Below are 72,089 nucleotides of genomic sequence, written 5' to 3' on the forward strand. Positions count from 1 at the left end.
TAGGTTACTTACTTTGGTATGTCTTCATTTTGAATTAATATCATGGGTTTCACAATTAAGACAGCAGATAATTGTGTTCTAAACAGAAAATATAAGGAATGAGATCACTTTCTTTAAAGTGTTTAATATTTGAGGAAAATTAAAGTCAATGTCTTTTATCACACAAAAATTGAGTGGAAACAATAAGATACAAAAGAAACTTAGAAGTATAAAAAAGACTTGTATTTTGATTACTATTGCACTTTTTTTGGTATTCCTTGTGTCCCTTGTTTTTCATTATTTTATATCAAAGGAAATTGTCACATACATTAGAGGCACTAATGCACAAATAGAAAAGCACACTATATTTCCAAGTAAACAACTACATAATAGAGGAGATATTTAATTGGGTTGGTAAAGATTCTCATAGGAACACAATGCTAAGAATATAAAACTATAAAAATTGAGGAGTGTCTCTTCTTTAAAAAGAGAAAAGATAGTTATCCATGGTACTAACTTAAATAAAATTTTTATGAAACATATATGTGAGCTAATACAATAATATTTCAAATAGATTCCAATTACAATAGCAAAGCATTTGTAAAAGTACTGTAGAGGTTAACTAAAATGAAAATAACTGGCTGAACTCCACTTATTATTTGACATATAAAATGAAATAGAAAGGATGAAATGGATATGTTATTATGTTCATGGATATTCAACACATGTTTGCTATGCACAGGAGAATTGAAACTGTAAGGTAAGAAGAAGAATTTTTAAGCTTAAGCACTAGACTTATGCATCTGAATTAGTGTTTCCTTCTTCAAAATAGTCGTCTTGCTGTCCCAAAATATTTTAAATTATTCTATTAAGATTGTCTTCTGTATCAGAAAACAATTCTATGAATAATAGACTGAAGGACAGAAAAACTGTATCCTTTGAGACTGAACTCAATTTTATGATAATAGTTGCACATAATGAAGACAGTGCTAAGCTCAAGCAGAGCATTATCGTTGAGTGCCAAAGATAAGGTATAACTGAAAAGATTGAGGGAAGTTTAAAATGTGGAGTAGAAACTAATTCTGAAAGCACTTCCAAACTGTGTCAGGAAAGACGCACCAGAGAAATATTAAATTGCATTCTAAGGGCCTTCCTTAGTAGATATCACTTATGGGGATATAAATGTTTGGGACATTACATTTTAAAAAGTGAGAATCACTTGTATCATTTAGAATCTCATAGAAGCATGTGCATTTATAATAAATTAACACTTTAATCTTCATGAGAGGATAAAATTAATTCTAATGCAAATTATAGATAAAACAACAACAACATACTGAATGGAGATAGACAATTAGGCTAGCCTTGCTACCTACCTCCTAATATTTCTTCTCCGGCAATACGAACAACACCAGGGAATAGATCCTCAGCGTAAATTGATGAGAATCACAAATTTCAAATTAACTCTGAGTGATCAAAAGGAAAATAGAGCAAATCCAGGCGCCAAGTTTCTGGTTCACAATTTCGGGAATTCCCTTTAGGGAAATTTGAAACTGGCCCTTCAACAACAGAGCGCAGGTAGAGCCTGAAGGGAGAGCCCAGAGGAGGCGGCAGGTCTAACAAACAAGAAAATTCAGAGGCTTGTCTTCCAGGCCACAAAATGAGTAATCTCCGCCCCCGCCCCCTGGAAGCTTAAAAGTTCATATAGATAGAGGCTTTTACCAGGTTCAGTCACGCTTGCCTGGGTCCAGGTGAGCTCAGTAACACCTGACTCTCGCAAAATCCTGCACTCGATCCTGTTCAGCTGTGGGAACAGTGGGCGGGATACAAGGGAGGCCTGAGGAACCTCCGCTTGCGAATCCAGAGTGCTGGTCAGCCTGAGGTCGCGATTTCTCCATGACCAACTCCAGTACAACCTCAAGCCACCATAAGCCTCTTCTTCATCAAAGGTAGGCCAAAAAATAGGGGCGGGAAGCTGAAGAGGGAAGTGATTGAAGTGGCCCAAGTTTGATCAAAAACTGCCACCAGAAAGTCTGAAAATACTCAAAATAAGTCCATGCTTAGAATGTAGGCTGCAGAGAATAAACCCCAGAGTATAGTTGATTGAAAGGAGGCAGTGATGCTTTCGAGGGAAGGGTGCAATTTGAAGAGCCAGATGCAATTCCATGTTTAGACTTTGAAACTTGTAGATTCTAAGGAAGAAAAAGACAAAAATAAAGGCAGAAGTACCTTTTAGAATTGGGGTAGGAAAGGAGAAATAGGAAACTTTTAAAAGATCCTCCGAGACAAAATAAATCCATAAAATAAGGCTTACAATCAATCACACCAGTACCAAAACAAGAAAAGCCACCAAAGAAACTGAGTTTCTATTCTGACAGAAAAGGTACCATTAAACTATAAACCTTGTAAAATGCCTGAAAATGTTAAAAATGAACATTAGGAAAAACAAATTCCTATAAAGTCATTGCAGAAATTCAGGAAATAGAATTTCATACAACTGATAAATTTCAACTGAGAAAAATCCACATGCCTCACCAAAAAATTTGATGAAAGAGCAAAGCTGTAAGTCAACAGTCCATAGAGAATTAAAGATACTTGAACAAGAATTTAATGATATGAAATCACCTTGAATCAAACATTTACAAATTGCAAACAGGATTTTTTAAGTGAACTAAGCAAAGAAATTATAAAAAAGACAAAATTAACTCAGAGATAAATACTAAATTAAAAGGTGCCTAAAGTAGAAAAGATTCAAATGGTAATAAAAGACATTAAAGAAAGGCAGAAAAATAAGCAAGGAAAGGGAATATAAAAAAAATGACATAAAGAAAAAATATGGTCAGAAGGAAAGGACTAGAATGGAAGTGAGAATAGTATTGGAACCAGTGAAAATGCAGGGAAGAGTAAGGTTTGTAGTATCAGAGTTCCTTGAAAAATTAAGTGATGGAATGTAGCTATTTTTTAAAACTATAATCTAAGAAAACTTTATAGTAACAGGAAGGGGCTGAATTTAACACTAGAGAAGTTCACTGAGTACTAAAAAACATTAACCCCAAATGGTCAACTCTGAGACTTAGTGGAATTCAAAGGTAAAAAATAAATCTTCTCCTGGACAGTGTTCCTGAGTGGTTGGAGTGTCGGCCCATATGCCAAAGGGTTCCATTCCCAGTCAACCTGAACCTGGGTTGTAGGTTCAATCCCCAGTCCGGGCGCATGTAATAGGCAGCCAATTGATGTGTCTCTCGCATTGATGTTTCTCTCTCTCCCTCTCCCTTCCTCCCTTCCACTCTCTCTAAAAATTCAATGGAACAAATATCCTGGGGTGAGGATTAACAACAACAAAAACAAAAAAAAAAGAATATATCTTCTAAACCTGTAGAAATAAAATTTGAGTATTTAACACAGCCAAAAGAATTCTAATGGCTTTAAGCTTTTCCATTCAATTTACCCTTGCAGGGCAGTTGGTCCTGTCTAAAACATCCACACCACAAGGTTCCTGATATCTGAAAATATCAAAAACCTCCATGAGCATCTTTGTTCCATTGCAAATGGTCCTGGATATTTGGTTCTGTCAAAAACGTCCAGTCTTAGAAAATGGTCCTGGGTTCAAATAGCCCCTAACATTTATTTATACTTTTGGTTTACAGGATTAATATATTAAAGATACTATTACATTTTATTGGTCCAATAATTGTGTTATGGCTGAGCTGAATTACCAGTAATAATCTTTATGCCTTGATAACTTAACTGGGCATAACACACTGGTTAGGTAGATGAGTCAGTGTGGATTGAAGTCATCCTTTCAGAAAACCTTTACAGAAATTCTGGAACCTACACTAACTTCAAATCCCTTTCAAGGGGGTGGGGAGATGGGGAAACAGCTGGGGGTGGTGATGGAGGGATTGAGAGAAAAAAAAAGAGAGAGTGAGAGAAAGGGAAAACCTCATGGACACAACCTACAGTGTAGTACAATAGTGTAGTGATTGCCGGGAGGGAGAGTGAAGGGAAGTGGAGGAGGGTATATGGGAGATAATTGGTGATGGAAGGAGACTTGACCCTGGCTGGTGAAGGCACAATACAGTGTACAGATGATGTGTTATAGAATTTTGCCCCTGGAGCCTGTATAATTTTGTTAACCAGTGTGACCCCCAATGAATTTAATAAAAAGGGAAAAATTTATAAGACCTTTCATCAACAGTGTGCTGTCTCGCAAAATTTTTGCTTAATGTTTTTGTCCAAGGATACAGATATTTTGAATTATGTGGGAAACTGCACTCAATGATGTACTAAATCTCCTATTCATCTACTATTTGGAATTGTGATTTTTCACTTTAAGTGTAATTATAATGATGTGAAAAAACATTTTTCATTAGAAAGCAGAAATTAGAATATGCCCTGTTTTCTCACATTTTATACATAAACACTCTTTGCTTTTAAATTATGCAAATTTATAACACAATTGTATCCAAGAGATTCTCTGATAATATACAATCAGGGAGTATTCTAGACAACAAAAAAATAAATAAATATTAGACATATTACCTTAACGTTAGACATTTGAAGATTTATAAATCATTGCCATTAGTAAATCACATAAGCTAACTTGGGTAAATATTATTTTTCACAGTATTCCTAACTATATAAACTATTGTATCTTTTAGTGATAGTTGCAAATAGAATTTTTAGCTTTTTAACTTACTTTGATTTATGGGAAAGGAATTAGATCCTGAATTCTTTAAGAAGTCACTGTGTTCAGGCACTCTACTATAAATTACTTCTCCCCCTGCTCCTCTGGTTTAGTCTTTGCTATACCTGTATTTGATCACTAGCATCTTCTTTCCTTTCCCACCCCTACAGTGCACACTCAAAATCTGCCAAGCTTGCTCATCCCTGTCTCTGACACATTCTCACATTTCTAGGGTATTAATATAGAGCCTATACTTACAAAACTTTGGAGACTCAGTTCAGATTATTAGCAGTATGCTATGGGAACAATATATATTTTTGTAGGATATATACTTATTTGATTTTGTTTTTAAACCTCCATTTCCATTCTCCCAAATGTTAATATGATTTGGGTGAAACAGAAAAAGGTAAGTACACAAAAAAGTAACCTTTCTCTCCTGTAAGGATTCCTGAGAGTTAAAAAACATAGGCACCTGTTTCATGCCCCTTGATCTTTTTGGATGAATAGTTTCTGATTCTGCAGTTTTACCCATAACATGCTGTTACATTCAAATTATGTTTGAGTTATTAGTAGCTTTTCTCATTCAGGGTTCTTCTTGGCTAAATCTCAACAGGCAGCCTAAACTCTGGTAAGATTTACTGTGGCACTGAGAACATTAAATAAGGCTATGCTACACAAAGCAGAACATAATTAGTGCCAGAGCCTAGTTCTGCTTGCACATTTACAGTCTATTTGGACTACTGAAAAGTGCTAGAGAGGTTCAAATAATCAAGTCCTGCTTGAAATTTCAGTGACCTAATTTCATGGAACAGAATTGTGCTCCAACTGCTATCAGCAAAATGTCTTCATTGGATGTACAAAATGTTAATAGAGCACATGTTATAACTGTTATTGGGAGTGCTCTGGGACATTTTTCTGAATATCCATACTTTATCTTGTCATTTGCACTCAGTGAGGACAAAAATAGTCACAGGTTCAGGGATACTGTGGGAAAACATGCAGTTTTCATGGCTAAGCCAAATTTGAAGCATTTCATTTAAATCAAGTTTGAATTCCTTTAGGATGCTTTACACAGATTTAAAATGCTCTTAAGAATTAAAAAAAAGATTTAGTTCTTATACTGTGCCAACTGATTTTCATTATTTTAAAATTAATTCAAGTAATCTGTGGTCATTTTATTAAAATTCAGCAAATACAGACAGCAAAAAGGGGGGAAAGTACTTTGTTTTTCACCTCTAAGAAATAAAAAAGTGTTAGAATTTGTTACATATCCAACCAGAATTATCTAAAAACATTGCTTAAAAATACTAAACATAGTTTTTCATTGACTACATTTGGTTTTTTATATACTTTATCATTAAAAATAGCCTTTCATTAGCTTCCTTATGTACAATTATTTGCCCATTTATCTGATTATTACCTTAGGATAGGTTCATAAAATAAGAAGGAAAATATATTCTAAGAGTTTTTTGTGCAGATTAGTCAAACTCCTTAAAATTATTCATTGTACTTTTTATTTTCAAATATTCATTATAAATATCTTAAAATGTTTTAATTTAAAAAAGTGTGTGCCAAGGTTTTTTCATCATTCATCTGGGGGAATTTTTATATATTAATATACATGTGTATATTTGAGCATATGATTTCAAAGAAACTATAGCAAATTACTAAATCCATATTGTTCATCAATAGGAAAATATATAAAATATATTTCACAAAGGATAAAATTAGAAAATAGCATTTATTAAATGACTTGTAAGATAGAAACAAAACTAAATGTTTTCATATAGTATATTATTTTATTGAATTTAATCCTCACAGTTACTGCATGAGACACCCATTACTATCTTTTTTCCTCTCTTTTCCAGAAGAGGACAGCATGGCAAAGTGGCTTTAAATAATGACCTTTGTTGACTTAACGAGTTTGCACTAGTACAAAAATGTGAACTCATATTTTTATGACTCCCGCCAATTTCTTGTTCTTTTATATTATTCCACAAAAATACTGTAAGGTGCCTTTTTTTTCACTATAATAATGAAGGACTTAGAAATCTTTTAATACAAGGAAATTGGAACTTGAAGCCTGGAGAGTAGCAGATCTAATAATAGTAAAACTTTTTCCAAGCATTTGATGGGGTGTTCTAAACAAAACAGAGTGATTGAAACATTATTTCTCAACGTGTGTTGGGTTATATGTGAAATTGTATCCTACTAGAATTAAAAAAATAAATAAACACTCAAAGTCTGAGTTACACATTATAATCAGGTTTGTTTGCGGCAGGACTTTGCAAAGCCTTTAAATTGCCAGTATGCCTGGAAGATTTCAAAATGAAGGAAATAATATGCAAAATGTCATGCATTTCATAAATGTGCATTTATAAGGACAGCTGTAGGTCAAGTACTATAAAGGACATACTAAAAGCTTGACTGAGTAAATGAGGATTGCCTAATATTATCAGACCAAGCTTAACAATTAAAGGAAGACAGTGCAGAAACTACACAACTGTTACAGCCAGGCTATCGGCAAATGATCAACCACAGATCCACATCAGCTCCTGCTAAAAACTCTTACTGACCTTGCTGCTCCACTTATCTGCCTCTGCATCTACAAAGCTTAATTTTCTTTTACTCAGGATATGCCTACCTGCTTCCACTCAGCCTGGACTATTTTTTTCACTCTACCCATTAATTTGTTTCAGGCTTGATGTATCAGATAACATTTTGCTTACTCCCTGCTTGTCTCTCCTGCCTTATTTCTATTTTAGTCCAGAAGTCCCTGTGTCTCTGATCTCTTGGCTTCCACTTTATAGTCTTAATCCATTTCTGAACCAAATCTAACTTTCTTCCTAGCTTCCCTACTATCCTGAATTTCTTCAGAATCATGTCTTCTCTCTTCCTGTTTTAGCAGACAATTAATTAAAACTATGTCAAGTTCTATGTGTTGGAATCTTCACAAATGAACACATTTACACTCCTTTAATTTGACTTTTAAGAAATCTCAAATACAATATGAACATTTAGACATTTTATAAAATTGTCTAAAGTGATATGAAAACACTACATGTTAAAATTCCATCTTTCAAAATGTAACATTATTTTGATACATCTTTCTTACCCTTAAGATGTCAACAACAGGTAAAGAGAGGAATGACACAAGTACTATATACTTTATCTGCAAAAACTGAAAGCATCCAGAGGCACTCATGGTTTCCATTCCTGCAGGATGAGAATAATTCCCATACACAGCTCTTAACTGGACAGCATTAGAGTTTGTCACCAGAGCAGTTTCAGAAATGTCTGGATAGGTGCTCTCCTAGCCTCAGAGTGAGGACAAGGCCACAGCTAAATTAGTGAATAGTGAGTTAGAAGTCTAAAGTAAGGAAAGCCAAAGCAAAGATTGAGGGGTGAATAAAACTTGCATGATTCCACTTGAACAATAGGAAGAACACTAAAATTGTTCAGTATACTCCTCTGATTAGAACTATAAATACACAGTAATTTCTGTCTCCCAGAAGGGAACCGTCTTCTGCACAACCAAGGCTCCAAGACATGAAAAACATCTCATTAGGACCAAAGGGATTTGAAAATGAATATATTCCTACATTTTTAGTAGACTTTGGCTGGATGTAGGACATATAAGTGGAAACCTTGCAGACAATAACATTAAAATTGTATAATGTGAATTTTTATTTGGTTTTGCGACTGTTCCTCACAACAGAGTTTATGCTCTGAATTTTCTTTTCTTCTTTTGTCTTATTTACACTGCCTTAGAAAAACTCTTTAAAAACTTTCTTAGGCTACAAATTTTCGATCCAAGTACAGATACTTTATTGTAATTTTTATGTGCTCTGAGTTTACCACCCAGACACTCTGCCATTCTGTGATATTTCTTTCTTTTACATGAACACATTGACTTTACTGCATGGAAATACAGTATTCAGTTCAGTGGATACTGCAAGCAAGTGTTTATGAACAAACACCTTCAACAGCATTGATTTCATATACGTAATTATTTTTGTCAAAATTGCGCATGGAAAATGAGCTGCTAATACCTTAAAAATGTATGATATTTTGCTGTGGGTTGCTTCATTTTAATTCATAATGAATTGTTTGTTTATATTTAAAGGAAAAATTTGGAATACATGGATTTTATTACTCGAAAAGTTTTTTCTGTGTGTTTAGAAAAAAAACAAATAACATATCCTATTCATAAATCAGAAAGGAGTGCATAATTTAGCCATAAGGCTAAGTACTTCTCCACCAATTAAGAAATCAAACAACACACTATTAGAACATAAATGCTAGATACTTTAATGTAGGAAATGGTAGAGTGAATAGTATAGCTTAATACATGGTTAGAAAGTTATCTTTATTAGAATAGAGATGAAGAAATAAATCATCTATATTGACAAAATAAAAAAGAATGTTGAATTTAAAAAAGAAAACCTCTGCCCAATAGGAGCTAGAGGCAACAAATCCAACTTTAGGGGCCTAAAGAATTGTTACTAAAGTTAAATAATTTAATACAGAGAGAAAATGTAAAGAAATTATCCAAATACCATGTTCCCACCTGACCTCTGAGAAATTTTAAGTTTGACTCATCTAGTTTTAATGACAGCCAAGTTTTCCAGTGAATAAAATAAATGTTATGATTTGACACATGAGTATAGTCTTCACATGAAATGTAAATAAATGTTAAGATGATGATAGAATTTCTCCTATAGTTGTTGGCATACACTACTTCATTTTCCACACAAAGAAATTGCATGAAAGGTTCCACGAAAATTAAAGGAAGGTTTCAAATACATAGATTCTGCTGCTACAATATTGTCTTGTTTACTGAGAAAACAATCCATAAATGTCAAAGAAAATTATATTCATAACATAAACCACTATGGAATGAAAAATAAAGATTTTCCAAAATTATTTTAGATAATTTTAAATAAATTATTTTAAAAATTTATGACACATTATATTAAACAGTCCAATTTTAAACAACAAAAATATGAGACATGCAAAGATATTGATAAATATGACACATAAGAAAAAAATCTGTAGATGAAAAACTGTCCCTGAGATTAAAAACTTAACCCAGTTGTTAGGTTAACTAGATAAAGACTTTAGACCAACTGTTACAAATATGTTCAAGGAACTAAAAGAACTTATGAGAACACTACTTCGACTATATGTAATATCAATAAATAGGTTATATCTTTAAAACCAAATAGAAATTCTAAGTTTAAAAGCACAATAACTAAAACGATGTCAAACTTGTTTGAAAAACATTAATCTCCATATCTAAGAAGTTCAAGAATGTCAGGTAAGAGAAGCTCAAAGGGATCCACACTTTGACATATCATATTTAAGCTCAAACACAAAGGTCAAAGAGTATCCTAAGTACAGTAAGAGAGAAGCAACTCTGCATGTACAAACAATTCTCAATAGGCTTAACAGCTGATTCTCTGCAGAAGCCATGGCATTCAAGAGACAGGAATGTTATATTCAAAGTATTGGCAAGAAAAGACTGTTAACTGGGAATTCTATATTTAGCAATAGTATCTTTCAAAAATTAAAGAGAAATTATATTTTTAGAAAATTAAAACAGATAATTCATTATTATCATACCTGGAATATAAGCCAATGGGCACATAAAAATGTTCAGCAGCATTTGCTAGGTGCTAAGAAAATGCAAATTAAAACCAAAATGAAATATCATTACAGACTAAAGGGATACCTATTATCAAAATGACAATAAAAAGTGTAGCTGAGGATGGAGAATCTTGGAACACTCTTACATTTCTGGTAGGAATGTTGAATGATGAGTATGCTTTGGAAAACAATTTGGCAGTTCCTCAAAAAATAAAATGTGGAGTTACCATATTCCCCAACAAGTCTACTCCTAGATGTATACTCAAAAGAACTGGAAGCATATCTCTACATAAAAAACTTGTGAACACTAAGAATATTTCAAGAGAATGAAAAGACAAACCACAGTTTGGGAGAAAATAACTGCATGTCACATATATGATAAAGTATTTTTCCCCAGAGTATATTATAAGCTTTTAAATTATCACAATAAGAAAAGAAATAACCCAATTTTTAAAAATTAAGAAAAATATCTTTAAAGATACTTCATCCGGGCTGGGAATGGTTGGGGGGGAGGGGGTCAATTGGGGAAAAAGGAGACATATGTAAAACTTAAGACAATAAATAAAAAAGATACTTCACCAAAGAATAAACACATAGTAAATAGGCTTATGAAATGATATTCAAACATAAATCATTATGAAATGCAAATTAAAACCACAAAATACTACTATATGCCTATGAAAATGGTTAAAATTAAAAAAAATACTGATAATACTAAGAACTGGTGGGAATGTGAAACAATTGGAACTCTCATTCCTTTCCGGTGGAAATGAACAATGTACAACCATTTTGGAAATTGATTTGGCAGTAAACACAATTAACATAAGATTTAGCAATCTCACTTTAGGTTTTTACTCAAATGGATTGAAGACATGTACACACACGATCTGTATGCAATATTTCATAAGAGTCTAATTGATATCATCAAAATCTGAATCCAACCTAGATGTACCTCAGTAGGTGAATGAATAAGTAATATATAGTACACCCATACAATGACATACTTCTGAACAATAAAAATGAAAGAAATATTAATATATATAAAAATGGATGACATTTATTTGCACTTTGTTAAGTGAGAGAAGCTAATCCCACAAGTACAAATAAAAAGTGGACCCAGAAACAGATTATTTAATCAAGGGAGCACACATGCAAAAATGCAAGGGATGCTAATTTACATGTATGAAGCAGCCAGATGAAATGACATGTGCTAAACTCATTGTATTAAAACCCAATTCTTATAAGTATTATGCCCTTTTAAAACACACAGTGTACATTAATAAAAATGAAAAAGTATGTTTAATGAAACAGTCCGTATACACAAATTAGGGCTCAAGTTTGACTCCTAAACTAGCCTAGAGAAGGAAAAAACATCTATCTATACCTCACATAAGAAGGGATGATAACTTCAGAACGTAGTTCTTCATTATTTTTCAGGCAAGATAAAAAAATTTTAAAAACATATTTATGGGGAAACACATCTCTAAAAATTTTTGCCCACAATGGTGAGTTTTCAAATGAGATTACAAAATATTTCCCCTAAAATATCTATAGCCATTTTTAATACATAGCTCCTAAACCAAACTCTTGAGAAATCTCTATATTATTGTAGCCTATGTTTAGTTCTATGAATCTGACAATTAATTGAAATGGTCTAGCAATGCATACTCAGTTGTTTAACCTAAATCAATTTCGATATTGACTTTCTTTAAATATGCAACATGCAAGTCAGCATCAAAATCAATAACTCTGGCTCCTCATTGGCACCTGCCAAGAAAACATCTATGAAATACAGCACAACTCTCATCCTCTTCTTCATTCACAGCCACTAGCATTATGCACAGAACATCTGCCCTAACACTCTAAATAACTGTGTGCAATTCAAGTGATAATTTTTCAAGTGTGAGATATGTTTGCATTAGAAAAAGCTGTGCGCACTCCTTCAGGAAATAAAGCAATTGGACCAAACTTCCCTATTTTTTCTATTTATAAACAAAATGATTATGTATTGAGGTATTTCCAATAATAGAACATCATTCATAAACTAAAGATTTGCTCCAACCCATAAAACTTTTGAATGAATTGCATCAAAAATATCAAAGTAACAAGTAAATAGATTAGGTTTCTGAAAATATTTGACTTTCATAAGAGAGCTTGGATATCTAGAATAATTACATAAACGCTATAGCAGTACACTATTAATTCTCTAAATATCCTCTCTTCACTGTGACTGCTGAAGCCGTTGGTGGAGGTATTCCCTATACAGTAATCACATGCTTTACATAAGGCTGAAATAAACAGGTCAATGGTCCTTTTATAGTGATTTTAGTTAAAAGTTCAAACCATTGATTCTTCGAATAATAACTATCCAGAAGGAATTCTTACCATTTGCAACAGCATGGATGGAACTGGAGAGCATTATGCTAAGCGAAATAAGCCAGTCAGAGAAAGATAAATATCACATGATCTCACTCATTTATGGACTATAATGAACAATAGAAATTGATGAACAAAAACAGACCCAGAGAAGCTTCAATCAGACTGTCAAACCTCAGAGGGAAGGTAGGGGAATATGGGGGTAAAAGGGGAGAGATCAACCAAAGGACTTGTATGCATGCATATAAGCCTAACCAATGGACACAGACACCAGGGGGTGAGGGCATGAGTGGGGGGTGGGGTGGGCAATGGGGGATAAGGACACATATGTAATACCTTAATCAATAAAGGAAAAAAAATAACTATCCTGAAAAGAAATAACATTTATCTTTAAACATGTACACATAAAAGTGAATAATTTTTGTAAATAACTTTGATGAAGAGATGAAAATAACTCCTCCTTTAATCCTTTTTTCCAAATACACAAAGAAGTGACTGGGCCAAAGCCCAAGGGCACAGTTCCAGTCCCAGTTGGCAAGAACAAGGCAGGCCTCCCATCCTCCCACAAGGTGCAATGGACAAGAATGCTTCCTAGGAAAGAAACCAGGAAAGGATACTGCTGTGGACCTAGCTGATATGGAGCTCTTATGTGAAAAGGGAAAGCTACTTCAGTACTACCTCAAGGGCAGATTGCTCTGAGAACTGAGGGGAGGCTGGGCCTTTGGATAACATGACTGGGGGAGTTGGTGCAAAAGAAGTAGAGTGGGACCAGGGACAGGTGGCCCTAACAAAGCATGCCTTTGTGGCTAATACTGCTCCTTGAAAATGGTTGCAAATACTGCAAATGTAGCGTTCAAGGTGACTCCGTATTATGGTACTCTGTATTTTTCTTTCAAAACCTTGTATTACATTTCTTTTTACTCTTGTTTAAGATAAACATCAGACTTGAAACCTGATAATAATGATACTTGGTGTCAGTGGGGTGGATTTGTATGATCTGAGACTAAGTTCTTTCACTAAGAAAACCCAGTGAAATTCGATAAAATACAGTGTTATTCCTATACTAACTTTAATGAAGCTCTCCTGGAGATCAGATGCTGGGAGAGACTGTGGACAGCAGGTAGCTTGGATGCCAGCTGGGGTTTCCTTGGCTCAGTCAGATTAAGCAAAGAACACTTGTGCAGCTTTATTAACACTTTAGCAGAGTAACAGTCAGGCTTCTCTATTTCATGGGTTGGTTGCTTACTGGTAATATTGTTCCTGGGAGAATTCAGGACTTTTAATTATGCTGTGAATAGTTTACAGTATTGAGCTACGGAATGAAAATTAAACAGAGGACATTTTATTTGTTCACTGGTTAATTAAATAGCAGCCAACAGCAAGCTAGACTTATGGAAACCTCAGCAGGTTTGGTTTGCCAACCATGTGTGAAAAATATATTTTTTTTAATTTTTAATTTCTATTAGTAGTCCACTGTGCTAACGTAGGTTTTGAAGTTTTACCTAGCACACAAAATGATCCAAGGACTTTTAAACATTCAGTAGATATTCACAATTCCCAGTAAACACAGTGTACCCTTTCACATTTATATTAAATGGATAAATCATTATTCCTTAAAAATACATCTCATTGCTAACTCACAGGATATCTAAAATAATATAACAAGAAGAGGGCATGTTCATGAAATAATACAATTTTATAGAGCTGATGAAAAAGCTACTTTCTAGTATCAGAAAGTAATAATAAAAGTCATTAAAATTTGATTATTAACAACTGATGCAATTCTGAGTAAATTCACATATGACTAAAGGGCAATTGGATTTGAACTCTAATATCTTGTATGTTGCTAAATGCTGGAGCTGAGTAAGATTCCATTCATTTTCTTAAGAATATTTTCCAATCAAAATCTGATCATTATGTAACTCTGCTTAATATTCTTCAATCACCTCTCATTATTATTAAGATAAAAATACAAAATATTTAACAAGGTTTAAAGTTCTATAGAGAAGCCTTACCCTACACACTTATTGGGCCTTCTTTGCAACACTTTCCTGTAGTATGCTCACATGTGGCCACAACATCCTGTTTCAGTTCCTCTAATGGGCTAGGCTTCTTTCTGACTCAAAGCCTTTGCTGAATCTTGCTTCTTTTCCCCTTAAAGTCCCCTGCTCCCAGCCCAACTTGAAATTTACTATGTATTTATTTTTCAAAATGCACTATAAATGCCAGTCTTTTATGGAAATCTTCACTGACCACCCAAGTTATAATCCTACTAACCCTTCTAATAATGGGTCCTGTGATTTATTGTATTGTTGTTTTTTAACAGGCAATTGGTATATGAATCTATAGTTCTGGGAAGAAGTCCAAGTTGGGAATATAGATATGTAGTCATTAGTATTTAAATGGTATTTACAGCCTAAATGACATTATCACACAGGAATGAACATAGACAGGAAAACAAGAGTACTGTTGTACTCCAAGCCTTTGTTATTGCATTTGTCAATCCTTATCTTTCAACTGTTACATTTAGTCCATTTCTACTCCTTGTTAAATCAACATATTTAGGTCTGCTTCAATAACATAATTTATCATGTTTATCTTGATTTTTTAATATTTATTTTCATCTTTCCTTACTATAAAAAATTATATCCTTATTTTCAGTCTGAGAATAAAATTTTTCCACATTTTTGAAACTCTCGATCTCCTTCCAACTTTATCATACTATTATATAGATTTTTAAGACTGAGTATGATACATAGATAGGTGGTAGGTAGTAGATCTAGATAAATAGATACAGATATACATATTTTAAGACAATAACTAATGTTACTAAAGCTTTTGTTCATCTTTTCTTCAGATATCTTCTGAATATGTCTACTATTATTTATACTTCATACACAACCATGTTCAGTGTGGTTTTTGTGTAGCAAATCTTTTGAGACCTTATAGCCAAGAATATATTTTCATGCCCTCTATTTAAATAACAAGTTGGTGGAATAAAATTCTAAATTCCTTTAAACTCTGGAAATACAATTCCATCATATTCTCTCATTCATGTTTTTTAATATATATTTTTATTGATTTCAGAGAGGATTGGAGAAGGAGAGAGAGATAGAAACATCAATGATGAGATAGAGTCACTGATTAGCTCCTTCCTGCATGAGTTCATTTACTTATGTGATGAATGGCTTCTCAAATAATGTACAGCTCTCAGTCTTTATGAGTTTAAGAGGCAGTGGCAGATGAGTTTCAGTCTATCTTGAGAGAGGGATCTATCAGCCCTGTTGTTTAGCATCTTTTCCAAGGTGTGGGAGTCATGCCAGAGTTGCCAATAGCCAAGGCTAATTAGAGTGCGGAAGCCTTGTTGATAGTATGCCAGACAGCCAAGGCCACTCTGAACATGGGAATCTTAATCAGAATGTCCAAGGACTATGTGTAGGTGCATAACAAGGTCACTACCTGGAAAGAAGCGTCTTTTGTCTAAATAGTATAATACATGTTAACGAGCCAGTGTGCTGGGGAGAAAAGTCATTGATTCTACAGAGAGAGGAAGGAAGAGGGAGAGAGAGAAGAGAGAAACTTTGATATGAGAGAGTAACATTGACTGGTTTCCTCACTCACGAGCCCCAATACGGGATGGAATCTACAACCTGGGTATGTGCCATGAACAGAAATTGAACCTGTGACTCTTTGGTTAACCCCTGAGAAGCCCTGGCCAGGCCTCTTTTTTCTTTTTAATTGAATTTATTGGGGTGACATTGGTTACCAAAACCATTCAAGTGGACAGCTCTATAACACATCATCTAAATACTGCCTCATGCACTCACCACCCTAAGTCAAGTCTCAGTCTGCCACCATTTATCCCCCCTTTTCCCTCTTCCACCTGCCCTTACCCCAATTTCCCTCTGGCAATCACCATACTGTTGTCAGTGTCTGGGGTTTTTTGTTTGTTTTTGCTAAGTCCCTTCACCTTTTTCACCCAGCCCTCCCCCCCTCCTCCCCTCTGACAGCTGTCAGTCTTTTCTCAGTATTTATGAGTCTGTTTCTATTTTGTTTGTTGGTTTGTTTTGTTCATTAGATTCCACATATAAGTGAAATCATATGGTATTTGTCTTTCTCTGACTGGCTTATTTCACTTAGCATAATACTCTCCAGGTCTAGTCATGCTGTTGCAAAAGGTAATATTTTCTTCTCTTTTACAACAGAGTAGTATTTCATTGTGAAAATGTAGCACAGCTTCTCCATTTACTTATTTACTGATGGACTCTTGGGCTGCCTCAAATTCCCGGCAATTATAAACAAAGATCCATGAACATAGGGTACATTCTTTCAAATTAGTGTTTCAGGTTACTTTGTAGGGAAGCATGGGACTTGGTGAAATGTCTGTAAGGAGGATTCTCAGAAAGGTCAGGGGCCTCTGGGGGGACCTTGCCAAAGGCAGCAGCCCCTACCTTGACTTTTTCAAATAAGTCTGATCCCCCAGGTATTTTACTAGAATCTTTATGTTTAGACTTCAAAATGTCCTTGCTTAAAGGACACATGTGTTTTCTCAAGGATACTTACCCTGCTAATAATATCTAATAGTTAATTTTAGTTTAACACTTGGGTTGCGGGAAACGAGTTAAGTCGGCTCGCGTGAATTGCGCGTGCTCCGCGGGAGCCGTCTTAAACTCGGTTCATATAGATTTGCGGTGGAGTGCGGGAAACGTGTAAACTCGGGCCGATTGTAACTGCGTATTACCAAATATTTCATTTCAATCGAACCCATACTTCAAAAGATATAGGCATTTTAACGCGCCATCTTATATTTTGGCGGGAAATTCACCCGCAACCCAAGTGTTTAAGCTATTGTTACAATAAAAGCCAAAGAAGGCAGGCAAATAGGACTATTTGGTGGCGATAGCCAAGTAGTCCCTTAGCCTCTCTTTCACAGGAACATATGTCAAAATAATTTATCATCCGTCGTTCAGGGTCTGCCGGTCAGCCCCAGCATTACTTCTGATAAATTCCCAGATATGGAATCACTGGGTTATAAGGCAGTTCCATTTTTAATTTGTTGAGGTAATTCCATACTGTTTTCCACAGTGACTGCACCATTCTGCATTCCCACCAACAGTGCACAAGGGTTCTCTTTTCACCACATCCTCGCCAACATGTTGATTTATTGATTATAGCTATTCTGACAGATCTGTGATATCTCATCGTGGTTTTAATTTGAATTTCTTTAATGACTAGTGACTTGGAGCATCTTTCTATATGTCTACTGGCCATCTGTATGTCCTCTTTGGAGAAGTGTCTATTTGGGTCACTTGCCCATTTTTAATTGGATTTTTTTTGTTTTGTTTTGCTTTGCTTTTGGTGTTGAGTTGTTAGAATTTTTTATAAATTTTGAAAATTAACCCATCATCAAATATCTGATTGTCAAATATGATCTCCCATTTAGTGGTTTGTCTTTTCATTATGTTAATGGTTTCGTTTGTTGTGCAAAAGCTTGTAGTTTGTAGTCCCATTTGTTTATTTTTTCCTTTGCTTTCCGTTCCTGAGGAAAGATACCAGAAAAAAATATGGCTACAGAAGTGTTCAAGATTTTACTGCCTATGTTTTCTTCTAGGGTTTTTACAGTTTTACAATTTAAATTTAAGTATTTCATCCATTTTGATTTTATTCTTGTGTATGGTATAAGGAGGTGGTCTAGTTTTATTTATTTATTTATTTTTTGCATGTATCTATCTAATTTTCTCAACACCATTTAGTGAATAGACTATCTTTACTCCATTGTATGTACTTGCCTCCTTTGTCAAATATTGACCATAAAGGTGTAGGTTTATTTCTGTGCTCTCTATATTGTTCCATTGATCTATATGCCTGTTTTTATATAAGTACCATGCTTTTTTGATTATACTGGCTTTGTAGTTATAGTTTGATATCAAGTACCATGATACCTCCAAATTTGTTCTTCTTTCTCAATATTGCTGAGGCTATTTGAGGTCTTTCATGGTTCCATATAAATGGTTTTTTGTTTTGTTTTAAATATATTTTATTGATTTTTTTCAGAGAGGAGAGGAGAGGGATAGAGAGTTAGAAACATCGATGAGAGAGAAACATCAATCAGCTGCTTCCTGCACACTCCCTACTAGGGATGTATCCACAACCAAAGTACATGCCCTTGACCGGAATTGAACCTGGGACCCTTCAGTCCGCAGGCCAACGCTCTATCTACTGAGCCAAATTGGTTAGGGCCCTTATAAATGTTTTGAAGATTTGTTCTAGTTCTGTGAGATATGCCATTGGTATATTAATAGGGTCAAATGTATAGATTGGTAGTGTAGTTTTCGCTGTGTCCCATAGATTTTGGGTTGTTTTGTGTTCATTTTCATTAATCCAAGCTCATTTTTTATTTCTTCCTTGATCTCATTATTGACCCATTCATTATTTCATAACATGTTATTTAGCCTCCATGTGTTTGAGTGTTTTTCAGTTTTTTATTGTAATTGGTTTCTAATTGCATACCATTGTGGTCAAAGTAAGTACTTGATATGATTTCAATCTTCATGAATTTATTAAGACTTATTTTGTGTCCTGACATGCCTATACTAGAGAATGTTCCATGTACACTTGCAAAGATTGTGTATTCTGCTGCTTTAGGATGAAATCTTCAGTAGATATCAATTTAATCCATCTGGTCCAATGTGTGGTTTAAGGTCACTGTTGCCTTATTGATTTCTTTTATCTGAAAGATCTATCCATTGATGTTAATGGGGTGTTAAAATCCCCCACTATGACTGTATTACTGTCGACCTCTCCCTTTATGCCTACCAAGATTTTTTTTATATGTTTAGGTACTCCTCTGTTAGGTGCATATATGACTGACTCTCATGTTTTTTAAAGAACTGTTTGGATAATTTGAAAAGACAAATTGGAAAATGTACCTATGCTTAATTTAATTGCCATTTTACTTTGATGCATGCTGATATATGCCTTTTTTGATTCTAGGTTAGCATGGCATTAGAAAATAATGTTCTTGAACATATTCATTGTTATAACTGTCCTGTTACAACAACTGGCTAGCAGTCATGCCAAAACAAAGATTCGTTGCAAATAGATTAATTTATTTTAGTAAATATCTCAATGTGTGACCCCATAATCATTCAATTTGACATGCCACTATAAATGCCAAGTAATTCTCTCAGTGCGCTACTTATTTTTTATAAATGATTAGTGAGTATGAGCAATCTTGATCTCTATGCCTTTACCCCACACTTTATTGTTACACTTATATCTAAATCCTTCTGTATGGGCAAGTGAGTGTTTGCATGTCACCAGAATGGCTTTGAAGGCATATATTGACAGAAATTAGTCAAGCACATTTCAAAGTAAATAATTTGGTGTAAATCATTAATTTTTTATTTTTGCTCACCTTCATTACATCTTTTGGTCAAGAACAAGTTGAAAGATCAACCAGGTTCAAGGGGAGGATTCTACAGATAAATGTAGAATGCTGAATTTGTCTGACCTTATACTTAATGAATAAACTATTAAGATTCTCTGTTCAGCATATTTTACATTAGATGTGTGTGTGTGTGTGTGTGTGTGTGTCTTTAGTAGAGAGAGGAAGAGAAGTAGGAAAGAGTTAAGAGTGTAAAATATTATGACGAACCAAAATGAATAATGCAAGCTTCACTCAAGTCAATCCCTTTCTATTTTTAGCAGCAGGGACTTTACCAAAGCATGAATATCAAGGCATCCATTAAAGGTCCAATGAGAGTGTAACACCTCTGCAAAAAAACCCACTTATAAACTTATAAACCAATGTTTTTTTCCAAGGAGTCTGCTCACTAAGTTTCATGAAAGAGTTTCTTAGTTTCAGTAAGGAATCTGAAAATTCGTTATGAAGTGAAAATAAATATCAAAATACAACATTAATAATGTAAACTGAGTGAACTTATGCCTGACTTCTAGAAAATAAATAATAATATACTAGTAAAGATTCCTTTATTTCTTAGGAGACAGTGACTTTGTCATAAACATTTTAGTGTCCTCTGTAACTTCCTCTACAACACTTCTCTCATTATTAGACATGAAGTATGGTTAGTAAATATTTACAATGGTCATGTCAATATCACTATAGAAATACATTCAAGAGTAGTTTACAAAGGCCAGGATGTCTTCAAGTCACCAGTAGGATATGGATAGCTCATAACTCTTATATTAACTGTCTTTAAAAAATTGATTCCTAGTTATGCACTTATAGATATTTATTTTAGTAAATTAGATTACCATTACATAGAAATATTTCAAATTAGTGATCCAACATAAATGATCATAACCAGCTCATATTCCTAAAATAATTGGTGAATCCCATGGAGATAATAACAGCTATATTAAATAATTTAAAAATGCCTTTTCTGTGCTTATAATGATCCAGATGTTCTGCTCACTTAATTCTTAAGGCATCCTCGATGGCAGGGTATTATTATTAATGCCTGTCTTATTATAAGGAAATTAAGACAGAGGGATTTAAGTAACTTGCCAACATTACACAGTTAGTGAGTGGTAGAGTTAAGATTTGAATGTGGGTAGTCTGGCTCCAAAGTCAATTTCTCCAAGCCTCAGTGTCTTATCTTTACATGGATCACAGCATGTGGCACTTCTCTGAATATATTTCTGAGGATAGACTGACTTGAAGTTTTCTTTATTTTAATTCATCATTAAAAGTTGTTCAATTATTTAAAATTTCAAGCACTGAAGAGTGCTTCAGCTATTGAAATGGGGATTCTACATTAGAAATGGAGTGAAAAGAGCACACTTAGTAACAAAAGCCCCATTTTGATTTGAGAATTTGGCGAATCAGTAGAATAATGTTTATAATTATTTTTCTCTACTTGAATTTCTCTGATTATGATACATTATTTCAAGAGAGCTTGTTAGTCTAAGAGGGTGGTATCAAAGGTTTTTGGTATATATGATGCTTTCTGTCAGAGAGAAATACTACGTGTTTTATTCTAAAGAGAGACTAGAAAATATGAATATTTAGGAGTAGACATTTGGGTATTAGCATTTTTCAGTTTGTTTGCCTAGCTCACACAATTTAACTGGAAGATAAAATAAGAAATCTTATTGTATTGGCATAACCCAAAATACAATTATCATATCTTTCAACTCAGTATCTGGTCATCAGGTAATCAGAATAGAACTTAAATTAATATTTAGGTCTGGTAAAATGTCATTTCCCCCATTATTTCTAAATTCATTCATCTTCTTTAAAATAGAACAAAAATTATTCTTCTGTTTTTAAAACAATTTTAATATTTATTTTTACTTTGATGCTTACATTTCCCCTCTTCATTTGTTCCATAACTTATCCATGACACCCAGCTTAATTCTCCTTTAGAAACAGTCTGTAAATATTTGAAAGTGCTATTACTTGTACCACAACTTTTAAAAGTAGGTTTGGTGGATGCTTTCTATACAAGATGCTAGTTTACCTAGTTAAAATTCACAGAAGTTCAAGACTGTTTGCATAGAAATTTCATCTGACTTTAAATAAAATTTGCCAGTCATATCCATTCAGCCATTTAACATGTATTAATTGACTAGTCTGATATTCTAAGAGCAAGTGATATATGAGTGAGCAAGCAGATAGAGCTCATGTTTCAGTAGAATTGTATTCTAGTAGGGGAGCACACAAATTCACAATTAAATAGATATATAGGGGTGGGCAAAAGTAGATTTATAAAGAAGACTAATGATACAATAATTAATTAATAAATAATAATACAAACTCCGTGTTTCATGTTTCACAACTATAAACCTACTTTTCTCCACCCCAGTATGCTTATGATAAGTGCTATGTTGAAAATTAATAAACTAGACAATATTGAGGAATGAGATAGTGATGCTACCGGTATTTTAATCCATGAGGTTACCGGAACCAATCTAATGTGGTGACATTTAAGCAGGTCTGAATGAAATTAGGGCACCATTGCTTTCTGTGGCAGGCCAGGCAGTATGGGCAAAAGGGTAAACTACTGTGGTGGGAAAGTTTAATGTATCCAAAGGACAGTGAAAAGACCCAGGTGACTGAGCAGCATGAGGTGAGGGGTGGAAGTTGTAGAAGATAAGGAGAGTGATTTGAAATTACATCATATATGTGTAGATAGATAGATGCTAACCTTTCCAGTGACAGGTAAGAAGCCAACTTTGCAATTATGGAATCTCTAACTTGTAAATTGGTATTTCCTCCTTATCCAAAGACATATGACACACTAGAAAACCTCACTATTAGAATATTGTGCTGTGATATGTGGACATCATAATTAAAGTATGATAGAGAGCGTAAGGACCAAGTGCTGATAGATCCCTTTGATGTCTATATAGTTCTCAGACAGGGAGAAGAGACGACTGAGTATTCTAATATGACCTCATCCCATCCTGCAGTTTGTGTTTAACTGGTCATCATACCTTCATTTTCATCGCTCTCAAAAGCCACCATGCACACACCAATTCATCTTTTCCAAGTTCTTTTGGTATTATCTTTCCTTCACAGGACATTCAGATGGAGGTTAACATTTAGAAACTGGTAAATGTAAACATATTGTTATAAAATGCCACTTTAATGTGAGGAACCACAAAAATAACAATGGAAAGCTCTTAATATGGTCTAAACACACTTTAAACATTCTACCTGGGACCATATCATTTAATTCTTACCATAATCTTGTGAAAGTAGTTTTTAAAGACTGTTCTCATACCCATTTTCCAGATGAGGGAACTGACGCAAACAGATTATCCTTTTCCAAGGTGACATACCTGGTGAGTGGGTGTGATGCAGAATTTTTGGACTGGAACCGGATTCTTTGTCCACCGGAGTCGAAGGATGAATCCACGGACAGAAGGTGGTGTAGCAAAGGTGGAGATTTATTGAAGAACAAGTACAGACTCCCACATGGGGAGAGGGAAAGAGTCCCACAGAACGGACTCCCACACGGGGAGGGGGAAAGGGACCCACTGATTTCCTTTTCCCTTTGGCTTATAAAGGCTGCAGATCTTGGTGCCTTGATATCCCCTCTGAGTGGTCACTATTCCCTTAGACTGGTTACTATAGTAACTCCTGAGCTCAAAGGTCAAGCTTCACATAGGACATGTGAGGTTCTCCCCCCACCTCCTTCCTTATTGTTTTTCTATTCCCTTTGGGCTTTCTTCTTCTCCTTCTGGATGAAGGGCTTCCTTCTCTTTATTTTGTAAATATAGACCCTTTGCTGTTCCCAGCTCCCTCATTCTATGGAAATGTACCTGTTTCAGCTTTTCAGCTGCCCTATTCTATGGAAATATACCTTCTGCTGCTCTGCACCCCTGTGCTGCTTCCATGGTCCTCTTAATTTCCAAAATTTCTAAAATTTCCTAAGACCTGTCTTTTTCACCCCCAAAAATTTCTGTTTCAATTGGGTTGGAATCTGAACCCAACCTGTCAAGCCTTAGAATCTGTGCTTTAACCATTATATATATATATATATATATATATATATATATATATATATATATATATATGTATGTATTTTCTAACTAGTGTGCTCTATAAATTTCCTATCCTATTTTAAAACTCATAAAAATGTCAAAAATGATTATATGAATATCTCTATAATACTGCATTGAGTAATATATCACTTAATTTATTTGGAATTATTTCAGCATTGCAAAAATACTTTTTTTGGTGAAGGTATCTTTGTTCTTTCAGAACACTATCTTGAGGTGATTTTAGACAATTGGATTAGAGCAAGGGTGGGGCCCATATAAGATCCACAAAATTATTTGGTCTGGCCTTGCCAAGGCATTAGGGGTGAGTTAATTAAATGTTTGACCAGATATAGAGGTTACTTTTTAAGTTGATTATTTTGTATGGCCTGCGAATGATGTTATAAATATCCGAATGGCAGTAGCAGGTTTCCCCATCCCTGGATTAGAGTGTCTAAGGATACAAACACATTTAAGGTACTTAATACATGTTTATTTACAAAGTATTTTTGTCTGACATCTATTATATGTAAAGCTAGATGGTAATCAATAACTATACCTCCTAGTCATTCCAATAATATATTCTGTATGCTAGGACTCATTTTCAGAAATTGACCCAGTCTCTGAGCATTTTGCCATAGGAAAATAGCAGTGCAAGGAGTAACACACGAAATCAGCATGTAGGAGTGAGTAAGCCATTAAGAGAGAAGTTAATAATATTCCAAATTGAGAATTTGGAATTCCTCTCTTCTGATTGTTCTCGATTTAGAAAAAATCCACAGGTGGACTACCCATTATTAGATTAGACACTCTGTATTTTCAAACCAGCTAGGAAAAATTTAAATATTAACACAACTCAAAATCACAATACTTTAATTTTCTTGGAATGATCAACATAATAATTAGCCTAATTAGCCTGAACCACTTTATGTATTGCCAGACTTATTGTCCACCACTCACACAAAATGTGTGCATTTCCAGAATGTCAAATCTTTTCATAATTTTGAATATTTAATGTCTAGTGACTCATGTTGACTGACTTTTGTCATGATTCATTATATTATGGGTTAAAAATTAAGAGTGTGCTGTCAGGAATTTTCAGGAGTCAGTTAACAACATATAAGGTAATATTTGCCATAAATATATGCAGTCACATTCACATCTTTACTTATCTTACTTTTAAAAGCTATGAAATGGACTTCAGTAAAGCATTATGAAGAAGATATTTACTAAGAGAAGGACAAAATGATTAGTACATATCAGTCATGTAACACATTGGAGTGGATGGTCTTGCCTTTAAAAACAACTATAAATAACACCCCTTAGAATGGTGACCGTCATTAATGTAACAGCGCCCTCTATGTTCAAGAGTCTGCAACAGAGAGAAGAGTAATGTTAATCTTTCAATAGTTAATGAAACCTGACTTTTCTATGTCAATTTTTATACAAAGGGTGAAATTAACTTAACTTATTTATCCATCAATTTTATAGTCCACCTCCATAAAGCTAAAAGGATACTCTTAAGATTTTATAAGCAAGAAAATTAAATAGAATGTTAAATCCATAGTTGTTCATTTCTTTAGAGAATTGCCACTCACCAACCATGCTTGAATATTAAAAGAAGAAACTATTTTGAGTAGGAAAGCAATACATTTTAATACCTACAATTAAGATTTAAAAGTCTTCAATGTAATAGAAAAATATTTGACTTTGACATAAAACATAAGTAGAAATTATAGGTTTTATTCATAAGGCACCTTCATGCAAATTTAAGGAAAGCGTGGCTGAATTATATAGAAACATTCTACAAGGGAGATCTTATCATAGAAATAATACCAGAAGAACAATTAAAATGTACTGTTTTAGAAGCTACTATCCAGAAAAAAGTCTTATTTCTTCCTTATTTTAAATATAAATTAATCAATTTACCCATCAATTTGTCCATGTAAATCTTTAAATTATTTTACAGACTTGGCCCTCAAAGTGTTAAAGGAAAGATGAAAATTAGAATGAAGAAGCCCAGGTTTGTTAAGAGCTTGCTTAACTAGGAGTAGTTCTAAATGCTAAAAAGAAAAATGTCCAGGAGGTCAAGATATTTATTATCTAGAGAGTAGTACTTATTTGTGAAATTTTAAAAATCAGGATAAAGGGCCCAAATTCATAAAATTCAGTCCCAATTAGCAGGTTAAGCCGATGTCGGGCACACTTTATTATTATTATTTATATTTTAAGGGGGCTCTTTCATCCTTTATCTCCCGTGGGGTCAGTGGGCCTTCAGGGCCCAGTGTCTGGAGAGGGACTCCTCAAACTTGATCATGATCATGGTGCTCTGGTGCCAATGTGCTGTGACCTTGTGGGGAATCTGCTGTGTGTGAGCACCATCTCCACAATGCACACTTTAAGTAAAGAATGCTTGTAATTGTAGATCTAGGAACCAGGAGGTCACGGTTCGATTCCCAGTCAGAGCACATGCCCGGGTTGTGGGCTCAATCCCGAGTGGGGGTCGTGCAGGAGGCAGCCAATCACAGATTCCCTCTTATCACTGATGTTTCTATCTCTGTCCCTTTCTCTCTGAAATCAATAAAAATATTTTGGCAAAGAGGATAATTTAGGGTCAAGGTTAAATTAGTAGAAGATCCCTGTAAATACAGTGATGAGGATAAATAGTACCTGCGCTCCATATCACTCACCCTAACATTGCACAGAGAAGTGGGGGTCTCAATGCCTCCTTCATCCAATATATCCCCATCTTTGTCACTAATGACTTCCTTCTTGCTACATCCTGAGCCCTTAGTTCAGACAACCATTCCTGCTTGCTTCCTACTCCAGTTCCCTCTATCTGGTCTTTTCTTGCTACAATTTATGATTTATGTTACAGCAGAACGACCTTTCAAAACCATCAATCCAGGTAATAAGCTCCATGAGGGAAAGGACCCTGACAGTGACAAATTCACCACAGACTATAGCTCCTACCCTATGAGCCAGGGTCCACACACAAGACACATAGCAAGCCCTTAATGAGTACTGTTGAGTGAATGAATGAACAAAATAAATACATAAATAAAAACTCTTCTCATTGCTTTTCCCTCAGTGGCACCACATACATTTGAACTTTATTAATGTGACCTAGAAGGCATTGCACACACAAATGTCATTCTTTTTAAACCTGTCTCCTTGTGCTCATTTTCCCACACAATGGGCTCTATTATCCAACAACACAGCTTCAACAAAAAGCAAGTTCTCCTTCAGGTTCAGTTCCTCTTACTTGCTTTTTCTAATCTGGAATACTCTCACACTTCCTCTCTTTTTCCTACTGCATTGCCTGTCCCATGGCTGTCACCTACTCATCTTTTTTAGCCTCAGCTCCCTGTCAATATATCACTTCAAATTCCTCTCAAGGGAAAATCTCACGTTGAATTTAGCCTAAGAGCACAATGCCACCCACACGGTGTACCTTCAATAAATGTGTATTGAAAACAAAGAAAGAAAAAGAAATGTCAAGTAGCTGATGAGTTGAAAATAGATCACTCTAAGTTCATTCAGTCTGTTTGTAGATCAAAGACAACTCGCTTTCGCACTTGTTTTGCAAATATGACTATTGCCTTTATGACTAAAGTTCACCCAACCCAGTCTTTCTAATAAAGTTTCCAAGATAAAATTGTTGTTAAGGAAAATAATGATCTTATGTTGTTCATTTGTATCAGTAATCCTCTGATACAAATACTTTGCAAATATTTAGACATGGATATAAAATTATATATATTCAGAATAATTATAAATGCATTTAATGAACACAACATCACTGATTGATCGTGTGGCAGAAAAGAACAAACATGGAATTTCAGTTATGCATCCACTTGTACTGGAATGTTAGGCTTATCAATTCATTATTTTTTATTTTTTTAATGGAATTTATTTTTTAAATTTATCTTTATTGTTGGTAGAATTACAGATGTCCTCTTGGTTTTTTTGTGTTTTTTTTTTACAATTGACTGTTCCAAAGAGCACCTGCCCCTCCCAGGTCTTCACCACACTATTGTCTTTGTCCTTGGGCTGTGCCTAAATGCATATAAATTTCCTGGTTAAACTCCTCCCACCCATCTCCCCACCCCTGCTGCCTTTCCTCTGAAATTTCTCAGTCTCCAATTCAGTTTTTCTATCCTTGAGTTTGTTAACTATATTTCTGAGGCTCACTCTCCTCATGTATAACATAGATAGTCAAGCACCTTATGGTGTGACTACAAGAAATATACAGAGCCTGGAAGGTTGGAGGCATTCATAGTGGGTGTTATTATTTTAAAGTCCTTGTGTTAAAATCTATATTATAGAATGTTTTATTGTCGTGGACAGAGTTTTTAACAAACAAGAGGAAGTACCACTCAAGAATACCATAGTAGATATCTTTATAAGCCTGTTGTTTTCCCATTTAAGAAGATAATTAAGATTTGACCATGACTAATTACCTTAGAGATAGGTTTCCTGCCTCTATTGCAAATTAATTTGTGTCACGGAAAGTGCACTAAAACATGCATTAAATTAAGTATTCAGTGTCTGGTAATCAATTCATCTTTTTTTTAAAAAAAAAAAGTTAAACACTTGTAATTGTATGGTTGCTGCCTTTTATAACTTTAATACAATTTCATCACAGATTATGTGAGATTTTAGATGGAATCTTCAAACTTTTAACCCCTAATCCTTTATTCAACTGGATTTAGAATTAAATATCTATAGTGACTCTACAGGATTAAAACAGCCTCAAACTGTTTATAGTGTTTAGTTTAGTAGGTTAATTGGAATTATTTTTTAATGTTTCTTATGTGTCAGGCATAATTCTAGGTACTAAGGATATAACAGTGAACAAAATGGGGGGAAATTTCTACTCTCATAACAGCTGAAAATATTACCCATTTATCATCTCAGTTCTGTAGGTCAGAATTCTGCCTGATATTGGCTGGGTTTTCTGCATAGGTTCTCACAAGGATGAAAAACATCAAGCTGTTGCAAAGGTAGGCTCTTATCTGGAGTCTCTGGGAAAGAATCTGCTTCCAAGATCTTCCATGTTGTTATCAGAGTTAATTTCGTTGCAGCTGAAGAACTGATGTCCCAGTTTTCTTATTAGCTGTCAGAAAAGGATCACTCTTAGCTCCTTGTGGCTGCTCTTTGCACATGACCCATTTCATCTCCAAAACCAGCAATGAGCATCATATTCTTTCTTCTCTTAATTTGAATCTCTCTCTCTCTCTCTCTCTCTCTCTCTCTCTCTCTCTCTCTCTCTCCTTTTTTTTTCCCTTTCTGCTGCCAGACAGTGGAAACACAGCACATTTTAAAGGGCTCATCTGGTTGAGTCAGTTCTACCTGGATAAATGAAAACTCTCCATAATCTTAAAGTCACATGTTTGGGGATTTTTATTACATCTGCAAAATCCCTTCCCAGCAGTACCCATGTTAGTGTTTGATCAGATAAACAGCAGACAGAAAACTTGGGAAGAGGGCATCTTTCCAATTCTGCCTACCACAACAGGGACATCAACACTTTAAAAAAATAAGTGAACTACATATTACATTAGATAATGATAAGGGCAATGGAAAAAATAAAGCAAGTAGGGTACAAAAAATGCTCATATGTAAATGTATTGTAAGCTCATAGTCTATAGTCTGGAACATAAGACATACCCAGGAAAACGTGGGCTTCTGGAGGTGACAGATGAATGGAACACTGAGAATCTCCCTGGAGTTTAAAGTAGAAAGTAATGAGATGACCTGAATATGTTAGAGGGTAAGAAGGAGGGATAGATCTTGGCAGGAGCATTTCTTGTTTGACAATACCACTCTTTTTTTTAAATATATTTTTATTGATTTCAGAGAGGAAAGAGAGATAGAAACTTCAATGATGAGAGAGAATCATTGATCGGCTGCCTCCTGCACGCGCCCCCTCCCCCCCCAACACACACACACACACACACACACACACACACACACACACACACACTGGGGATCGAGCCGGCAACCCCCGCATGTACCCTTGACCAGAATTGAACCCGGGACCTTTCAGTCTGCAGGTCAACGTTCTATCCACTGAACCAAAGCAGCTAGGTAATCATATAGAAGTGTTCGACTTTCTGAACTTTCTATATGACATAGAAATTCATTTAAGTGCTGAATGCAATCAGAAGATGGTTGCTTGACATGGGGTGAATGGGAGGTTGGAATTGATAGGGACGGGGCATGAGCAAACTTTTGAAAATGTAAATCTTGAGAAAGATTTTAGTTATACCATAAACACATTTGAACTCATTGAACTTACACTTAAGATCTCTACATTTCACTCTGCTGTAGCTTAGTGAAAGCAATCAATCAGTCAATAGATAAATATGAAAACATGTTACATAATGCCCTACTTCTTGTCCCATCCTTATACCACCCGTCACCTCTAGTCAGTTGTCCGGCATTTTCTATTCCTGTGATCTCCCTGTAAAGAGGTCCTTAGGCATAAGCAATTCTAGAAACCCTCTGCCCTTACCAAACATGTCCACATCAGCACCACACATCATTTCAGTTTACATGATTTAAGTGAGATTAGTGAACAAAGAAACATTAAGATATTGTGAAGTTGAAGCATATTTTCATGCATTCCTTAATTGAGCTTATGTTTGTTTAAGAATTTTGTGAGCATTGGGAAAAGATAGAATGACACTTCAGCAAAAAGGGTTTCGGGCTAAGAATAAACAGCTCCAGTAAGAGTGAATAAACTCAATAGTGAGCAGGGATTTTTGACCAGTTCTGCTGTTTTGGAGGTAGGAAATGATTGCATATAAATTAGCTTCTCCCCAGAAAAATTTCAAGTCAGTTATATCACAGAATTCAGCTGGAGGTTGGCTCAATAGAGGAAAACCAAAGCTCTATAGAGCATGAACTAAGTCCCAAGGGAAAATGTACTCAATATAAAGATAAGCACAAATTATAATCAAATCATATCCAATTTAACTGATTAAATATCAACTTTTCATCCTAATCTTTTCAAAATCTTTACATTGCTTCTTAATAAGTGTAAAATAGGAAATTAATGTGTATTATTTAAAAGCTGTATAAAATGCAAGATGATGTAAAAATGATAACTATAACATTATTGAGTTAATGAGGTCTTTAACTTGAGAAACCCAAAGAATTCACAGTTTAAAATACTTTTTGCTTAATTACTATTGGAAGAAAAACACTATTTCATTTAGAAATGTCCAAATTATAATAAAATATCGTAGGTGACAGCACAAAACACTTAACGCTATTCATTTTATTCAGGCTTCCTTCCTTGTGATCAGTGCTGACTACCTAAGTCTGGTGGCTTCACAAATAATGGCAACCAATAGTAATGTTCTTTGAAATTAAGACTATGTATATTCATTGACTTTGTATTTATTCATAAAGAATAAAAATCCATTTTCATGAAAAATAATTTAACTCTCCACAGAAAATAAAGAGAGTATGACTGGAATCCAGATATATAAATAAATAGGCATGCCATAACAGGATTTTTGATGTTTTGTTTATGGATAAAATAACTTATAAATTGATTACTAGAGGCCACAGCAAAGAGCATGAAAATGCAAGAACAAAATCTCGGCATGTTTGGTAAAAATGATGGTTAATAACACATTTCAAAAGATGAGCAAATATAGTATCTATTACAGAAGATAAACACATCAAAAGATGAATGAAAAAGAAAATAAATAAAATAGGATGTAACTCTATAAAAACACCTGATGACAGGAAAATTATAGATTGATAAATGAGGACTTTACAAAAATTAAAGCACAAATTTTACTCATATGAAATATAAATTATTTGAAAAATAAGCAGTACATATACATAATGAAAAGAAGCAAAAATTGATATATTAAAAAACACCTCAAATATATGTATTATGTTCACAAAAATATCAAGATAGGGTGAATAAAAAATGATCATTAGAAAAGTTTCCTCCTTACGATTTACAAAGGACCTCCGATGACACTTTGTTAAATTCCTACCTAAAGCTGCTTAAAAAAAGTGACCTGAGATGTTATATTAATCTTTCTCTCCTTCAATATGGCAGATGCAGTTTGTCTGAATCCTGTATTTATAGAATCCTTACTTCACATGAACAAAGTGGTCACATGGCCCATGAAGTTGCTTCTTATTGTAGCCACTCTATAGAAGCAGAATAGATACCCACCTAAAATTGGGTTAGAATGTAATACCCAGGCCATTGGTACCCACATATACCAAGAGAGTGTGAAAAGGTATGTTTACTTACATACAGAAGCTTTCTGGGAAATAAAAATGGCAGATTTATTTATTTTATTAAAATAAAGGTGACATCTGTAATACTTTCAACAATAGTCACCTTTATTTTTTTGTCATTCTTGTTTTTCCCCATTGACTCTCTCCTCCCTGCACCCGCCCCTCCCAAGCCTTCACTACACTATTGTCTGTGTCCATGGGCTATGGATATATGCATACAAATTCCTGGTTAATCTCTTCCCCCACCTCTCCCACCACCACCTCCCCTCTGAAATTCATTAGTCTGTTCATGGTTCTATGTCTCTGTATCTATTTTGTTTATCAGCTTATTTTGTTCATTAGATTCCACATATGAGTGAGATCATGTGATACTTATCGTTCTCTGACTGGCTTATTTTGCTTAGCATAATAATCTCCAAGTCCATACATGCTGTTGCAAATGGTAAGAGTTCTTTCTTTTTTATAGCAGTGTAGTATTCCATCATGTAAATGTACCACAGTTTTTTTTACCCACTCATCTGCTGATGGGCACTTGGGCTGTTTCCAAATCTTAGCTATTGTAAATTGTGCTGCTATGAACATAGGGGTCCATATATCCTTTCTGATTGGTGTTTCATATTTCTTAGGATATATTTCAAGAAGTGGTATCACTAGGTAAAATGAGAGTTCCTTTTTTATTTTTTGAGGAAGCTTCATACTGTTCTCCACAGTGGCTCTACCAGTCTGCATTCCCACCAGCAGTGTAGTAGGGTTCCCTTTTCTCCAAATCCTTGCCAACACTTGTGTGTTGATTTGTTGATGATAGCCATTCTGACAGGTGTGAGGTGATACCTCATTGTGTAAAAAATACTGTGAATAACTATATTCCAACAAGCTGGACAACCTGGACGAAATGGACATATTCCTAGAAAAATATGACCTTCCAAAACTCAATCAAGAAGAATCAGAAAACTAGGATAGGTCCATAACTACTGATGAAATTGAAGCAGTTATCAAAATACACCCAGCAAACAAAAGCCCTGGTTTGGATGTCTTCACAGGGGAGTTTTACCAAACATTCAAAGAAGAACTAACAAGTATCCTCCTCAAACTATTCCAGAATTCCAACAGGAAAGAACACTTCCAAGCTCTTTTTATGAGGCTAGCATTAGCCTGATTTCAAAAGCAGTTAAAGATACTACAAAGAAAAAGAATTATAGTCCAATATCCCTGAACATAAATGCTTAAATCCTCAACAAAATATTAGCAAATTGAATCGAGCAATACATTAAAAAGATCATATACCATGACCAAGTGCAATTTATTTCGGGGATGCAAGGCTGGTACAGTATTCGAAAATCAATAAATGTGATGCATCACATAAACAAATTGGAAGACAAAAATCACATGGTCATATCAATAGATGCAGAAATAGCATTTGACAAAATCCAATACCTTTTTTGATCAAAACTCTCAGCAAAGTGAGAATAGAGGGATCATATCTCAACATGATAAAGGCCAAGGATGATAAACCTACAGCCAACCAACATCATACTCAATGGGCAAAACTAAAACCATTTTCCCTAAGAACAGAAACAAGACAGGGATGCCCATTTTCACCACTATTATTCAGTACTAGAGGCCCAGTGCATGAAATTCGTGCACATGGGCAGGGGGGGGGGGTTTCCAGTCGGACATCCTTCTCACAATCCGGGACTGCTGGCTCCTAACCCCTCACCTGCCTGCTGGCCTGATCCCCCTAACTGCCCTCCCCTGCCAGCCTGATTGCCCTAACTACTCTCCCCTGCCAGCCTGATTGCCCCTAACTGCCTCTGTGTTGGCCCTGCCACCATGGCTTTGTCTGGAAGGACGTCCAGTCTAATTAGCATATTACATTTTTATTAGTATAGATAGTACTGGAAGTCCTAGCCACAGCGATCAGACAAGAAGAAAAAATAAAAAGCATCCAAATTGGAAAAAAAGGCAGATTTAATAAGTTGTTCTGAGAATTATTTAGGAAACCAGGGAAAGGAAATTTCCCTGCTATGTTTATAACGAGTAGGCAGTGGGGCCAGGGTTAGAGTTCCTGTGCAGGTGCATATATAAACTTCTGCCAGGACCGAAGGGAGTAGCCCTGGGCTTTCTCATCATCTCACTCAGACATGGGGCAGCAATGAAAGAAAGAGGTGTGGCCTTCAAAGTGGCCAGTAATCAAACACCAAAATTGGAGTCGGACTATTACACTAATAATACGAATAATATTTGTCTCAGTAATTAACATTTCCCAGGTCCCATGACAAAATTTTCACATCCATTTTCTCATTTGAGGGTCCCTAAAGCCCTATTCTTTTTTCTATTTTACATATGAAGAAACTAATTTTAAAATTGTTCAAGGTGACTTCACGGACTCTAACTCAGTTTCATATGGTATGTGATACTGTTTTCTTTTGTCCCACCTTTATGTTGAAGGTTTCCACAAGTGCTCTATGCAAAGTGACAAAAGTCTGGCTCTGGAGAACAGGGGTACTAGCATTTAGGTGTTCATTTATGTGAACTGATGCAGCCCATGGTAATCATACTAACTAACCTTCCTCTCAGCATTTGATATGTATTCAGGTATTATTCTAAGTTTCTTGCAGGGATTCGCTGATTCAACCGACAATAAATGCATGCGGGGAAGTAGTTCATGATCCTCATTTTACAGATGGTAAAATTGTGGCATTGATGGTTAAGTTACTAAGATGTAGAATTAGAATTAGAGAACCAGAGAGTACTATTCCAGAATACAAATTCCTAGCCACAACCTTATATTACTTCTTGGTGGGCATTTCAAAAGATTCTAGACCACTTTCTCTTTGGGGGTCATGAAGACAAGATTTGCTTCAGTCTGTCTGGTAACATTATAGCTCACCCTTCTTTTTTGTACCATCTCCCGAACCTCAGACCTCAAGTACAGGTTAAATGTGCATGAGAGATCCAGGTCCAGTAAAAATGACTGAAAAGTTAAGTTTCTGTATAATAAACCCAAGGAATATAAAGCTATGATAAAGTAACCAAAGGAAATATCCTTTTCACTCAAAAATGAGAGAACACCAAAGAACTTGTATGCATATAAGCATAACCAATGGACACAGACAATGGGGGGGCGGTGAAGGCTGGCCTGGGGGGTGGGAGCAGGCTGGGAGAGGACAATGGGGCAGAAGGGGACATATGTAATACTTTCAACAATAAAGAATTTTTTAAAACATGAGAGAAGGATCAGAATATTTTATTTCTTTCCTCTAATTCAAGGAATTCAATTTCTGATGCATCTTCAGAGCATAGACTTTTAACAGGTAGAAGAAAGGAAATAGTACATATCCCTCTTTTTCTAAGAAGAAGTAAGCAGTCAGAAGAGGTAATTAACTCAGTGCTCCCAATTTAATCCCTTCCCTTAGCATGTTTTGCTTGGAAAAAGACGTTGGATAAAAATTTGTTTTCTATTATTTTATAAACTAGAGGCCCATTGTATGAAGAGATTCATGCAATAGGCCTTCCTTCGCCTGGCTGCCGCCACCAGTTTTCCTCCAGCACCCGGGACCCAGGCCTTCGCTCCGACCGCAGCAGAGAAGCCAAGCCTCTTCAGTCTTCAGTGTCTTCAGTCTTCGCTCCACACCTGCATATGCAAATTAACCACCATCTTTGTTTGGTTAATTTGCATGCTCATTCTGATTGGCTGGTGGGCATAGCAGTGACACCAATTTGCATGTTTCTCTTTTATTAGTGCAGATTAGTAAACAGATAAATATAACTATATGTTGTGAAAAGTAGGTTTGCAGCTGTTTGTATGGAAAATAACACAGTAATTAATAAACAATAAGAATAAACTATTTCGCATACTCACAACTGTAAACCTATTTTGTCCCAACATGTGTGTGTGTGTGTGTGTGTGTATGTTTATTTCCTTTTGTGGACATTTATTTTTATCTTCCTCTATACCTGTTTACCTGAACTATATGTGTGAAATAGTTTTAATTTCTCAGCCTTCATTTTTCAGAAAAGCTTGTGAGAGTTTCTGTTCTTCCTTATGCCTTTAATTCCATGATCTGTACATATAACTTGCCTGCCTAATTTCTTCCTTCCTTCCTTCCTCCCTTCTTTTCTTCCTCCCTTTCTCCCTTCCTCCCTCCCTCCCTCCTTCCTTCCTCTCTCTCTTCATTTCTTCTTTTTTTTCTCTTGAGAAAACTATATTTTTAAATAAAATATTTTGCCCACATCTCCAATATATCTAATAAATAAACTAATACTTCTGTTCATTAGTGGGGTGGGGTGGCTGGAGCCTTCTGCTTCTGTGTATCACATCAGGTCCTTTGACTCCATAGTAATAATTTCAAAACTATTCCAGATAATTGGCAAAAGCAATCAGTGGACAATCTACATAAATATAATCAGATTTAAGCATTTGAGACACTCATATTTTGGTGTCTCAGATATTAATAATCTAATAGAAAAATATATCTTTTAAATGACTCTTCTGATTGCTTCACAAAGTTGTCATGAAGATAGAACTGAATATCAGGGGAGATGAAATGCCTTAGGAGTCAATCAATCCAATTCTCCACCAATGATTGGATTCTAAATGCATGCAATTTTAGATGTAGGTCATAGCAGTTTGAAAAGCTCTAATTTTAATAAAATTACTCTCTATGTCATCAAGAATTTTTTTAAAATATTTAATAAACCACATAGGACTCTACAAATACAAGATATTATTCCTCCGTTGTGCCAGGTACCATAGTAAAATGGACAAGATATAATTCCTGTGCTCTAGAAGCTTATGTTTTGGGGGGAGGAAACATGAACATTCAGATAACTAAAGAGCAAATAGGATCTGATTTGTGCCATCAGAGAATAAAAATTCATTTTGGGTGCTCAAAAAGACATTTTATATCCAATTAAGAAAATCAGGAGGGATCTTATGAAACTGAGGTGGACATTGGATGCTGACAAAGTTCTTCCAGAAATTGAAATGCCTGGAGGTAAAAGACATCATTTCAGTATGAGTAGGGGTAGGAAGAATGATAAAATATTTGAATATGTCCAAATTGAGCCATGTTGAGAAATCAGATATAAAGTATTTAATGTGGGTAAGAATTAATCTTTTCTTAGTGTAGCTGTAATGCCACAGGCATTGTAGAAACCATAAAGATGGGTTCAAATCCCAGCCTAGCTAATTACTATGTAACATTGACAAAATGTTATCACTACTTTTTTCTTCTAAAAATAGAGATTAAGCTACACTTAATCCACTGAGAAACTAGGAAATTATTATGAGCAAACTAAATGTTAGTTATACCATCAACTTTATGATTGATTAATAATTACATGAATGACTGTTAATAACATTCTGTCTTTGAGTAGATTAAAATTTAGTGAAGCAACAGGTTTTATTTTCTGTGTTAATTTTTATTTACATAACTAATGTTAATTTTATCTTTAAAGGTTCATGAAACACAAGCAGTTAATTCCTCTTTCAATTTGTCTGAGAAGCCATTATCAGAATAATGATGAGAGTTTTAACTCAACATCTGTCAAACCAAACCATTACTATAATAACCTTGCAAAGGCTTAAAACCTAACTTTTATTTATACTCTAAATCATGTCTTCTAAAGTTAAAATATAATTTACCAATAATATTAATTTTTATTTATAATAAATTTAACATTTTTAAAAGTGATATATAGTGGCAAAATTCATTGAGGGGTAGCATGAGTTCTGTAATCTCAAGTGGCAGTCTTACAATTCAAATAATATTATAAATTTATTTTACATATATGTACTGAGTATATAAAATGGACCATGAGCTGTGTTAAGTACTAGAAGTTGGGAGATGAAGAAAGTACGCTTTATCACTGAGGATCTCAGAGATAATGAGCTGGAAATTATGTTGCAGGCTTTAACAGTAGTATCAAAGTGTAATGTAGAAAGACATAAACAATTATAATTAGCTTTTCTACGCCTGATAATAACTGGACATTTTATCATCATATAACAATATTGTGCTTTTCAGATGAGATAACAATTGTATTGAGCCTTATAATAACTTGATTTCAATCTAGAACAAAGAACTACATTTATGCAGATGACACTTATAATTGCTCTCACCTCCCACCATCTACCATTTTTCTCCTATCCTATGAAGATGAACCAATGAGGGACAATGTGATCTCATGTTTATGAGAGTCCGCATTTGGAAGTTGATGCACATGCAATGACCCATTCTTCATAAATGCAGCTTACTTTTATTCAAACTTAAAATAATCTTAAAACATCTGTACCATTGGCTCTGATTTCAACTTTATTAGAAAGTATTTATAAGGGAGGTTAGCTCATGTATTGATAGATGTGAGGAATTCAAAGCTGAAAAATCATAGTCCATGGTCCACAATTTATTTTACATATATGTACTGAGTATATAAAATGGACCATGAGCTGTGTTAAGTTATAGGCATGTCTACAATAAGATAATTGGAAAGAATACAGTATTCTACAATAAAGATGAAGATGTTCTGTGATATGTTTAAAAATAAGGGATGGTTTATTTCAAATGAGGCTTTTGGGAAAATTTTCATGGAAAAGCAGTTCTTGAAGTATAATTTATATAGATAGAGATAGGCTATACACACAACATGAATAAGGACATAAATATTAAGGTCTTAATGGAAATCTAGCAGAAGAAATCTATAAATAGAAAAACTTAAGCAATGGTACTTTATTTTACTCAGACATTTCCATCTAATATATATCTATAATTTTATAGGTAAAAGAAAAATATATAAATACGCCCAAACATACATATATACACACATTAATACTAGTAATACTAATAATGTTACAAAAATATAAGCCAAAATGTATAACACTTTATTAGATACAATCACAATAGCCAGAACAGCTTTTATTCTCTAAGAAAGCAGGAATGAGTTTAGAGTAGATATTAGACATGGGTAACTTATTAAAGCAACAGTGATATTTAAACATATTTCATTACTCATTTATGATCAACTAATTTGTCTTGCAGCATGCAAGTATGCAGCATGCAAGATTATCTAATAACAATGCTTACTATGGGTGTGGTTCTTAATAATGATATTGAACTATCAGGGTACTAAAAATACACTAGATTTGGAGAACAATGGTGTTATAGAATGTATAGTATTCCTAATCCTTTACAGTTCTATGTTTGACTAAAAGTTCAGATTTTTTTTTAGTAACCTCAAACAGCAATGATTAGAATATATGATTACTAAAAATATTTCATTTATAACATCCTCTGAAGTATTCTATTATTCCAGGTCATGCATGTCAGTTAAACAGTTAGTTAAAGGTAGAAAATGTTATGCAAAATAGGAAAAATGACTTTAAATGGATATTTTTCATTGAATACAACTTTATTGGCTGTCTTAAGTGTGTAGGTGATGTAGACTTTTAATATATCTATTACACCAAGAAAAGCAAGTTATGTTTTCCTGAAGTATCAGACAGTCTATAATATTGATTTTATAAAAATTACTTTTACTTTCTACCCTGAAATGCAGACAATCTGCAGGTAATTAGGAATGTCTAGCACTTTTTCAAACAAATTACCTCGTTTCTTAGAGAATATATTAAAAGAAAAAGAAAAAATCAAATATTTGTTTTTTTCTATTTATACAATAAATGACAAAAATTGAACAACAGAAAGGTATTTTTAGAAGTCAAAAATCCATGTTAATAATTTCAATGTATAAACAATATTCTTGATTGTTTATTGTTGAGGCATCCTATTAAATGGTTGGGAAGTAGAATCCAGTTCAATTCATGGCACTTAAATGCCTATTCGTTGAAATAACTGCTGATAACATTTGAAACTTTTTATTGAAGTAGATCAAAATGCCTTGAGTGAATATGTAAAAGTTTAAAGAGACAAGAGGTCTCCTTGGAGATGAAAACTATGCACATATCCCTCCATCCCTTCTGAAGATAGACATTATTGACAGTGACCAGGGCACTCTTTTTATGTCTCAAAATACAGTTTGTTGGGATCTTAAACAAGACATGCAATGAAGCATTTGCCTCCCTTGTCAGCATCGGGCTATAGGTCTCCTAGGCAACACAATGTCTTAAACAGGTTCAAATTCAATTAAATGAAACCTGGTACATTGTAGTCATCAAACATCTAGGTGAATTGTAATAAAGAGTCTAACTCCATTTTTGATGTTTGATAGCTGACAATTCTCAAGCTCTACCACTCCCTCTCCACCCTCTGCTCCCCATCTGAGCAATCTTGTAAGATAGCCTGGTGCTCTCTCCTTTGGCACCAGTGGCAAGTTCAAGTTATGCAAGATTTGTGGGAAACCTCACTGGAGGCCCATCCCTTAATCAGCATAAAAGGTGAGTCAATCTCCTTTCTCTGCTCTCCTAGGTCATTTTAGGGTCAGGCTTGGAGGTCACTCTGTTTTTCCCAGAAAGCATTTTTATACCCTATTGGTGAACATGGGGCATCTAGTAGTGTCTTAACATCTGAACCAAATTGTGACTAGGGTGATCTGGATCTTGCTTTTGTGAAGTGGCTACAATAGAAATCTTGTGCATTAGATGCCATTATTTCTACTAGAGAGTGCAGAGAAACACAAATTATTTCCTCAAAAATATCCAAGGCTGATACCACAGTGGTTATCTGTTCATCCTAACAATTACAAAGATTCCCATGTTACTGAAACTATTGTTATAGATTAGTATTTTTAACCAAAGGGTTAAAATAAGAAGTTCAACCACAACAATAACAAAAGTGTTACTGTGCTTGTTCATAACCACAAAAAATATGCTTGGAAGAGAAAGAACAGTTTGCTGGTGTCTTGTTCTTCATTATTAAAGGGGTTCATCTTTATTTTATTGCTTACTTTGGTTCTAAGTGCATTCTTTAAAAGTTTGAAAGCATTCTTTTTTTTCTTTCCAGTTATTGTAAGGAGTACAAATATGATACTTCTACATCTATTAGCAAATTTTTGACCCTTATAAATAAACATGTAATTTGCATGTCTATTTTTAGAAATCATTTCCATCCACTAGTTAATTTCTAATCAACTAGTACCCATGGGAGCTTGATAGGAGAGAGGGGGTGGGGTGAGGAAAGAGACTCCAGGAGGAATGAGAGGTAGTTGCTAAAGCTTTTACGGTGAAGGAGTGTCTGGGAGGCATTAAGGGGAATGCCAATTGAATTGCAATTTGGATGCATTCTAGAGTCTTTCATAGTAAGCTACACTGTTCAAAGTGGGTAGATTTGCAAGTAGCAGCATAAATGAATTTAAGAAAGATTTATAAATTAATAAATAGTGTTGCTTCAGAACATAAAAAATGCCTGAAAGATATTTGGCTCATGTTAACATTGATGGCGATGAGTAGATCGGTATTTGTTTCTCAATAGTGTTAATGACAGAGCAAACCTTGACTGATGAAATAATTTTTAGGAATTTAACCAAGATGGTGGGGCCTAATACTATGGGTGGGTCAATGGCCCATACCCTTTGGTAGAGCTCCTCTGTGAGCTTTTGTATGTCCTGAATGAGTTTTTCAAATGAATCTCCTTGGAAAAGTACTACTATGTCATTGATATGATGTCATACCTGTGCTCCTAGAAAAAGTTGAATGAGGTTACACTCTTTTCTGTCACGATTGTGTGATATAACAGTGCTGTTGTAGTATTCCATGGGTATCAGGGTAAAGGTGAATAGTGGTTCTTTAAACTTGAAGGCAAACTGCAACTGAGAGGCTGTTAAAATAGTCACTACACTGAACATGTTAGCCAACTCTATGACTACAAAGTGTTTACTAGTGTCTGATTGGATGGAGTCAGTAATTTCAGTAATGTTGAATATGATTGCTTTCATGGGGGAAACCACAATATAAAGGTTGCTGTAATCTACAATGATTTTCTATTTATTATTTTTAAATTTAAGATCAAGCCAAGTTATGTTAAATGGATAAATGACAGGGAAGATCATCTCTTATCAAAATATGTTTTGTATAATGGGCTTCAATCCTTGAAGGCCTGTTTTAATTTAAACTGGATCATATTACCTATTTTAATTGGGGGAGGATACTGGGAGTAGGTTTATGGAAGATTCTATTTTACAATTTGGTTAAGTGCCAAGACTTAGGAATTTAAATGTATTACTCATTGGGTCAGAGTGGTCATGCTCACTATGAGATATTTTAGGGTGATGGCTACTGTGACCATGGGAAATTTTAGGCAAGGCAATAGTTTCAATGGGTAAGGCAAGACTTTAATTTTTGATAACTCCCTCAAAAGACAATAAAGTGGTGAAGGCCTAGAGGGAACAGGGGTAGGGTAGAGTGAAGCAAAGGCGAAGGGATGGGGGGGGGGAAACTTGTAATAGAGTTAACAATTTTAAAAAAAGAAAAAAAATAATATGGAAAAAATTAAGTGAAACTGAAATGAAATTAGAATTGTATGTGAAAGACAGCATAATTTTTATAATGAAATGATATACACACATAATTAAAGTTTCAGTTCCTTTATAAAGAATTATTGAGGTTGTACCAAGCTGCATATGATATTACCATGATTGTGTAATCAGATTTAATTCTGAGTAGTCTAATTTGTCTGCTTAAATTATCAAGCATTAAAATTGAATTTAAATAATTTAGAATTGAATATATATAAACTAAGGGAGGAGTGAGTAGCTATTTATTTCACCACCAAGAAATTAAAGCCAGCTGAAATTCTAAATGCTCAGCATATTATACATAGACAAAAGTGACAATATCCTAGAGAGAAATAAAAATATATTTTTAACCTCACTAAGATTTAATCACCAATTTCATAAGCAGCCTGATAGTAGCCTCAAAACTTCAAATGTACATGAATCATGCTGTGCACTGAATATTCTAAATAACGTGATCATTTGTAACTCTATTACCAGTAACCTTATGTTTTAAATGCCACCTATTATAGATAGTATTGTCTAAAAAAATGAATTACAGATTTCTCTTTTTTCAAAGAGGAAAATAAGTATTAAAAGTAACCAAATGTCCGTGTGTCTCTCTTTGCGATATACTGAGGCCAAAGAAAGGAAAAAACACATATGTTGTGATATATCCTTACTGTCACTCAAACTAACTCACAAATATTATTTTAATAAATAAATTTTGACAATATTTATTGCAATTTTAAAATAATGTTTCTCTTTGGCAGGTACTCTTTTAAATTGTTTTCTTGTTTCTAAAGAGAAAATCATATCATGGAGGCAAGAGTTTAAAAACCTATGAGAAATTTTCAAAACTGTAAACTATTGAAATAGGATGCTTTTATTTTGAGGAAAGCCTTGGATCTTGCAATGTGAAAGAAGCTTTAGCAAATACTTAAGAAATTAAATGCTTAAGATGTAATTTAAAACACAGATTCATAAAGTTGTTGTTAAACAACTTGCTTTAGATCAACAGCTAATCAGTCGTAGATTCAAACTTGATCCCTCAAAGCAATATATCGAAGATGCTTTCTAATCAAGAGACTAATGAATATTAATCCTTGAAGATAAAAGACCCAATGTCTATTGGAAAAAAATTAAAAAAAATAATTAGAATTTTTCCATGCAATTGGTGACTAGCATAAGATTATGGAAAATAAGCTACATTGACAAAAGCCATAGTATATTAAATATTGGCTACTCAAAAAATCCTGGAAATAAAGCTGTAAGGGGGCAATTTTTGTCTCTAAAGAAATATACTTGACTTTGTATGATTGGATAATTTCATTTCACTTCCCCAAATTTATGTCAAATATCCCTTCTAATAAAATTATATATATATATATTTTATTTTTCATATGATTTCATGTTTATCATGTATATCAAGGGGAATACTTTCGTTTCAAGTAACAAAATATCTAACAGTGGCTTGAAATATAAAGACATTTTTATTAAATTAAGAAGTATCATATAAGCTGATAGTATTTTGCCAACTGTTAAATAATGTATTCAAGGGAATAGAATGTTTCTATATTACTGTCCTACCATCCTTAACATGTTGTTTATTCTTCTTTATGCTGTCCTTCAAGTCTACAAAATGATGGCCTCATCGCCATATGTGCATTAAAGGCAATAATAAAAGAAAAGGAGTAATGTCAGTTAGATTATGAGGTCTTTCATCAAGAAAGCAAAAGCTAGCCCTGGCCATGTGATTCAGTGGGTTAGTGCATCATCCTGATATGCCAAGGTTTGGGTTCAATACCTGACCAGGGTACATACAAGAATCAACCAATTAATGCATAAATAACTGGAACAACAAATTGATGTTTCTTTTCCTCTCTCTCAAAATCAATATTTTTTAAAGAAAGCAAAAGGTTTCTCAGAATCCAAAGACCTTCAGACTTTCAATGATAATTTATTGCTTATTTCTGGTATGCATGGCCACCTCTAACTCATCAGAAGGTAAGAAAGCCACTGTGGTTGGCATTGGCAAGAACTGGTTTGCAAATGGAAGTTGTGCTATTCAACCAATGAGGTCAATCACATCAAGCAATTTTTGATGACCAATTTTTCCTAAAAAAAATGTGACGAGAGAGAACACACTGATTCCTAGGAAGCAATAGTTTTCAGTTAATACTTTGACATTATTGGCATTTGTGTTTGTATCTTGTGTAAATTTTTTTGTTATCTCTCTTTAGTAAATATAACAATAAATGGAAAACAGAAAATCCAATTTCTCTGCTGCAAGACCATCCACCACTGTATGAAATAGCAACACTAAGAGGAGAAGCCTCTATGCATTCTTCCCTGAGTTAAAAGCCATAATCCTTTGACTTCATGTTTAGACAATAAATGTATTGGGTTTTGAGATGCGCTAATTATTATTACTCTTCCCTTCATATAAGTTCTGAATAAAGTGAGAAATAGATATTGGTTTCAAATTAAGATATTTATATCAGCTTTGTTCATGGTAAACCTGGATGAATAATGTAACTTTGATCAGCTGAATTTTGGTCTTCCTGCTATGTCTCTTCAACAGTTATAATCTACCCCTATTCATGGAGATTTGTAGCTTTATTAAAATGCATTATAATTAAAGAGTCAGAGTTAGGGTTATAGAGAGGGAAGAAGAGAGATAGATGAGAAACACACACAGAGTGAGAGACAGAGAAATCAACCTGCCTTAATTGGAATATTTACTTAAGTCTTGGAGATTCTGATGCATGTGATGAGATTCCCGGTTGTTATTTGAGAATTCCTCAGTATGAGTGTTGATGAGAAGAGCCTTTCTCCTACCACAAAACCTGTAAAGCCCAGATATTTGCTTCGTTAGATAACCTTGTGACTGAGGCAAAAGTACTAGTCCTAAACTCCAATAATCAGGTGCCTGTCTCCTAGACACTAAGTTGGGAACTACAGAAACATGAACTGTGTGAAATGATTGCAGTGTCTGTGGCAACAGCAAATCCTGTTTCTGGTACAATGATGGCTATGGTGCCAGGACTGGAGTTCAGTGTTGAGGAACAATGGTGGCAGCAGTACCAGCTGTCAAACTCATCTTTCCTTGAAGAAACAAACAGTATCCTCACTAAACCGAAACTGTCACATAATTTTGTATGTGATTCTGTTTGCTTCTGAGTACTCTTCAAGTGAGTCAGTTAAAGCTAGATTATATTGCTTAGCAAACAACCCCAAATATCAGGGATTGAAAACTGTAAGCATTTACTTTTGGGGATTCATACTTTAGGAATAGTCCCTGTATCAGAAATGCAGAATTTGTGAAAGAGGGAAGAGAGAAGATGGTAGAATCATTCAATGTACCATTTACATTTCATTGTTCAAAGCTAGTCACAGAGCAAAATTTAATGTTAATGGGATTGGAATCTGTGTGCTTGTTATCTCCTTTCTGTATTTTTAGAAATCTTAGCTCTTAAAAACATTTTTGAACTATGTAATATATTTTCAGTAAAATGTTATTCTGCAAGAGTTAGTTTTTGTTGCTTGCACCTTGACTGATGAATACTCCTGGTAGATGGGGTAGGGTGGGGGTGCCTAAACCCTGACTCAGGTGCTCTGATTGCATGCAAACAGGGGCAGAGAAAGAACCTGTTACGTGGAGGAGAGAACAACTTAGTAATATCACTCAGAAAAATGTTTCTCCGTTCTTCAGTACAGCATTTGGAGTTTGTAATGTTTTGAGTAGTATCTCAATTCTTGTGCTTATTATCTTTATGACCTATTGAGCGAGTCTCAGTTTCCTTGTCTGCAAGAAGTCAATAGGTAGTCAATAACTTTCTAGGGGATTAAGTGGATTAACATGGACATATTAATATGAACATAAATCGATTAATAGTGTGTGAACCATGATAAAAATTTAATTTTATATATTACTAGAGGCTCAGTGCACGAAATTCATGCATGGGGGTGGGGAAGTCTCTCAGTCCAACATCCCTCTTGCAATCCAGGACTGCTGACTCCTAACCACTCACCTGCCTGCCTGATCACCCCTAACCACTCTCCTGCCTGACTGATCACCCCTAACCACTTGGCTATCTGCCTGATCACTCATCACCCCTAACCACTTGGCTATCTGCCTGATCACTCCTAACTGCTTCTGTCTTGATCCCCCCCCGCCCCCCGCAGTGGCTTCGTCTGGAATGACATCTGGAAGGTCATTTGTCTGTCCAGTCTAATTAGCATATTATGCTATCATTATTATAGATTGCAATTATTATTATTATTGTTACTCCTAGAAGATGGTGGAAGGTTGTTGTTAGCCCCTAGTTAATGAGATGTGGTTGTAACCCAGGAAAGTGCAGAAAATCGCTCTCCTCTCTAGAGTGAAAGAGTCAAGTCCAAGCAGGAGCAGGATAAGGTCACTGTGAGCCTGAGTAATTACTTTAAGTCAGAGCTCACCAAAGTTAACCTTGAGTTTATACTATGGCTGTATTTGCTTATCAGCCCCTCCAGTGGTTTGGAAAATCAACTACCCGAGAACACAGCATGGGACTCATGATAAGTTTCCACATAAATGTTATGCTTAGGAATAGCCTCTGACTGGAGTAGATTTCACTGGACAGAACTTAGTGCCACTCTACTCTACAGGAGTGGTTGATAATATAGTGCCTTCAGTCTTGGCTGAAGTTGCCTTGTGTGTGTATGTATGTGTATGTATGTGTATATATATACATATATATATATATATATATATATATATATATATATATATATAAGCTTAATGACTATACCAGCAAAGAAAAAAATATATTTTGAATCTTTCCACAGTCCGATGTGCTGACATGTGCCTATGAATCAAACAATGACACTTGTATAGGGACTTAATGTTGTCATTGGGCTTAACATATTAAATGCTGTTCAACACAAATCCTAGTAATAGACACACAATAGAAAGGAAGGAAAGTTGCTATCATTAGCGACACATTTGATAGGGTTTTTTTTTCGTCTGTTTGTTGTTTTGTTTTACAGTTTAACATGGAATTTGGAATGAACAGCTTCAGGAGGTAGAGGAGAAAGGTGAATGGATTGTAGTTCAGACTTGATATTCCTAAATAGGAAAACTGATTGCATTTATTTATTTATTTATTTATTTATTTATTTATTTATATTTAAGTATAGTTGGTATACCAGCTTATATTAATTTCAGGTGTACAATATAGTGATTTAACATTTTTATACCTTACAATGTAATAATCCCACTAATTCTAGTAATCATCTGTCACCTCATAAACTTACCAAATATTATTGACTAAATTCCCCTTTCCCTTTTTACCCCTAACTCCAACTCCTCCCTCTGGTAACCATCGCTTGGTTTCTGTTTCTATGAGTCTGCTTTTGTTTTCTTTGTTTGTTTTGTTTTGTTTTTAGATTCCACATATAAGTGAAACCATAAGGTATTTGTCTTCCTCGGCCTGACTTAGTACACTCATCGTAATACCCTCTAGGTCCATCCATGTTGTCGCAAATGACAAGATTTCATTTTTTATTGATGTTTAAAATTCCATTGTATATATTACATCTTCTTTATTCATTCATCTATTGGTGGGCAACTAGGTTGCTTCCATATCTTGGCTATTGTAAATAATGCTGCAATAAACATAGGGTACATACTAGTATATCTTTTCAAATTAGTGTTCTTATTTTCTTTGGATAAATACCCAGAAGTAGAATTGCTGAGTCATAAGGTACATCAATATTTAGTTTTTGATGAATCATCACCATATTGTTTTCCATAGGGGCTGTGCCAATTTGTAGTCCCACCAACTGTGCCAATTTGCAGTGCATGAGGGTTCAATTTTCTCCACATCCATATCAATATATTATTTGTTGACTTTTTTATAATAGCCATTCTGATTGGTGTGAGGTGGTAACTTATTGTGATTTTGAATTGCATATTCTCAATGATTTCATTTAACAAAAAAGAAAATAAAGTGAAATAACTACATAAAAGAAATTACTAAGTATATCCATTTCCATTTTTATTCATTTTTACTGAAATAAAAAGAAGTTGTATTATCTAATAAAAGGGGAAAAGCTAATGATAAAATAAATTAAATGGTTTCAAATTGGAAGGTGTAGAAATGTAGGGTGTGGCTATAGGGTTAAGCCTCAGACTGACCTGTTGGCAAAGCCACAAACAAGTCCCAGCTTAGAGGGCACAGTCCTCTTAGCATACTTAGGCTTGACCTTATGATTCTCCCTAGATCTTATCTGGGAAGCTAATGGGCTGTGGGAGGTGCAGCAAGTGCTGCCAAAACAAGTGAAACTCACAAGAACATTGTAACTATGGTGACCACTACCTTGTTTACCTCTGGCTATAAAATAAAGGCTCAGCTTGCCTCTGGATTTCTCTCTGTGGCCTCAGCCAGGCACAGGAAGATCCACCTAGACCAGGGGTGGGCAAACTTTTTGACTCGAGGGCCACAATGGGTTCTTAAACTGGACCGGAGGCCTGGAACAAAAGCATGGATGGAGTGTTTGTGTGAACTAATATAATTCAAAGTAAACATCATTACATAAAAGGGTACGGTCTTTTTTTTTTTAGTTTTATTCATTTCAAACGGCCCAGATCGCGCCCGTGGGCCGTAGTTTGCCCCACGGCTGACCTAGACCCAGCTTATTCTCTTTTGTCTGTACATTTCTTCATCCTTCTCGCTGCTCTCACTCAGGCTTGTGAACCTTTGGCTGAGCTAGCTCGGCACATAGAAACATGGGAAGTCCAAATGTAGTAAATTTATTCAAACATAACACACCTATTATATAAATTACTAGGGGCCTGGTGCACAAAATTCATGCAATCAGGGGGAGGAGACGTCCCTCAGCCCAGCCTGTGCCCTCTCACAGTCCGGGGGCCCCGCGATGGATCGCCCCTGCAAAGGGAGGCCCTGCCCACCCGCCACAGCCCACAAGTCGGTGGACTGGGCCTCCCTCTTTGGGGCGATCGTGGAGCCCCCCAGTTGATTGATTTCCCTGCTAGCTGGTGGCCTGGGCGCCCAACCAATCACATGCACCTGCCTTGGCTGGCCTGGCACCAGTGGGTGTCATTGCATGGTCGTCCAGAAGGTCATTCAGACAGTTGTTCTGCTGTTCAGTCGATTTGCATATTATGCTTTTATTGTTATAGGTTAGCTAGACTGCCAAATGAATTGTTGATTATGCAGTATGTGAAATTTTAGAAAAAGTAATATTATGAGACATTGCATTTTCATTTTTCTGACTTTTTATTTAGAAATTTCAGATAATATTATAAATTTTTTAATCTTAGATTTTAAGAGAAAGAAGACAAAAACCCAAATGATATAAAGCAGAGAAAAAATGGAGATGTATATTTCAGTATAGTTCATAAATCTGTAATTATGTTTCATTAGTATATTTTCTTCTAAAAAACACAAATGTTTACAAAAACAGTCGTTAGATAGTGCTGACTTTCCACAGGGCTATATTTCTGGAACTAGCCTAGCCCAACTTGTCTTTGATGGCAAGGAGGTAGCCATGATAACAGAGCTTTGAGAAGCCAAAGAGCATATATGACATGCTATATATTGTTAACCTGTAACACAGATAGAAACAAGTTCTCTGATTAGTTGGAAATATTTATAAAAATGCAAGATTTTTCCATTAAAAAGTAATATATATGTGGGGTATTTTCTTATTACAGAAAATATCCTATATAATAAAGAGGTAATATGCAAATTTACCATTACTCCAACACACAAGATAGCCACCCCCATGTGGACACAAGATGGCCACCACAAGATGGCCAGCAGGAGAGGGAAGTTGGAAGGGACCAGGCCTGCAGGGGAGGGCAGTTGAGGGGGACCAGGCCTGCAGGGGAGGGCAGTTGAGGGGGACCAGGCCTGCAGGGGAGATAGTTAGGGGTGACCAGGCCAGCAGGGGAGGGCAGTTAGGGGCAATCGGGCCAGCAGGGGAGCAGTTAGACGTCGATCAGGCTGTCAGGGGTGTGGGTGATCAGGCTGGCAGGCAGAAGTGGTTAGGGGCAATCAGGCAGGCAGGCGAGCGGTTGGGAGCCAGCAGTCCTGGATTGTGAGAGAGATGTCCGACTGCCTTTTTAGGATCAGGCCTAAACGGGCAGTCAGACATCTCTCAAAGGGTCCCAGATTAGAGAGGGTGCAGGCTGGGCTGAGGGACATCACTTAAGGCCAGACAGTAGGAGATTCTGAGTTTCTAGCCACTAAAGAACACTTGGTTATCTTTTTAATCTCAAATTAATCTACAATTTTATTTTCAATAACAGACAACAAAGAGAATTTTTTTCTTGACTAGCAGGTGGCAGAACGAGGAGCATGTAGTCATGAAAGTATAACTTGATGTAACCATATCAAATAGATAGGGTGATCAAGAAGATGAGTTTATTTTTTAAATTTTCTTGTATTGTTTTAGACCTGTTTTATGTAAACTTTCATGAATCACTGTTTCTCATGCTATTCACTACTAACATTCTCATAGTTCTCTATTGCCAATGGACACTAAAAGAGATGAAAATTTAAGGCTCTGCCTAGTCTGGCTCTACTCTGTTTCATCTTCTCATCCTTCATCCCTGCTTGACTCAATAACGAGTCCTGCATTCCAGCTAGGCTTAGACCTTGACTCTACTTGGACTAGTCATTTGCATTTCAACTTAAGATCTACAGCAAAGAGGTTGAGGCAGAATACCATAATTGTTAATATTCAGCCTTTATATTAAAGGCAGTGAGGAAATGGCATGGGAGGTATAGGAGGGGGGAGTTAGAGAGCAACCAAAGGACTTGTATGCATGCATATTAGCATAACCAATGGACACAGATACTGAGGCGGTGGGGGTTTGCCCAGGTGGGAATAGCTGGAGGAGGGGTCAATAGGGGAAAAAGGAGACATATGTAAAACTTTAGACAATAAAAAAAAAGACAATGAAGGGATACTGAGGGACTTACCTTATTTCATCAAGAGGAGGGAGATAATTCTAAAAAGTTTTACATAGTGCTTTGTATTTCTTTTTATTATATTTTAGCATTTGATGAATAAAACATAAATAGCTGATTAAATAGTTTATTCTCAATAGTTAGCAATAGTAATCCATTTTATTTTTATTATATATCTGAATTCCAAGCCAGAAAAGATAAAATACAAACAGAAACTTCTGAAGGTTTTTCTCAGCATATTCTTTCTGAGCATTTGAATTTCAGCTCTATAAATAAGATTCTAGTCTATAATATTTTGAATGGTAGAAGAAGATAGCAAAAAACATTTCATTGACAATAATAGAAGCTGAAGCTTATTAATCCCAATTTAATATATATGTGACCATATTCAGTAATATGCTTAGTTTTTCATATTGAACATTATAATAATATAACTAGAAATAGGATACAATGGTTTATTCAGATTAATTAAATTTTAATGTGCCTTAATATTCATGTGTGGATAATGGATTTGCTTTACACTATTAGAATCCTGTTTTATATTAATTATTTTGAGTAATGCCTCTGCGTGTACATTAAATGCTCTATAAATGTCTGGGGAAATATTGTATTCATAATTTATTTTACTAAGAATTGAAGTATATCTTTTAAATGAATAGAGCACTACACATTATTTCCTACTTCTGCCAGCCTGTTATGGCAATGATTTGGGGTTCTAACTTTTATTCAATCTCCATAACATCTCCAAATGGAATTTCAGGTTAAGAAAAATAGAAATTTGAGTAAATTTATAAAATATATTTTATTGATTTTACAAAGAAGGGAGAGGGATAGAGAGTTAGAAACATCGATGGGAGAGAAAATCAATCAGCTGCCTCCTGCACGCCCCCTACCGGTGATGTACCAGCAACCAAGGTACATGCCCTTGAACGAAATCAAACCTGGGACCCTTCAGTCCGCAGGCCAACGCTCTATCCACTGAGCCAAACCAGTTAGGGCAAAACTTGAGTATTTTTTTTAATAGAATCTGACCTAGAGTTAAGTAAATTGAAAGGACTAGAAATAGAAGTTGGAGTAAAGTGAAAATTATGGTCAGGAATATAATAATAAGGTATGTATATAAAATATACAAGTGACCACATGTACTAAATTTTCCCTTTGGTCATGTGCATGAACATGAGAAAAAAATTTTGAATTACCTTTCAAGTCCATTCCTAACTCACCATAATATGACATTAAAGATTAGAAATAAAATTAAGAAGTTAAAAATACTGTATCTACCTGTGTTTAAATGTTCCCTTGTCTTGATAGTTGTGTAAGCACTGTATTTGAAGATTGAACTCCCTGAGCACTGCCCTCAAACCCCTTCTCAGCAGTTGGCTTTCTGTTGCCCATGAGTAAACTACTCAACTTTTGACCTTTCTGACTTTGAACATGGAGTTTCTTGTATGCTGCTTTTGCTGTGTAATTCATAGCAAGCATAGCAGATATTCATATAAATTACATAACAGGATAATTGTTTATATAATTCTGGATGCCTCATACCTATATATTTTTCTAATTGAAAACTTACTCGTAAAATTACTAAATATTTCACTGTGTCTTATCTCTTCCCATCTGAACATTGGTTCCTCTATGAGCATTTCCCCCTGTTTTTGGTTTTGGGGTTTTTGTTTTGTTTTGTTTGGGGTTTTTTGTTTTGTTTTGTTTTTGTATTTTAATTCTGAGTGTGGTGCAATGTCAGCACCCTCTTTTATTCATTGTTCATCATAAATATCAAGATATGGGGTTGTATTTTCTTTTACAAGGCTAGTTAATCTATTTGAAATCACTTGCTTTATAACAACTACAAAAGAGACATATTTTGTCTCAAGGTATCAGAAAATGAACACATAGTAGCTATTTAGAAATGATATTGCCATAGGCTTCAATGGTAAAGATCATGCTCAGAATCTGAGCTGATGGTACCAAATTTTCTAAATTTTTAGACATGACTCATAACCCAGCACTTAGGAGTTATTTCTCCACTCTATTAAGTTTATTTATGTGAACTAAGAGATTGTGACCATGAGAAGATACTGAGTTAATATGTCAAAAACAAGATTCTTATTACTTACAATTTATTATTTGAATCATTTCTTTATAAAAATGCCCTAAGTTTCAAAAAAATAGAATGGGATTTGTCAACAAGTGTCTTTCAGTCTAGAAGGAAGAAGCAGACATATAAGTAAATAACTTTCTTAAAAATTGTGTTCCTTTCTTTATAATAAATAAAATAACAAAACACAAATTATGTTATAGTGAATTACAATTAAAAGTATAACAGTATATAGTTTTGTATTTTGCCTGTACCTGTTGAATTTCCCAACACCATTTATTGAAAGACTCTTTACTCCATTGTATGTTCTTGCCTCCTTTGTCAAATATTAATTGATCATAATGGCTTAGGTTGTTTTCTGGGGTCTCTGTTCTTGTGCTAGTACCAGTGTTTTGAATACAATGGCTTTGTAGTATAACTTGTGATTCCTCCAACTTTGTTCCTTTTTCTCAAGATTGCTGCAGCTATTTGGGGTCTTTTTTGGTTCCATATACATTTTTGGAGTGTTTTCCCTAGATATGTGAAATATGCCTTTGGTATTTTATTAGGGATTGCATTGAATCTATAGATTGCTTTGGGTAGTATGGACATTTTAATTATGTTGATTCTACCAATCCATGAACAGGGTGTATTCTTCCACTTGTTTATATCTTCTTCTACCTCTTTTTTCAATGTCCTGTAGTTTTCCCAGTACAGGTCTTTTACCTTCTTGGTTAAGTTTATTTCTAAGTATCTTAAATTTTCTGTTGCAGTAGTAAATTGGATATTTTTTTTTAGTTTCTCTTTCTAAGAGTTTATTATTGGTGTGTACAAATGCCATCAATTTCTGGGTGTTAATTTTGTATTCTGCTATGTTGCTGAATTCATTTATTAAATCTGGTAGTTTTTTGGTGAGGTCTCTAGGGTTTTCTACATACAATATCACGTCATCTGTGAATAATGAGAGTTTTACTTCCTCCTTTTCAAGTTGGATGCCTTTTATTTTTTTCTCCTTGTCTGATTGCTGTGCACAAGAATAATCTCAAAATGGATAAAAGATTTAAATGTAAGTTGTGCCACCATAAAAATCTTAGAAGAAACCATATGCAGCAAAATCTCAGACATCTCATACAGCAATGTGTTTACCAATACATATCCTAGGGCAAGGGAAACTGAGGATAAAATAAACAAATGGGACTACATCAAAATACAAAGCTTCTGCACAGCCAAAGAAGCCATCAACAAAATGAAAAGGGAGCCCACTGCATGGGAGAACTTATCTGGCAATGATACATCTGATAAGGGGTTAGTTTCCAAAATATATGAGGAACTCATATAACTTAACAGAAAGAAGACAAACAATCCAATTTAAAAATGGGCAAAAAACCTAAATGGACACTTCTCCAAAGTGGACATACAGAAGGCCAAGAGACATATGAAAAAATGCTCAAAGTCACTAATCATCAGAGAGATGCAAAATAAAATGACATTGGGGTATCACCTCACACCTATCAGAATGGCTATCATCAACAAATAAACAAATGACAAGTGCTGGAGAGAATGTGGAGAAAAGGGAACCCTCGTGCACTAATGATGGGGATGCAGACTGGTGCAACCACTGTGGAAAACAATATGGAGTTTCCTCAAAAATTAAAAATGCAACTCCCATTTGACCCAGTAATCCCACTAATAGGAATATATCCCAAGAAATCAGAAACACCAGTCAGAAAAGACATATGCACCCCTATGCTCAAAGCAGTGCAATTTACAATAGCTGAGATTTGGAAATAGCCCAAGTGCCCATCAGTAGATGAGTGGATAAAAAAGCTGTGGTATATTCGTGCAATACTATTCAGCTATATAAAAGAAGGAACCCTTACCGTTTGCAATAGATGGACCTGGAAAGTATTATGCTAAGTGAAATAAGCCAGTCAGAGAAAGATATAAGTATCACATGTGGAATCCAATGAACAAAATAAACTGATGAACAAAATAGAGCCAGAGACATGGGAACATGGAACAGACTGACGAATTTCAGAGGGAAAGTGGGTGTGTGGTGGGTGTGTGGGAGAGATTAACCAGGGAATTTATATGCATAGTAGGGGCCCGATGCACAAAAATTAATGCAAGGGACTTGGCCCTCACAGCCCCAGATTCATCTGGAAGGTCATCCGAAAGGACATCTGGAAGGTCGCTCTGCTGTCTGGTCTAATTAGCATATTATGTTTTTATTATTATAGATATGCATAGCCCATGGACACAGACAATGGTGTTATGAAGGCTTGGGAGAGGCAGGGGTTGGGTGTAGGGGATCAATGGGAAAAAAAAAAACAAAGGGGACATCTGTCAAACTTTCAACGATGAAGATAAAATTTTTAAAAAGTATTCAAACATTAAAAATAAGAGCTGTAGTTAAATGCATAAAATTAGATGACTAGTTTTAAATTAAATCAGAGGTAATGCACAGTATTTTTCCATAAAACAAATAGTTTCTAGGTCATAAAGATAACTATCTACAAAACATATACAATAAGCATGACAGACAGAGGCAAGGTTATTCAACCCTAATTTGATTTTCAACAGCCCTGATGCGAATATTGTTTTGTATTCATTCACTTACTCTCAGTATTTAGTTTATCTTTCCTATTGAAAGCAGAAAGTTCACAAGGATGACAGCACAGATGGTGTCTTTTTCTTCTTCACAAGTCAAAGTGATGAGCCTTAAAAAGACTCACATGCATCCTCTCACCTGTCCAGTCCCTTCTGTGCCCCATCTGCACAGAGCTCATCTGATGACTTATACTTCCTTGACCTCTTAAAAACCAGGCGTTCAGGATCAGTTCAGAGAAGAAACAAATTACAGCCTTCGGTTATATTTTTAGTTCTGTAGATATTATATTTGAAAATCAGATTTAAGATACAAGGTCATGGTACGTATCATGAAAAGAACTTAAATTTCAAATACCTTTAACTTTCATAATCAGTAGCAACTTTAATGTAAAGTCTAATGCTCCCTTTGAATCAACACATATTATCTATTTTTCCATATTATTTATTGAGACACAATTGACATAACATTGTGTAAGTTTAGGGTGTACAACCTGTTGATTTGATACATTGCAATATGATTACCACCATTGTGTTAGCTAACACCTCCATCACATCACGTAATTACCATTTCTTTCTTGTGGTAGCAATTTTCAAGTATCTACTGCCGTATTATTAACAATAACCACCATGCTGTACGTTAGATCCCCAGAACTTATTCATCTTCTAACTGCAAGTTTGTAATCTTTGATCAACATCTCTCCATTTTCCCACCTCCCAGCTCCTGGCAATCATTATTCTGTTGTTTGTTTGTTTGTAATGCCCTCCAGATCCATCCCTGTCACAAATGGCAGAATTTCCTTCTTCCTCATGGTGGAACAATATTCTACATCTTATTTATCATCCAGCTAAGAAAACAAGAACCAAACCAATAAGGTACTAGTTGAGCTGAAAACATTTTTCCCTTTCCCTATCCTGTTGAATAAATGCAGATACTATTACATCAGTGTCAGTTCTGTCCCTCCAGATGAGCACTGTTTAGATGTTATATTTCTTCAAAAATTTGCCATAATAGAGTATTTTTGGTGAGATTAAAGAGTTGTATATTTTCTCACAGCTTCAATAGTCTAGTTCCAGTTACACCTAAAATAGGCTAGCATTCTACTCCGTTCCTAACTCTGAATATATCACATATCCCTTCCTTTTCCAAAAGTGTCAATCTTTTCCCCCTATATCTATCAGGTCATAGCTTCAAATATATGCAGGTCTGCCTTGGTCCTACTGATAAATAAAAACAAAAGTAAATGAATAAAACAACCTTTACTAAAATCCTAATTATTGTTTTGTTTATTCCTCCTGTCTGCTAGTGGTAGCCTTCAAATATTTCTCACTTGCTTTCTTTTATCTTTCACTCTGACTAACCATATTTAGTACTAGAGGCCCAGTGCATGAAATTCATGCACTTGTGTGTGTGGAGGGGGGTCCCTCAGCCATGCCTGTGCCCTCTCACAGTCTGGGAGCTGTCAGTAGGACATCCTTAGTGCTGTTGTGGAAGCGGGAGAGTTTCCTGCCACTGCTGCTGCACTCACCAGCCCTGAGCCCACTTCTGGCTGAGAGGCACTCCACCTGTGGGAGTGCACTGACCACCAGGGGGCAGCTCCTGCATTGAGCATCTGCCCCCTGGTGGTCAGTGCACGTCATAGTGACCAGTTGTTCTGCTGTTCAATTTGCATATTAGCCTTTTATTATATAGGATTCCCTTTAAATCATTTGCTGTAGGATATATTGGGCATATCATTCAGAACACTTGCCTGGCCCAAATTATAGTAGATATTTGCCCACACATAGCCTCTGTTAAGTGGGAGTTCTAGTCAACTTTTTGACAGTTGTTTGGACTGTGATCAGGAATCTAACCCAATTGAAGATTAGTTTTGGACCAGGTAATAACCTATGAGGTTGCTAAAACTAAAGAACCAGCTAATCCATGAATTTACCAATAGGGGATAGGTGAATTTGTAGAATCCTCATGACTGAGTCTTTCCAGGACATATGGAGACCATAGGTCCATTTTATGATAAAATTTAAAATATATATTAATAAGTAAGTGGAAAATTATATGAGCAATCCACAGACTCAGAAAGAAAGTGTGGTTGCTAGAGTTCCCTTATGTCTTGGTGATGTTCAAGTATGGTCAATGTGCATCCTCAGAAGCAAGGTGACTGTGGACAACACTGAATAATCTGGTCTTTAAAAAAAGAAGCAAATGTGATATTTTAGAATGTGATTGAGCCTAAAGGTAAGAACACAAAGTAGCAAATACAGTGGAAATTGATTTTGCCTCTGTTCATCACCTAAGAAGAGATGTTTTTTTGTTTGTTTGTTTTTTACCTTGCAGCAGCAACTAAGACAGTCTCTAAACTCAGAGAATGAGGAAACATAGATATATTTTAATAACATTACTGTTTTTATTTTGATTATTTTTATAGCTACCTTCTATGAATGTAAGTTAAACTAGTGTCTTATTTATAGTAAGAATGGCATTTCTTTAAAACTGATTTAAGGGCCAAACTTTGAGGCTTGGAGAGGTCAGAATCATTATAGGAATAGAAATGAGATCCTTCTGGCAAAATGAAAATAGGTCAGGAATTAGCACAACTTAGTACAACTGCTTCTTCCCAGCTGTAGCAAATTGAATCTTAGGGAGGCGGCCCGGTCCTTTAACAAGCTATAGCCAGAGTGCTGGTAATAGATGCCAAGTGCTATCCCACTGGCTTTTCCACTTATAGACTTAACTTAAAAAGAGTTAATATAACCAGCAATGGGCATTTAGATAGTAAGGTTCCTTTCTCCATTCCCTCAAGGTTGGATGGGTTTCTCCAATTGCTTTCCCCAAGTAAGATTCTGCTCTAAGCAAAGTGGTGATCTCATGAGTCAAGGGACAGAGAAGCTAGAATTGGAATGAGAAGCCTCATGCATTCATTCTCAAGTGCATTTGAAGCACTACTTTAGGAAACTCTAAGGTGGTAGCTTGTTTATCTACACTAATAAAAGACAAACATGCAAATTGACCATAACTTTGCTACACCTTAAGCCACGCCCACCAGCCAATCAGAGCAACTATATGCAAATTAATCCAACCAAGATGGCGGCCGGCAGCCACAGAGCTGGAGCAAGCAGGAGGCTTGGTTGCCCCAATGATGGAGGAAGCCAAGCTTCCCAGCAGCGGCTGGCTCTGAGCTCCACTCAAAGCAACCAAGTTTCAATTATAGAAGGTAAATAAACCCCAGATACCTGCTATCAGCCAGCCGTGGCCATGGAGCTGGAGTCTTGGGTTGCTCCTGGTGATGGAGGAAGCCAAGCCCTAGCCAGCTCTGAGCTCCACTACAGGCTACAAAGTTTCAATTATAGAAGGTAAATAAATCCCAGAAAATAAAAAAGAAAAAAAAGGAGAGGCTGGGAATTTCCATCCCCAGGGAGGCTTGGCCAGCCTGAAAATAGCCCTCAGCCCCTCACCCAGACTGGCTAGGCACCCAAGTGGGGACCCCCGACCCTAAAGGGGGTGTGGCCAGCCTGAAAACAATCATCAGCCCCTCACCCAGGCTGGCCAAACCTCCATGGGGTGGGGGTCCCCACTGGGGGGCTTGACCAGCCTGCAAACAGCCATCAGCCCCTCACCCAGGCTGGCCAAACCTCCATGGGGTGAGGGTCCCCACTGGGGGGGTGGGGGGCTTGACCAGCCTGCAAACAGCTATCAGCCCCTCACCCAGGCTGGCCACGCACCCCAGTGGCACCCCAGTGGGGACCCCCACCCTAAAGGGCAAACCAGCTGGCCCTCACCCATGCACCAGGCCTCTATCCTATATAATAAAAGGGTAATATGCAAACTGACCCTAACAGCAGAAAGACTGGGAATGACTGGTCACTATGACACACACTGACCACCATGGGGCAGACGCTCAATGCAGGAGCTGCCCCCTGGTGGTCAGTGTGTTCCCACAGGGGGAGCTCTGCTCAGCCACAAGCCAGGCTGATGGCTGTCAGTACAGCGGTGGTGGTGGGAGCCTCTCCCTCCTCCTCAGCAGCACTAAGAACGTCAGACTGAAGCTTAGGCCTGCTCCCCACTGGCAAGTGACATCCCCCGAGGGCTCCCGGGCTGCCAGAGGGATGTCTGATTGCCAGCTTAGGCCCAATTCTCCGGGGAGCGGGCCTAAGCCAGCAGGTGGTCATCCCCCAAGGGTCCCAGACTGTGAGAGGGCATAGGCCGGGCTGAGGGATGCCCCCCCCCCCGTGCACAAATTTTTGTGCACCGGGCCTCTAGTTTTATTATAAAATCATATACACAAAAGAAGAAAGAATTTTATAACAATATAACAAAACTCCCTGTAACCATCACCCAGCATAAACAGTTAACATGTTGGTAATTTTCTTACATGTCACCCCATTTCCACTTTTTTAAAAAAATTTTTATATTTTGTGTAAAGTTGGAACTACCTAGCTTTGTGGAGTATTTTAAATTGTGATTGTACTTTTTTATAGCAGTTGTAGGTTCATGTGTTACAATTAATGAATGTACATGTACATAGACACAACACTGTCATCCAGTCTATAGTTTACATTAGGCTCACTCATGGTGTTGTATATTCTATGGGTTTGGAGAAATGTATAATCATGTATAATTCATTCCCAGCACCTCCAGAAGGAAACGCAGGCCTGCTGACAACTTGATTTCTGACTTGTGGCATCTAAGAGAACTGAGATGTGCTGTACTTGGATTCTGTGAGAGTAAATTTGTGTTGTTTTAAGCCAATAAATTTGTGGTAATTTATTATGACAGCAATAGAAATTGAATACATCAGATTTATTTATCTTTTATAAATTTCCCCATCAGCCTTTCTCCAAATGCTTTTAGCATTCACTATTGATCATTGCCTGGATCCATTATTCCATTAGAGACTGCAAAATAGCAATATAGAAATTCTATCATTCATCTGCTATCATTCGTTACCTATTTTTTAAAATAAAAATGTTCTCTTATTAACTATTGGTTATCCAACAGTATAAACAAAACAAACAAAACCAATGCTCCCTCCTTTCAATTGATTTGCCACTTTCAGACTAATGAGTTAGTGTTCTAGCTGGTACCTAAAATTTGAATATTATTATGAATTCTATGTTTCTATGGATTTAATGTGTTTTGGTCCATTGCATCCAAAATTATTGCATCGTTGTCAACCTGCAAACTGTCTCTTGTTTCCTTTGACATGGCTCAGTTGTTCTACATATCATCTTTTTTATTCTGTTACAGCAAGATAATAAAGTTAACTTTGCACATTATCTTCCCCAGGTCTAGAAGCAACCTTTTTTTTTTTTTAAGAATTCGCTTATTTTTTGTAGGAAATGGTGTTTAGAGATTATCATCTGCACAACAGGTTAGTTTATTGCAACTGAGTTGTTATTGCTCTTGGACTTTAAACTGCACAGAACAAAGTAATGCTACTTAATTAAAAAACCTTGAGTTCTCACTAATATTTCCATTTCAAATGTAAGATTATAGGTGTTTTGCTTAATTAATTTTTAACTTATTTTGTCTTAATTTAAATCACTAACATAGTTACATATATACATATAATTACAATATATATGTATATATGTACATATATACATATATATAATAGTTCATATGTATATCAATGTGACTGATAAAAATAATACCACTAAATAAACTTTAGAATTTCTTAATATACTTTTGTTCTTAGGACATATTCTATTGGCAGTAAAGTGTAAATGCTGTGTTTTTAAAGTGTTTTAAAACATATTTTTCCTCTGTGCAGTTGTGTTATGTCATCCATATTGTCATTATATTGTAATGATTGCCTTTTTCTTCTGATTTAGTAGTTTAAACACATGTACATTAAATGATTTTAATTTAAAATTATGGACAAGTTATATTCAGAGAAGTTAAACTTTAATTGTAGCCCTTCTATCCTGTTGCTACATTGTCTTATAGAAAATAATCTATAATAATAAAAGCATAATATGCTAATTAGACTGGAGGTCCCTCCGGACGAAGCCAGGGCTGCGAGTGAAGCCCGGGTCCCGGGTGCCAGAGGGAAGCCGGTGCCAGCAACTGGGGGAAGGAAGACCTACTCTTCCACAAATTTCGTGCATCGGGCCTCTAGTTTGTAATAATATTGTATTTATCCTTGCAGCATTTCTCTTTCAATGCAAGTATAAAACTTGTTCTCCAGGCAAACACTACAGACCCAGGAATTTTGAGTCGCCCATATCTACTTCCTTCTCCCAACCACCAATCTTCCCTGGGGAAAAGTGACTGAGGATCTTGAAAGATATAGTACTTTAGCTCAAATCCTTTTAAGAATAAACAGGATATTGTAAACCCTTTGCGATATGTACTTTCCCCTCTTTTGCCTACTTTAAGGCCAAGAGTAATATACTGCCTCAGCCACAAAATTATTCTTAAACTGTCCCACATTATTTTTTACTTATTTAAACTCCTCATAATCAGCATGTGGAAAAACACTTCAAAGTAGTCACAGGGATGTAAAGTACAGCACAGGGAATATAGTCAATGATATTGTAATAACTATGTATGGTGTCAGGTGGGTACTAGACTTATCGTAGCGATCTCTTTGTAAGCTACTAGTATATAAATGTCTAATCGCTATGTGGCTTACCTGAAACTAATATAATAATTTATGTCAACTATAATTAAAAAATAAATTTTAAAAAATAAAACATATGTACAAAATAATATTACTTTCTGTTTAGTTGGGCAAGGTCGAATGGTTCGTATATGGATTGTATTAGCACAACAGAACCTGTGACACTAGAGTCTCCCATGTGTGTAGAAAGGACAAACTTAGGTGTCTGGAGGAATAGCATTAAGTCACATTGAGTCACTAGTGCAAAACCTATTCTTTTTTAAGCCTCATATGCTCATTCTCTCTCATATTTTTGGCAAGGAACAAATTTATTTTGGTGCTAACATATCATTAATACCTCTCTAGCACTAAATTATTATTCTTTTCAAAAAGAGAAAACAGACCCCAGGCTCGGAGTTTTTGTCGGGCAACATGTATATACATATTATGAAGCTATAAGTCTAGGAAAGTTAACCAGATGATAACATTCTTATATATTATTAATTACACATCAATTACCTAACAAACTTGATTCTCAATTCCTAACTTTACTCTCCACCAGAAAAATGTGGAAAAGAAGTTTCCCATAAGCCAGTAATAAAGTGTGTATCTTGTTTGGTAATAAGCATTGAATCCTTAAATTAGGAACCCAGGTTAGAGATGCTGCTTATCTATAAATGCATAACTCGTTCTCACTCAGCAGTGAACAACAAACTTAATATGGTTTTGTAAATCAATTTTGGAGACAAATGCCAACATTTCTCTCCTGGTGATTATATATGACCCTTAATGTATAAAGCTGTTCTCCCTGACTCAATGATGAACAAAGATTGAATGAGAAGTGGTGAGTGTAAAAAACATTCTCTCTTTTCTTTGGTCAGGAAGACATATTGCAGCTGTCTTTTCAAACCAATTAGGAAAAAATATGAGTAACTGAAGGTGTTTCCATTTGCCTAGCATGAAGTCCAAGTCTTACTAGAGAGAGAAGAACACGGAATGGGTATTATACCAAGGTCACTTACAAACACACAAGTGTAAATTATAAAATGAGCAGATGGCTTGGAATTCTTTTGTAGAGTAATATATATATTGCTTCAGTGAGTAATGAAGCTTTCAGGCTTTTCCGTGCTGCATATAAAATAGATAAAATTAGAAAGGTATCTAAATGGCAAGACAATTTATTACTTTCTTTCCATGTTGATTGGGAAGGTCATCATGCTAAAGCCACTCTATATCATCACATAGGACTTCCGGTACAAAGACAATTTTTAAGATACATATAAAGCAGAAGATTTGGGTTTCTAAGTGTTGGGAGTGAAAAAGATTTTCTTTAGGTAAATGCTTGTAAATATCTTCAAAAATAGACTAAGGCAAAAGTTAATAGTTATCTTTTATATATATTTGTATTAAATTACTCTAATAATTATTTTCCATGACTTTAATTTGTGTAAAATGGAACAGATCACCTAATAATGTAAAAATAAAATTATGTCTTAAGACATCAAGACCAAGATTTAGTGGTGGTAAGATGGGAGACTAATCTTACAGAGGACAATGAAGACATTTAATGATTTTGGTTTGTTAGGAAAAGATGCATATTTAAATATATAGATTAAAATGTACATGTAACAACACAACACTAAAAACACAGTTGACAATTTTCAAACAAATAGATAAGTAATTGTCAATACACATAATCAATAAATTGCAGGCAAGAAAAGAGATAAAAGGAAGAAGCAAAGAAGAGGGGTCATGAACAGAAAACATAGAAGAAGATAACTGAAAACCAAAACAAGATCATTTAAACACATCAGAAACAAAAGCAGAAAGAACAGTTAAATAATAGAGATATGGAAAACATATATTATCCAAACACTAAACAAAAAAAAATTTGTTGTTAGCAATATCAATATTAGATAAAATAAAATTTATATAGAAGACATTCATAGAGATGAATTTTAGCATTATGTAATAAAAGACACAATTGGATAAATATATATATATATATATATATTAAGATAATGTATTGGTATTTTCAAAAATATGAAGCAAAACATGTTGAGACTTCTATGGAGATATTAACAAATTCAATAGTCACAGAGGGGAACCTTTATAATATTCTATCAAAAGATTGTGATCAGTAGATCAAGAATTTTAGCAAGGATATAAATGATTTTAAAAGCAAAAGTAATCATCATTCTTCCCCCCCCCCACCCCCCATAACTGTGGGTTGTTTTTTTCTTTACTTCATTTTTATTGTTGACACTACTGCAGATGTCCCCATTTTCCCTCTCTTTGCCCACCTCCACCCAGCCCTGCCTCCCCTTCCTCTGGCCATCACCACACTGTTGTTTGTGTCTATGGGCCATGCATACATGTTCTTTGCTTAATTCCTTCACCTTCTTCCATTTAGTGCCCCTCCCCAGTCCCCTCTGACAGCTGTCAGTCTGTTCCATGTATCCATGCCTCTGTTTGTATTTTGCTCCTCAGTTCATCAGATTCCACATGGAAGTGAGATCATATGGTATTTGTCTTTCTCTGGCTTATTTCACTTAGTATAATAATCCCCAGGTCCGCCCATGCTGCCATACAAGGTAAGAGTTGTTTCTTTCTTACAGCTGCATAGTATTCCGTTGTGTAGATGTACCACAGCTTCCCACTCCCTTTCCTTACCCAAGGAGAGGACATGCTTAGAGAGGGGAAAGGAGAGAGAAACATTGGTTTGAGAGAGAAATATGATATGCTGCCTTCTGCACACACCCTGACCAGAAATTGAACCTGAAACCCAGCCATGTGCCCCAACCAGGAATGGAACCGGCAATGCTTTGGAGCACAGGATGAAGCTCACACAACTGAGCCACTCCAGCCTGGCTAAAAGTACACCTTTTTTATCCACACATCTACTGATGACACTTGGGCTGTTTCCAGATCTTGTCTACTGTAAATAATGCTGCAATGAACATAGGAGTGCATGTATTCTTTATGATTGGTGTTTTGAGATTCTTAGTACATATATTTCCAGAAGTGTGATCACTGAATCCAAAGGCAGTTAGAGATTTTAAAATTTTTTTGAGGAAAGTCCATAGTGACTGCACCAGTCTGCATTCTCACCAACAGTGCACTAGGGTTTCCTTTTCTCCACATCTTCACCAGCACTCCTTTGTTGATTTATTGATGATGGCCACACTAACCCGTGTGAAGGGATATTTCATTGTCGTTTTAATTTATATTTCTCTGATAATTAGTGACATTAATCATCTTTTCATATATCTATTGGCCATCTGTATGTCCTCTTTGGAGGAGTATCTATTCAGGTCCTTTGCCCATTTTTTAATTGGATTGTTTGATTTGGTGGTTTTCTTTGGTGTTGAGTTTTTTAAGTTCTTCATAAATTTTGGATATTAAGCTCTTATCAGATGTATCAGTGAATATGTTCTCCCTTTCAGTGGGTTGTCTTTTCATTTTGTTGATGGTTTCCTTTACTGTTTTTAGTTTGATGTAGTCCCACTTATTACTTTTTTCTTTTTTTCCCTTGCATGAGGAGATATATCAGAAAAAATTCTGTTATGAGAAATGTCCGAGATTTTCCTGCCTATGTTTTCTTCTAGGATTTTTATGGTTTTGAGTCTAACATTTAAGTCTTTAATCCATTTTGAGTTTATTCTTTCATGTGGTGTAAGAAGGTGGTCTAGTTTCTCTATTTATTTATTTATTTATTTATTTATTTATTTATTTTTGCACATATCTGTCCAATTTTTCCAACACCATTTATTGAATAAACTATCTTTAGTCCATGGTATATTTTAGCCTCCTTTGTCAAATATTAATTGACCATAAAGGCATGGGTTTATTTGTGGACTCTCTATTCTGTTTCATTGATCTATATGTCTTTTTTTTTTATGCCAGTACCATGCTGTTTTGATTACTATGGCCTTTTCGTATAGTTTGATATCAGGGAGTATGATTCCTCCAACTTTGTTCTTCTTTCTCAAGATCACTGTTACTATTCAAGATCTTTTGCACATTTAAAATTTTGGAATATTTGTCCTAGTTCTGTGGAATACACCATTGGTATCTTGATAGGAATTGCGTTGACTCTGTAGATTGCTTTGGGTAGTATGGGCACTTTTCTGATGTTAATTCTTCCTACACATTAACATGGTATATGCTTTCATTTGTTTGTATCTTCCTCAGTTTCTTTCTTCAGTGTCCTATAATTTTCTGAGTACAGGTGTTTTACATCCTTGGTTAAATTTATTCCTAGGTATTTTATTCTTTTTGAAGCAATTGTGAATGGGATTGTTTTTTGTTTGTTTGTTTCATTATTGATATATAAAAATGGAACTGATTTCTGGATATTTATTTTGTGCCTGCTACTTTACTGAATTCATTTGTCAGTTCCAGTAGTTTTTGGTATAATCTTTAGGGTTCACAATGTACAGTATTATGCCATCTGCAAATGAATTGTATAAGTTCTGTATATATTTTGGAGATTTATACCTTATCAGATGTGTTATTGTGAATATGTTCTCCCATGCAATTTGCTCCCTTTTCATCTTTTTAAATCCTTTATTCTTTAAAGTATTACACATAGTATTACATATGTTTTTTCCCCATTGACCTCTCCTTGGCCATCCCCACCCCCAAGCACATGCCCTCGCCCACCCCCCCGCCCAGTGTCTGTGTCCATTGGTTATGCTTATATGCATGTATACAAGTCCTTTGGTTGATCTCTTACCCCTCCCCCACCCTTCCCTGCCTTCCCTCTAAAGTTTGACAGTCTGTTCGATGCTTCTATGTCTCTAGCCCTATTTTTGTTCATCAGTTTATGTTGTTCATTAAATTACACAAATGAGTGAGATCATTTCATTTTGTTGATGGTTTATTTTGCTCTACAGAACTGTTTAGTTTGATGTAGTCCCATTTGCTCATTTTTTTATTTCCCTTGCCCTCAGAGTCATCAGTGAAAATATTGCTATGGGAGATGTCTGAGATTTTACTGCCTATGTTTTCTTCTAGGATTTTTATGGCTTCTACAATCAACAAGTAGATATATTATTATAAACTACACATGAAACTATTATAAAAATTGATTATATACTATGTCACTACTAAGCCTCAACATATTTCAAAGAACTGATCATGAATCTATGTTGTCTGACCACAACAAAGTTAAAAATAATTTAGGCATACATTTTGTACTTATTTTTGTGTGTAAGAAAAAATAGAGACGGTATTAAGCCATTGTTTCTCAAAGTTGAAAAAGTCTGACCTAGTGCTGTTGGAAAAACAATAGAAATAATAAATTTTGCTGCCATGGGAAAATCAAACATTTTCTAAAATAAACTAAGATTTAGGTTGCAAATCCCTTTGTGGTTTGCAGTATCAACGTTGGAAAATCACAGTGAATAATTGTATGAAATACTTTATTCCCCATTTTAAACTTGCTGAGTATGTATTTTTTAAAGAGAGAGGGGATAAACAGTTTTCAATATTTGTTGCATTAGTCTTTCTATACCATGATTAAGAAATTAGAACCTTGCTTGAGCTGTGAATTAAAAATCCTAGGAGAATTCTTATTCTCCTTGCAATTGTTGTTTTTTTATCTCCCCCTCCCCCATTAAAAATGGTTTTGCTTTAGTGAAATAAGCCAATCAGAGAAAGACAGATACGATATGGTATATTTCACTTATATGTGGAATCTAATAAACAAAATAAACTAGCAAACAAAATAGAAACAGACTCAAAGATACAGAGAACAGACTAACAGTTGTCATGGAGGAGGGTTGGGTGTCTGGGTGTAAAAGGCTAAGGAATTAAGCAACAGCAACAAAAAACAAAGACACAGACAGACAACAGATGGAAGGAGACTTGTCTTGGGATGGTGAACACAGTACAATGTACAGATAATGTATTATAGAATTGTATACCTGAAACCTGTATAATTTTATTAACCAAGGTCACCTCGAAATTCAATAAAATTTAAAAACATTTTTTTAAAAAGAAAATATGAGATACCAGGAGGAATATAATATCATAAAAATTGAGAGGCTAAATAAGGAAGAAACAAAAGAGGAAGTCTGATTCTCTCTTTTATAAGAAGAAGAAAAAGTTTGAGAGTGTATCTTCACACTCTTAACAGATGTATGGCAACCAGAGAATGCCTATTAGGAGGATTTTTATCCTCGGGGCAGAAAAAAACCTGAAGTTTTGCAAAGCAAAAGCCTTCCTACTGCTAATTATGGATGGTGGCACTTTCTTACTTAGAAGTGACAGTACCCTTACAGGCAGAGTTGACTGGGAGCTGCTTTTCTGACTGAATGAATAGAAGAGCTTATTTTCTGTTTGCTCCCAGAACCAATTATACTTTTAACATCAACTCCCACAGAAACAGTTAATACATGACAACCTTTCTTGGTCAGGCATGCCTTACTTAAACAGAAGTTCCTCCGGAGAGTTTAAATGGTTTGACATGGAAATAAATTAGCCATTGGCAGCTCTGTTCTGTAGTATAGAATAGCATGTAAAAATGAAAGTAGCATGTATCCATCTATGAATTTAATAGTTATTAAAAAGTCATTTTAAGCTCACATTGAAAATGTAATAAAGAGACATTTTTTAAATGATGGATAATTGAAAAATAACAATAAAAAATTATTATGCACCTTTGGGTTAACTTAGATAACTGTTTGATCATGGGAAGCATGATAGGCCCAGGACTGCAGTTTTAGTTCTCATTGAAATAATATAATATGCTACATACTAACCTAAGAATAAAATATTTTTTCCTATTTCTCATTATCATAAGCAATTCAAGAATAATCTAGTTTAATATTTGAAAAGAAATATGACATCATAGAAAGGGCATGTACCTTGGTTGCGGGCACATCCCCAGTAGGAGATGTGCAAGGAGGCAGCTGATCGATATTTCTCTCCCATCGATGTTTCTAACTCTCTATCCCTCTCCCTTCCTCTCTGTAAAAAATCAATAAATATATTTAAAAAAAATATATATATTTTTTCCTATTTCTCATTATCATAAGCAATTCAAGAATAATCTAGTTTAATATTTGAAAAGAAGTATGATAGCCCTAGCTGGTTTGGCTCAGCGGATAGAGCGTCGGCCTGCAGACTCAAGGGTTCCAGGTTCGATTCCCGTCAAGGGCATGTACCTGGGTTGCGGGCACATCCCCAGTAGGGGGCGTGCAAGAGGCAGCTGAATCTATGTTTCTCTCTCATTGATGTTTTTAACTCGCTATCCCTCTCCTTTCCTCTCTCTAAAAAAAATTAATAAAATATATTTTAGGAAAAAGAAAAGAAAAGAAAAGAAATATGACATCATAGAATTGGAATGATTAAAAGAGTAATGTTATCTTAACTACTCTAAGGAGAACCTCTAATCATTTAAGGAAGCATTTCCTAAACGAACCCTACAGGATATTAATAAGGATTTAGCAATAAAAAAGTTATTGTGGCCAAATGAGTTTGGAAAGTAATATGTATTCTATCCTGCTTATAGATTCATGATGCTCATATTAATGATCTTAAGAAATTCTGTGGCCGAAACCGGTTTGGCTCAGTGGATAGAGCGTCGGCCTGCGGACTGAAAGGTCCCAGGTTCGATTCTGGTCAAGGGCATGTACCTGGGTTGCGGGCACATCCCCAGTAGGAGATGTGCAGGAGGCAGCTGGTCGATGTTTCTCTCTCATCGATGTTTCTAACTCTCTATCTCTCTCTCCCTTCCTCTCTGTAAAAAATCAATAAAATATATTTAAAAAAAAAAAAGAAAGAAATTCTGTGAAAAAATAACGAAATTTTGCCTAAACAAGTCCAAGCTTTTTTTAAATGAAACAAGCAACTCTCTTTGTCTGTTTTTAAATTTAGTTTTCTGGGTTTATATTTGTTTCTTTTCTCTTTTTTCCCCTCCTTTCTTTCTTTTCTTTCTTTTTTCCTTTCCTATCTTTCTCCCACCCTCCTCCATCTCTCTGTTTTTATCAACCAAAGGACTTGTATGCATGCATATACGCATAACCAATGGACACAGACACTAGGGGGGTGAGGGCATTAGTGGGGGCGGGGGAGGGCAAAAGGGGGATAAAGACATATATGTAATACCTTAATCAATAAAGAAAATAAATAAATAAATAAATAAATAAATAAATAAATAAATATAGGTGAGTTCTTATAGGTCTAATGATTTCAGAATAGAGTTTAGAAAACCTGATTTGAGGATTTGAAATTCTTGTCCAAGCAGACATTTAATTAGTTACTTGAATATATTCCACTCAGAAAACTTTATTTTCTTTTGGCCTATATAAACATATCTATAGATTTTTTTAAACCATTTTTATTATATATTTCCCTTTCTTGATTAATTCTCAGTATGAACTTTAAAAGTTATTTTTGTGTGACTTGACAATGCAATGGATAATAAAACTGTCTTAGACAGTAAGAATTTGAGTGGAACTTAGAAATTATTTAGTCCCAATTCAAGGATGGGGGAAAACACATTCCCATTCTATGTGGTATCTAGTTGTGTATATGTTTATAGTTCCACATAATTTTAGATATTCTAATGTATTCATCTTCAATGTTCTTGTATTTTTTTGTTTTCTTTAGATATTACTAGGAAAATATATCATAACCCATTAACAGATGACAAACATTTTGAGCACATGCTATTAGTATGGAGAAATAAATCTATCATTTAACTGCAGGGGAGTGTTTATAAGTTTTGTTTTGTTTTAAATGTTTCTTTATTATTGATAGGGTTTGATTATTAGAAGTCAATAACTGATTTATCCCATGTGAAGATATGAAAAATATTCTTAATATCTTTCTGTAACTATATTTCTTAAGTCAGTGGGATATTGGATAGAAAGATACAATTTCAAGGAAAA

Source organism: Myotis lucifugus, unplaced genomic scaffold, assembly GCF_000147115.1.
Source record: "Myotis lucifugus unplaced genomic scaffold, Myoluc2.0 scaffold_119, whole genome shotgun sequence".
NCBI classification, from domain to species: Eukaryota; Metazoa; Chordata; class Mammalia; order Chiroptera; family Vespertilionidae; genus Myotis; species Myotis lucifugus.